The sequence below is a fragment of the Erinaceus europaeus genome, chromosome 7, assembly GCF_950295315.1.
Source record: "Erinaceus europaeus chromosome 7, mEriEur2.1, whole genome shotgun sequence".
Lineage (NCBI taxonomy): Eukaryota > Metazoa > Chordata > Mammalia > Eulipotyphla > Erinaceidae > Erinaceus > Erinaceus europaeus.
The window spans coordinates 72,667,729-72,739,817 of NC_080168.1; the positions used below are offsets into that span (position 1 = coordinate 72,667,729).

The window sequence follows — 72,089 nt, forward strand, 5'->3', positions numbered from 1 at the left end:
TGTCTGTACCAGTCTCAGAAGTCGAGTAACTTTTGGGTGAGCCAGAGTCAGTGAGAAATACAAGAATAGATGTTTGCGTCCATATGTTATAATTTAGTACTTAGCAGAACATCTCCAAGAGAGCAGCCAAGATGACCTTAACATTTAATTTAGGTTGTTCCAATCCCTCTTTGGCTTCTCGTTGAGCATGATGAATTCTTAAAATGACACCTAGACCTTTATGACTTGGCACCTAAGACTTATTTTGTATAACAGAAAAGTTTGTGGCTTTTGGCCAACATTTCCTTCTTTTCCCCTCTACCCCTTCCCTTAGAACTAACATTCTATGCTCTGTGTGAATGTGTCAGAATTACAGTCTTTCAATAAATGTGGTTGCATTATTTTCCTTCAGAGTCTGACTTCAGTGTCCTTTCCTCAGAAAGCTTGAGAACAGTGACTGCTCACTGGTCCAGCTAAAGAATCTGAGGACTGAAAGGGACAAGGAGACCATCATTCCCTCCTCATTGTAGAGGTGAAGCCCTCTAGACTTGGGTTGTGGTGACTGTGGACTTGAGGATAAAAGGGGTCTGACTTACTTTGCTAGGAGAATCAGACTCTGAATTCTTGATTCAGTACTAGATGCTTCTTTTTAAAAATTTATTATCTATTCATTTATTGGATGGAGACCATCAGAAATTGGGTAGGAAGGGGGAGATAGAGAGGGAGAGAGACAGAAAGACATCTGCACCACTGCTTCACCATTTGCGGAGCTTTCCCTCTGCAGGCAGGGACCGGAAGCTTGAACCCAGGTCCTTACGCATTGTAACATGTGTGCTCAACCAGGTGCACCACAACCCAGGCCCAGATATTTTTTTAAGTGCTTACCTTTTCTTTTGTGGGCCATTCATGGGCTGTTCCAGGACGAGCCTTACTTAGCTGGTATTAACGAATTGCAGACATCAGTATTTGTCTGATATTTTTATTTCCACTTGCATCTCTTATTTCTGTCTCACTATTCTTCACATGTATCTTCTTTTCAGTCACTTTTCATGACTCTCATCCTGAAGCCCTTGGTCCACCCAGAAATCTCCAAAGTCTCCAGCATTTCCCTCAAGTCCTGCTCCACCATTACCTTTGATGAATAGGTTGGTGACACCCAGTAGCCTACACTGATAATGTAACTCTGCAAATGCATCATATAGAAAGCACCTATAATAGCCCATTATCTGATATACCAGTAGGGATACAGGCATGTAAATGCACCCCAGACTTAGAGAACTGTAGCCACTGTACATAGCAAGCAACTCAATGATGTTAACCCCTGTGATAATCAGGCCCACATGGCTGAGATTTTATTTCTGGTGAGAGAATCCCTTGAATTCATCTCCACTAGTAATGCTGGGCCAAGTAGAATAGGATAAATGTGTCCCCTGGAGCTCCTGCTTCTAGCTCCCTCAGGAAGGTTCCTCATGCCAACAGTGTCCAGTGTGGGCTCACCTGATCTCTTCCTTTCTTCCAGTGCAAAGGTTTCCCTCTCTTCTCCCTACTGTTGTCTCTCTGCCAAAATACCACTAGTGGGGGCTGTTGCCTTTGCTGTCAAAAGCCCTGAGTAGCCATTCTTCTATGGGGCTAATTTGCTGACCTTTCTGAGTTACAGAGTGGAGTGTAGAGAAGACACAAAGTCTGAGCTCCATGTCACAGAGACCTCCAGCCTGTGAGCACATAAGTACATCTGATTTTCTTCAAGCCATTTCTGTCACTTCAGAGGGATTATTAGATGCATGAGACCTACCAAGATGGTTGCATGAACTTGAAGTAGAATTTGCAGAAGAAAACAGGCCAAAAGATAAGCAAACTGTAATGGGTGAGTGATAGCTCATCCAGTAGGCCCTTGCCTTGCCAGGTATGCTGAGGTGTCCCTGCTTCTCTCTCTAGATCTGAAGTAAAAAGAATAAAAACACTCACCTGGGAGCAGTGAAGCAGCAGTACTGGAGAACACTCAGTGTAAAGATTTGCTCTATGCAAAGCTCCATGTGGTGTCTTGGGAAGAAGGGGGTGGAAGAAATGGAATGGATAAGACTTTATAGTTGGCTGTGTGTTATGCTGAGGCCAGGGCTCTACTGTAGAAAAACCCACGTTCTAGTAGATATTAAAAGATGAAGTGGTTATTTATTCATTTTTCAATTATAGAATTGTCTTATGAAATCCTATCATAAAACTGTCTTTCATAAGTTTAATTTACTTATTGAATATCTAAAATAAATGATGTGTTCATTGGCCGGTGGCATACCTTGCAGTCAGTCAGCATAGCTCCAGTTTAAGCCCCCCCCCACGGAAGGTACCAAGGCAGTGGGGTAAGCGTTGGAGCTTTTAGGTTTCTCTTTCTCCTGTCTTTATGAATGAAAATACACCCCAAGAGTAGTGAAATTTTGTGTTTGTCTATATGAAAATTGATATATTTAGCAGAATTCAGTAAAAAACAATTTATAAGTATTTTGAATGCCATTGGCATTCTTTATTATTTCTAAATAACTATCAACACATCAGTTTGGGAGCAATTACAAGAACTTGTGAAGTAGTGCATTTAGAAGAGAGACCCTGTGGGGGCCAGGTGGTAGTACACTGGGTTAAGTGCACATAGTACAAAGTACAAAGATGGGCACAAGGATCCTGGTTCAAGCCCCTGGTTCCCCACCTGTAGGGAGGTCATTTCACAAACAGTGAAGCAGGTCTGCAGGTGTTTATCTTTCTCTCTCCCTCTTGGTATTTCCCTTCTCACTCAGTTTCTCTCTGTCTTATCCAACAACAGCAGCAGCAACACAACAACAATAATAATAATAATAAAAACCAAAAAAAGGAAAAAGAAAAAATGGCTACCAGGAGCAGTGGATTTGTAGTATGGGCACAGAGCCCCAGCAATAACCTTGGGGAGGGGGGAAACTGTGAAAATGTCATACTTCAGAAAAGGCAACAACAAATGCTGGAGAGGTTGTGGGGACAAAGGAACCCTCCTGCACTGCTGGTGGGAATGCCACGGTCCAACCTTTGTGGAGAACAGTCTGGAGAACTCTCAGGCTAGACCTACCGTATAACCCTGCAGTTCCTCTCCTGGGGATATATCCTGAGGACCCAAACATACCCAATCCAAAAAGATTTGTGTATACTTATGTTCATATCAGCACAATTTGTAATAGCCAAAACTTGGGAGCAACCCAGGTGTCCAACAACAGATAAGTGACTAAATTGTGGTGTATATGCACAATGGAATACTACTCAGCCATTAAAAATGGTGATTTCACTATTTTCAGCCCACCTTGGATGGAGCTTGAAGAAATCATGTTAAGTGAGATAAGTCAGAAACAGAAGGATGACTATGGGATGATCTCACTCTCAAAAGGAAGTTGAAAAACAACATCAGAAGAGAAAGCACTAATCAGAACTTGAACTGGAGTTGGTATATTACACCAATGCAAAATACTCAGGGGTGAGTGGGGGAGGGAGGGGTGTACAGGTCCTGGAACATGATGGCAAAAGACCTAGTGAGGGTTGTATTGTTATATAGAAAACTGAGAACTGTTATGGATGTACAAACTATTATATTTACTGTCAACTAAAACATTAGCCACCCAATAAAGAAATAAAAAAAGAAAACTGGGAAATGTTGTGATGTACAAACTATTTTATTTACTATCGACTGTAAAACATTAATCCCCTAGTAAAGAAAAAAAAAAAAAAAACCCTGTGATAACCATGCCTGTTTCTCAGGCTGGCAGGACAGCTGCTCCCAAAGAACTCCTGGAGCCTGTCAGCAGTTCTGCTCAGGATCAACTCCTCCTTTAAACCTTGCTAGAGGGGACCCTTCTTTCAGGACATTATTTGATATTATTTCGAGACTTCAGACTATAACAGAGTTAGAACTCAGCTAGACTCTTGGAACTTCTCCTGGATGATTGATCTGACTTGTGTGATGGCTGCATCTGTTGATTTATGAGGTATCTGGGGTTCCTGACCAAGAGGGTGGGTAGCAGACCATGTGAACTTTTTCTATTCTTACTACTTAGCAGAAGTAAAGATGAAGAAAAAGTATACAAGAAAAGTTTGGATGAGTATATTTTTCTATTCCTTCATCAAGGCAAAAATAGTAAGTGTGAAAGCAGCATAGTATATACCAAAGATTTACAGGTGGAAATTTAGCCCTCTGTGCAGAAACCAGGGTTTTTCCTCAGTGTTGAAATTGTGGAAGGATACACGTGAATACATATATTCATGACTTAATGTTCAGAGCACTATAACACTGAATGAGTCTAATTTTTGTAGGAGCTGTTTTTTAAAAGTATCTCTTTGGCTGGGTTAGGAAGGTGGGTGGGCTGTGTGAACATCTGAGACATATTTATTCTTCATTGTGTCTGTGATATACAAACACTCACAGAATCATCTCCCCTGCACTTATACTGTCGCTCTATTTCATCAGTATGATGTCTCTGCCCCCAAGTGCCCCCACTCCTCCTCTGCCTGCCATGTACCCTCCATCAGATAGTGGTGTTCTTTATCCAGAAAGGGCAGCTGTGCTCTGAGGAGGCTGCTCTGATGCTGTTGTAGCATTAGCTGTTAAGGGGCACGGTCCTCGACACCACCTCCACCGTGCCTTCTCCTCTGAAAGTCAGCACCATCTTCGAAGCCACTTTTCTATGTAGAGATATTTTCATCTCACTTATAGAGTCCGAATCCCTGAGCATCTCATGGAAAGGTTCATCATTCCCAAGAACTGGATATATTCAGGTTGGGTCTGTCAGGCTAGAAAGGATTTCTGTGGAGCCTTAGTGTGTGGGATTAATCCCTTGTCCCCCGTCTCCCTCCTTTCAGGCCAGTCTACTTCTTGGAGTGACCATTAGATCCAATTTTCTTCAGGAATAGTAGGTCCATGACAGTGAAAAGCTGAGGGGAAGGAAGCACAAAGCACTCAAATAATTGTCCATCTTCCCAGGTGCTCTGTTGTAAGGAAAAGATGGTAGTAGAGCCCCAGAGGCTCTAAACATGCAGGATTTGTACTGGGCCACCAAGGAGGCCAGCCTGACACCAAGGAGCCAGCCCTTGCCCTGTCCCCATAGAGGGATGCTGAACAGGAGTCTGGACACAGCAGGGATCTCAGGTGTGTGTCTTCTCTGTCGTTCATGGTCCTTTAATAAGGGGTCCTTGCTAGCCTGGCCCCCACCCTTGCTAAGCTTGATAGAGGAGGGGATGGACCTGCCCACTGCTTCCCTGGGCACCAGCACAAAGGCCTGCACATTTAGGGGTCTCTTGTCTCCTCTGTCCTACTTGCTCCTCAATAATGTTCCCAACTAGTAGCCTTGAGGCATTTTCTCTAGGTCCTCTTCAGATAGTGATGGCTGCTAGGCTGGTCAGATCAAGGTCAGGGGTCAGGGGCCAGGGAGAGGGTGGGTAGTGGCCTCATGAGACACCTTCTGCCTTTTTCTGTCTTTCTCATGTGATCTGTAGACAGATTGGATTCTTTATTCACCCCAACTCCTCCTGATGAGATCCAGTATTGTGCTGTGTCACCCTGGCCCCTGGGGGACCTGCTGTGTCCCTTCCATACACATGTGAACTGTGTAGGGGGTCCTCAGGAACTGGAGTATCATCCTGGAGTAGGAATTTGCTGTGCTCAAGACCCTGACTTTCCTGCCTTCTCCCCACAACCCCCTGAGCCTGGAGCAGGGATCCACCTCAGAGTGACACTGGCTCAGACTCAGACTAGACTGGTGGCACCTGGATCCACTTCTGTTTGCAGGACAAAGGACAGTATAATTTGCTTTAAGGCTGACTCTTTTCTTTCCCCGCTGAGCACAAGGAGAGTGAAATGTGAAATTAAATAAATGATCTGTGAAATTAAATAAATGATCTGGACCTCTTTTTTTTTCGTGTGTGTGTGTGTGTCCTAGAATTGCAGCAAGTCAGGGCAGGGCAGGGCAGGGCAGGGAGAGAGCTCAGCTTTCATGAACTTAGGCCTCATCATCCTCTCTCTACTTTCCAACACACAGAAGATCTGCACAGCACTGACCTACAGACAAAACTACACTCTCTTGCCTTCTATTCTCCCTAGCTGTGTGACTTTATGTGTGTCTGATCCCATTCCAAATGAAGCTGATAGTTCTTCCTTCAGGAAGAGTTGTAGAATATGAACACATACAAGGCATTATCACCATGTGTGTGCATTTAATTCCTCTGCACTCTAGGTGATGATTTCTTTTTATTTGTATTATTGTTTTGGCAGGGACAGTATTGCTCAGGATGGAACTCAGGGTTTATATTTGAGAGGCTGAGCCTTCTCCCACTGATACATTATTTTTTGGGTAAGAGAGGGTTGCCAGATTTTCAATGGGGCTTCTCATATGCATGATTTCACTGCTCCTGGAATTATTTAAGTAAAGGACAATAGACAGAGGAGGACAGAGAAGGAAAAAAAACACCACAGCACTGTCCTACCTGCAGTGAAGTCCCCTTTTTCAGGATACTCCCATGTGAAGCTCAAACCCTGGTCTTCATGCATGATGACTTTCACTCAACCAGATGAGCTATCCCTTGGTTCCTGGGGTTCCATATTTTTAAAGGATATCTTTTAAGAAATTCAGCTTCAGTTGAAATTGTGACAAATGGAGCCCTGAGATCCAAGAAAGGTCCCCAGTATCCTTCACGTTCTACCCCTCCAATGGTACAAGAGCACAATATCCTGAAACACACAGTGCAGAACCTAAGTCACCACAAGATCCCTCCTTTTACTATATGATGACATTCAACCCTCCTACACCCACCCCCCTTCTTCACTGACTCCTTCCCCCACTAAGGTTCTCTCATTATCTTTCAGCTTTTTCATTTCAGAATGTAATACATACCCTGGAATAAGCCTGTAATGAACTATCCAGGATTAGAGTTGGCACTCATCAGAAACTGTGATTCACCAAGAATTCTTTTTTTTTTTCATTATTATTTTGTAATCCTCAAGTGGTTTATTTTGAAAAGTTTTTTTACTTTTATTTGTTGTTCAATAACTGAAAAGATCATGAGAATACATCACACACACCATCATAGTTTTGTGCCCTCCCCAAAGATCACCACTATAGTTTTCATAAAGTCTTCAGTACAGGTTTTCCCCCTTTGTTCATATGTATCAAACATATGAATGAAACCACCTGGTTGTTGTCTTCCAGAGAAGTCAGATATTTTTATAAAAGAAATAATCCATATCAATAAAATTCCTTTACCATAAAATGCCAAATTAAAGAACCTCAAGGTATTATACATGATAAGAAGGATGAGGGAAAAAAAAAGACTTATAGACAAGTTACTAGAGAAAATGACTTCCTTTAAAAATCCAGAGGATTGGGGGTTGGGCAATAGCGCAGTGGGTTAAGCGCACATGGCACAAAGCACAAGGACCAGCATGGGATCCTGGTTTGAGCCCTCGACTCCCCACCTGCAGGGAAAGGAGTCGCTTGACAAGCGGTGAAGCAGGTCTGCAGGTGTCTATCTTTCTCTCCCCTTCTGTATTCCCCTCCTCTCTCAATTTCTCTCTGTCCTATCCAACAACATCATCAATGGCAACAATAACAACAATGACGAGTGCAACAAAATGGGAAAAAATGGCCTCCAGGAGCAGTGGATTCCTAGTTTTTTTCCTAGTTTTTTTACTCAGTGCCTAGTGCAGGCACTGAGCCCCAACAATAACCCAGGAGGCAAAAAATAAAAGAAAAAATACAGAGGATTATATGCATATAATTTGTTATACATAAAAGTACATATATATTATCTCTATATATAATATACCTAAGAGTTTTTTCAAAGTGTTCCTGTCTTAGCATTCTTTGCTTGAACATTTTCTATTCATTTCTTCCTCCCATTTAATATGTTAAAATTGTCTCATATTCCTATGGCTTGTGTTTCTGGGTCTGTTTTACTGTGTATCATGCTGAGGATTAAATGTTTCCTGTTTCTTTCTGTGTGGCATTATTTTCAGTATTTCCTGCAAGGCAAGTCTGGTAATGACAAACTCCTTTAGTCTGTATACTTCTAGTACTTTGTTTCTTTCTGTTTGAATAAATATCTATGAGTGGCAGTTGTTGTCTTTACAATCTTGAATATACCACTCCTTTTACTCCTGGACTTGTATGGCAAAGATACACACTATCCAGTTCAGCTCTTTTGCCTGTGCAGAAATTTCTTTTGCAAGACTTCTTTTGAGGGCTTGGGAAAATAGCTAAGCAGGTAGACTGCAGGACTTGCATTTCTGAGGCTTCCAGTTTAACTCTCAGAAACACATATATTGGAGTAAGCTCTGGCCTCTTTCTGAAACTTCCCACTGATGCAGATTCAAACAGACCCCATAGGTATATATTCACAAGTGCAATTATGAATCAGGTATCTTCTCATACGGACAAAACATTTTACTAATGCCAGTCTGGATTTAAAAAAAAAAAGACAGGGGAGTCGGGCTGTAGTGCAGTGGGTTAAGCGCAGGTGGCGCAAAGCGCAAGGACCAGTGTAAGGATCCCGGTTCAAGCCCCTGGCTCCCCACTTGCAGGGGAGTCACTTCACAGGCGGTGAAGCAGGTCTGCAGGTGTCTATCTTTCTCTCCTCCTCTCTGTCTTCCCCTCCTCTCTCCATTTCTCTCTGTCCTATCCAACAACAACGACATCAATAATGACTACAACATTAAAACAGCAAGGACAACAAAAGGGAATAAATAAATAAATATTTAAAAAAAGAAAACAAAAAAGACAAAACAAACAAACAACAACAACAACAACCCCCTCTTTGTACATGTGTTTGCCTTCAGCCTAAGAACTGCTTACATTTCAAAGACCATTTAAATTTACAACCACAACTGGCAGAAAAGGAACAAAATGTCTCTTGAGAATGTACAGAGTTATTGATTTCCCTTTCTGTTCTTACTTTCCTAGGATCCAAGGATCCAAGGATCCGGGCTCTTAAGAGTATAAACAGTTTTGTTACAAGACTATGGACCTTAACCTAACTGCCTGTGCTCTTCTAACTTTGTACATCAGCACACACAGATCTCTAACTTCAGGATTCCTCCAACATCCCAACACAAACTTTGGTCTAAGCCAAGTGCCAGTGGTCAGCACATTGTCTACATCAGGGCTCAGTGCACACACCTGCCTTTCTCCTGATTGCCACAGAAATGCAAGATTCCTCAAACTCCAAGTCAAAGCATCAGTGATAACAATGTGTCTCTGAGCTGACAAAAGAGTAGCATATGAACCATCCACATCATGTACAGGGTGAGGTCAGCACTCAGTGCACCACTGAGTTTACGTTGGAGACCTTAATAGTCATCATCAAGACTGGGGATATTCCTCTACTCATGCTGACGGCTCTATCTTAGCCAACTGGGCTTCAGCGAATGACCTCTCCCTATTATACGATCCCAAACAGCCAAGCTCTTTTCACAGTGCTAGATGGAATAAAGACTCATTGCCCGACCTGTGCTGGATTAGCACAGTCAACGGCCAAGCCTTTCCCGCTACGAGACAAGTTCTCAAGATCTTCCTGCACAGTCATCACGGCCCAGCTATCATCCACATTGGTCTCCAGCTCCCACTGATTCTGTGCTCGGAGAAACTAAGATGGAACTTTCGGAAAGCAAACTGGAGTCTGTTCAGTGATCTTACCAACAAATCTATTCCTGCAATTCCAATTAACTCTATCCCCTCTGAAGATTCCTACAGGCGCTTCCGCCAAGCCATCTTCAAAGCAGCTTCCCAAGCTATTCCTCGTGGGAGACGTGCTAACTATACGCCTTGTCTTGATGCTGAATGCGAGCAACTACTAAAGCAGTATGATGAGTTGGGCGACCCAGATGTGGCCGACCATCTCATTGCCTCCCTGGATGCAGCACGCCAAGCCCGCTGGCAACAACTCACGGAAAGTCTGAACTTCACCCACTCAAGTAGGAAGGCCTGGAAGCTTCTTCATAGTCTGGGTGCTGGTAGCCAACCCTCTCCCGTCTCCCATCCTCCCATATCTCCAAACTCAGTGGCCAGTCACCTAACTCAAGTTGGACGTGCTAAGATCGACCCAGTCTGGAAAAGAGAAATTTCCCATAAGTGGTCATCCCACTTCCGTTTATCTTGTCCATCTCCAAAACTCTATCCCTTTACACTGTCTGAACTGGAATACGCTTTGAAGAGGGTTAAACCGGGAACGGCTGCTGGCTATGATAACATCACCCCAGAACTCATTCTTAACTTGGGCCCCGCGGCAAAGAAGTGGCTCACTACATTCCTGTCCCACATCTTGGAATCCGAATCTATGCCCAAAATTTGGCGTCGTGCGAAGATAATAGCAGTTTTGAAACCAAAGAAAGACCCAACACTGGCCGCCAGCTATAGACCAATTTCTCTCCTCTCCGTGTGTTACAATCTCCTTGAGAGGCTGCTTCTGTCACGTATTTCTCCTCTTACAGAGAAATTCCTATCACCTGCCCTAGCTGGTTTCCGCCCAGGAAGATCTACCTGCGAACAAGCCCTGGCCCTCTCAACTTACATTGAAAATGGATTCCAGAAGAATTTAAAGATGGGTCCTGTCTTTGTTGATCTCACAGCAGCCTATGACACAGTCTGGCACCGCGGTCTCCTAGTCAAGATCTCAAGATGCCTGCCTCCATGGGTGGCCAACACTATATCGTTTCTTCTCCAAAACAGAAGATTCCGGGTGCATCTGGGTGACAAGTCTAGCAGATGGAGACTTGTCTCAAGTGGCCTCCCCCAGGGCTCTGTTCTGGCTCCTACGCTATTTAATATTTACATCAATGACCTCCCAGAAACTTCTTCAAGGAAGTTCATCTACGCCAATGACATCTGCTGTGCAACTCAGGCATCCAAGTTCGACATCCTCGAGGAAACACTCACGAAAGACATGTCTCTGATATCTGATTACTGTAAAAAATGGCGACTGATCCCTAGCACTGCAAAAACGGTATCATCTGTTTTCCATCTACACCATGCCTCGGCCTCGCGTGAGCTTAATGTGCAACTTGACGATAGGAGAATCCGGCATGAAGCCCAGCCAGTCTATCTTGGCGTTACTGTCGATCACACTGTCATTTCACGAACATCTCATAAAAACTGCAGCAAAGGTGGGCGTGAGGAATAACATCATTGCAAGACTGGCCAGCTCCTCATGGGGCGCGAGCGCTTCCACACTACGATCATCATCTCTGGCATTATGCTATTCCACTGCAGAATACTGTGCCCCAGTATGGTTCCGTAGCCCCCATGTCCACTTGGTTGATTCCAAATTATATTCCTCCATGAGGATAATTTCTGGAACCATCCATTCCACCCCGGTTCCATGGCTGCCAGTTCTTAGCAACATCGCCCCGCCAGATATTTGTCGGGATGCGGCATCATCTAAGTTCATTTCTCACGTCTATGCTCGACCGGACCTGCCAATATACGCAGATATCTTCGCCCACCCTGTCCAACACTTGATGTCTCGTCATCTAATCTGGTCTCCTATGCCTACACTGAACTTCTCTGTTCCAGACTCTTGGAAACAGAGTTGGCAGTCAGCTGAGGTAAAGAACAAACACCTCATCACAGACCCCTGCAAGCGTCAACCCGGCTTTGACCTAGCACGTTATGATTGGGCCCTCCTAAATCGCTATCGAACAGGCCATGGCCGGTGCACCGCTATGTTCCACCGCTGGGGAGCCAGAGACAACCTGAACTGCCCCTGTGGCTACGGACAGACTATGACCCACATAGTCAACGACTGCCACCTCTCCAGATTCAAAGGAGGTCTCGAAACTTTACATCAGGCTCAACCTGACGCTGTTAACTGGCTATGGAAGGGCAAACACTAGAAGAAGAAGTGCACCACTTTTTTTTTTTTTTTGCCGCCAGTGTTATCACTGGGGCTTGGTGCCTGCACCACGAATCCACCGCTCCTAGAGGCCATTTTTAAAAATTTTATTTATTTATTTATTTTATTTAAGAAAGGATAAATTAACAAAACCATAGGGTAGGAGGGGTACAACTCCACACAATTCCCACCACCCAATCTCCATATATCCCACCCCCTCCCCTGATAGCTTTCCCATTCTCTATCCCTCTGGGAGCATGGACTCAGGGTCATTGTGGGTTGCAGAAGGTGGGAGGTCTGGCTGCTGTAATTGCTTCCCCGCTGAACATGGGCGTTGACTGGTCGGTCCATACTCCCAGTCTGCTAGAGGCCATTTTTTTCCCTTCTGTTGCCCTTGTTGTTTATCGGTGTTGTTACTATTATTGTTGTCATTGTTGTTGGATAGGATAGAGAGAAATTGAGAGAGAAGGGTAAGACAGAGGGGGGAGAGAAAGATAGACACCTGCAGACCTGCTTCACTGCTTGTGAAGTGATGCCTCTGCAGGTGGGGAGTCAGGGGCTCGAACCGGAATTCTTATGCTGGTCTTGTGCTTTGCGCCACCTGTGCTTAACCTGCTGTGCTAACACCCGACTCCCTGAATCTAATTTTTTAAGTAAGAAATTTAGTCAAATGCCTGCATGTATTTATGCATCTACATATAATTTTTTTGAACTTAAAAAAACATTTTATTTACATATGTATGTATTTATCTATTTAAAAGGAAAGATAAAAAGAACAAGAGCATCGCATGCAATGCCAGGGACTGAACTTGGAACTTCATACTAAAGAGTACAGTACTTTATCCACTACATTTTTAAACAGTATATAAAGTCCATATACCAATACAAATAGTAACCAATCTACAAATTAGAGGATGACTTAGTATTCTAAAGATGAAGATAACCCATCATATTAACAGTCCTAAGGAAACAGTAAGACTATACTATACAGTAAGACTATACTATACAGTAAGAGGTTTACTAAAGAATTGAATAAAATCCAAGCTCATCATTGTGCATGGGCTCATTACAGCAAGAATGGAAGGGATCTTCCACATCTGTCATGATGTCCTCAGTAAATCTTGCCTCATGATGGCATGAGTCCTCAGTAAATCTTGCCGTGAGGTCATACTCAGTGGTGTGGACCACACTCAGAGATGTTGCCTTGATGGACCTGGCAGTGGAGCTGCTTCTTCAGGAGATTTGCATGTGACAGAGATGCTATCTCATCACATTCAAGCAGGGTGATTGGGCTGTGACTCAGGAGGGAGGGGGAGACATAAACAAAATGAGAGCCCCCTGCAGTGGTGTGAGATGTGATGGTCAAAGAGGCCTCTGGTTAGAGACAGTACAGGCATCTCAGGCCTGAAACAAGGATCATTGTGATGTCACACAGGGCTGGCTAATCAGAATCCTCCCTGGTTGGGGGCATATCCTGATGGGGCTCTGCTTAGGAGCCTGTCTGGACAGAGTGTGGACAGCAGGTCCTGAGCTACCCTGCTCTCCTAGACCCACAGCTTCCCTGCATCAGGGGCCACTGTCACCTCAGGTGACCAGACTCTGGCTCCCTCCATGCCACAGCCCAGCAGAAACTCTGGAAAGTGAAGTATCCTGCTTCAGGAGGATGTCTCTACTGTTTAGAGCTTGGTTCTTTCACAGTGCGCCTTTCTTATTTTCTCTGCTTATATTTTTGTGATTTATACTTTAGTTATTATATTCATTTGAAGTTATTTTTTAATATTATGTAAGCACTGGGCAGTGGAGCATCTAACAGAGTGCACACATCACCTGTGCAAAGAGCTGGGGTCAAGCACTTTATCCCCAACTATAGGGGAGAAGTGGTGCTGCAGGTGTGTCTTTCTCACTCTCTATTTCCCCCTTCCCTCTCAACTTCTCTCTGGCTCAAAAAAAAAAATCCATTGGGAGCACCATCTAGCACTGAACCCCAGCAATAACCCTAATGGCCAAAAAATAAATAAATAAAACCCATTATATTATTTTATGCATATTTATAGGTTTAATACTCTTCTTGACATTTGTTTCCTAACCTATTCTTATTGGATGTTATTTTTGTGGGGGGGGGAGGCATGGCTATGGAGTAGCAGCAGCTGTGTTTTGCTCTCTTAGATCAACTACTAAGGGCAAGGATAATCACTCACCAAGCCACAGGTGAATACAAACACGTGTGGCTCATGGACAGAAAGGGGCTGAAGGAGAGATTCCTGTTACTAAAAGACCTTACTCTGGAATGGCTAGTGCCAGTCAGGAGTTTGCCAGCTGAGACATACCACGTCTGGATTTGAGTTTTAACAACAAAAAGACTTACACAATGGCGGAGAAAAATCAACTAAGACTCACCAATTTACAACAGTGAGTTCTAAGTCTTCATTGTTACCCCTCAAAGGCTGGAACAGCAGCAGGGAAACCCTATATATACATCAAGGGCACAGAACTGGCCAGTGACTCAGCATAAAATCTACCCTCTCAGTGATCCTGAGATGTGGATGTGGAGTAGGAGCCTTTTCACATAGATCTCCTGATAAATGCAGAAGAATGGGGAAGAGTCACATGAGGATTCAACAGCAAGCAAACAGGGTTTCTCTGGGGACTTGCTTGGCCATGCACCACTGCTCACTGCTTGGCTCTGGCTGGTAGTGAAGTGGGGAACCGGGCCTGGGACTTTGGATCCACAGGCTTAGACGTCTCTTTGCATACCTACTGTGCTATCACTATCTTCCACCCTATTTAACCTCTTGGTCACCACTGAGTGATTAAGCTATCAAAATCTACTTATAGTTACAAAGCTCTTTGATTGGCTTAGGCTCACATAACCCACAGGGAAGATAAAATAACTAACAACCCTCTGTCAACATAAAGGTTTAACAGCCACTGTACTTAACCTCAGGGATTGAGGGGAAAAAATTGAGTTTTCTTTTATTTTGCTCATGAAGACTCATAGTAATCAATCTGTTTTTATATTTTGAAATTTTTAATTATAATTATTTATTATTGTAGATTGTCAAGATATTTGAAAATGTACTACATGTATAATTGTGGTGTGTAATAGTTGACTTCTTTCTCTTTATTCTAGTTTTTATTGCTTTGGTTATGTTCTGAAGTGAAGTAGAAATAATTCTGGGCCTGGAGTTTTGCTGGAATTAGAAGTTTTAGACACCTTTGGTGCTTGTTGCTTTGACTCCTTAGCAATTTACTCAGTAAATATGAAATAAATTCCACTTGCTATTATTTTTCAGTTTTAGGATATTGCTTTGTATTTTTTAAATTGTGGTGCTTATTATTTCTTTCCTTTACAGTAAAAATATTTTTTCTGTACCCTATTCTATCTCCACACTGTGTCTTTACCCTGAGCCCCAAACTACAGCATCATAATACTCAGTGTTTCTGTCTCTACAGACAACCAGGGGTTCATTTACTGCTCCTCTAGTCTCTCACGGAACTTCTGCTACCTCCCTCTGTGCCTGTAACCCATTGGCTCTCAGCATCTCCACCCACTGAGCCACACGGATCATTATCTATTAAGGGGCATTCCTTTCTGCTTTGGGTTGTTGTGAATAGAGCTGCTTTATATATGTTCTCAACAGCTCAACAGGTTTTTATGTAGGTACTTTTTTTTTTTTCCCTTTCTGTCCTTGTTTCTTAAGTGCCACCTATCTTATTTTTTGGCCGCAACCTTACTTTCACTAACTGAACTAAACATTCTGATTAACATCCCATCCTCACCCTTGACCCATACTTGGTCCTCTTTTATCTTGTTTTGACTTGTTGTGTTTCCTTGTTAGTAACATCCTGATACCTGTGACTACACCATGTAATTAGAGAACACATTTATAGTAACTTCTATCTTCTTTTTTCTTCTTTATAAAGATTTATTTTTTTAACGATTTAATTTTTTCCTATATTTGATAGACTAGAGAGGAATTAAGAAGGGAGGGGGAGATTAGTAGAGAGAAAGAGACAACTGCAACACTGCTTCACCGCTTATGAAGCTTTGTCCCTGTATGTAGGGACAGGTGGTTTGAACCCAGGTCTTTGTGCATTGTAACATGTATGCTCAAAGAGTGTGCCACCATTTGGCCCCAGAAACTCCATGTATTTTGTGCTTCTGCCTCAGCCCACAGCCTCCTCCCCCCCTCCCTTGATGTAACCATAATTCCAAGTTCTTTATTTTTATTCATTTTTCAATTAGAATATCTTACCACAACATATGCATGCAAGCAGTAGAGTGTAATGGATTTTGAGCTTTATAAAGAATATACAGTTTTCTAGGACTCTTTCCCCTCATATCGTTTTCTGTTACTGAGTTATTTGTATTCATATGATTCGTTCATTTTCTTTGTTGTAGAGTATTTCATTATGTGAACAATCTGACACTTATGTGTCTGGTCTCCTGTACACCAGAGTTGAGGCTTTAACATTTCTTGTTTTAAAGGCTAGTCTAATAGTGAGCATTCTCAGATGTGGCACTCTTTTCCAGGGCACACCTGCAGGCGCTGTCTTCAGTTTATACCTAGGAAGAGAATGTGAATCAGCTTCAAGGGATCTGAATGTTCAGCGTAGCAAAATAATGCTGGCCTGACATTCCAAGCAGTAGCACTAATTTATACTCTTGCCAGTGACATACAAAACCTTCTGTTGACCTTTCCTCTTCAGAACTAGCATTGCCACACTTCTTCATGTTTTCCAATTGAATGGATACAAATTGATATCTTTATATGGTCTTGATTTACATATCATGGATTATTAATGAGGACTTCAATACATGAAGCAAGGGAAAAATGATTCTCCATATGAAAAGTAAACTAGATTCCTATCTCACATCACGTGCAAAATCAACTCCAGATGGATTAAAGATTCCATGTCAAAAATAAAATTTTAAGAAGAAAATATGTATGAACATCCTGGATGTGATAGAGAGTTATTAAACACTGGATGCAAAATAAATAAATAAATAAATAAATAAATAAATAAATAAATAAATAAAAAGCACTCTAAAATAGTGCACAAGTACCCAGGTACCCAGGTTCAAGCCCCTGGCCCCCAACTGCAGAGGGAAAGCTTTACAAGTGGTAAAGCAGGGCTTCAGGTGTGTCTCTCTCTGTCTCTATCTTACCCTCCCCACTCAATTTCTCTGTCTCTATCCAATAATAAATTAATAAATATTTTTTAAAAATAGATATGAGAAGCAATTGACAGTATTAAGATTTAAACCTTTAAACCTGAACTGTAATTGGCGTATTTCACCAAAGTAAAAGACTCTGGAGTGGGGGGTGGGGGAGAGTACAGGTCCAAGAAGGATGACAGAGGACCTAGTGGGGATTGTATTGTTATATGGAAAACTGAAAAATATTATGCATTTACAAACTATTGTATTTACTGTCAAATGTAAAACATTAATTCCCCAATATAGAAATTTTTTTAAAAATGTAAACTTTTTATTAAGATACATGGTAAAAAATGTAAAAGTCAAGCTACAAACTGAGTGATGTAGCAAATACAACAAAGATTCCATATAGTTTAAGAATTCATATAAATCAATTTTTAAAAAGGACAAAATCCAATGGATAAATGGAAAGGGACATTCCACAGAAGAGAAAACACAGAAAGCCAATACTAAGGTGTCAGGACACCCAATAACCTCAGTTTTAAAAGCCATCTTTGAAGGAAAGCAGATAATAAATAAAGCATAACTACTCAGATTTGCTTTCTGGTATAGAAAAGCCAAATGTAGGACTGGATGATGGGCTTACCTGATAAAGTGCACATGTACCATGTATAAAGACACGATGTCAAGCTTCCACCCCCCTACCTGCAGAGAGAGACTTCATGAGTGGTGTCTCTCCTTCACTCTCCCTCTCTATCCCGCCCCTTCCCTCTCAATTTCTCTTTGTCTCTATTCAATAAATAAAACATTTAAAAAGGAAAACTAAATGCAAGTATAAGCATCCAATATCCTAGGGAAAGCAATTAAGATGAGAGAAAGTAGCCTCTTTACTAATATATTTTCAATATATTCTCTGATTTTGCTGATCCCTGCTTCCTTGCAACTGTTATTGGCACCCAGTAGTTTTGAGTTAACCCATTTATTCATTATGCCTGATTCTCTGGGAACCCAACTGTGCTGCAGACTCAGAACAGATGGGTGCATAGTCTGAAGACATTAATAAACATTATAAAACATGATCTTCTCTCTGTGAACCTGGTGCCCCGCTGGCTCTAAGAATAAAGCATCTGCTTGAAGGAAGAAATCAGGTTTAATCTAAAAGGCCTGGTCTAGCTATGCAGTGCCAGAACCTTTTGATTGAAAACAAAGTGCTTAGTAGGCATCACTAGAGTGACTCAGAGCAAGCTAGGCTGGGAATAGCCCCAGGCCACCTTGCATACTGATCTCCAAGTCAAAGCACTGCTCTAAGACAGGCCTTGCATTGTAACAGAGCACAGGCTAATAAATGGGACATTCCAGAGAGTGGTCACTGCTTTTGTATCAGGTTGCTAAAATATGAGCTCATAGACTTCTACTTGTAATGCTTTTCTTAGGAAGCAACTCAAAAATACTAGTATTTCTGAAAATTGGTCATTTGGAGAGTAGCAAAAGAGAATTGAATGAGATGATAATATTGCCTTTTGTTTTGTTTGGTTTTTTGCAGAAAGCAATACCCTGATTTAAATATAATAACGTTGTTGGGAATCTTGGAATTCTGCAGGCACCAAGCCCTGGTGATAATGGGAATGAAAAAAAAAAGTAGCATCAGGGATTATAGGACCACAGGAAAGCCATGGGTTATAGGTAGAGTAACAGAAAGGATAGGAGAAAAAAAAAGGAGTGGGGGGAGAACATTTAGGAACAATTTAGGACAATTTTCCTTTGAAGAAATGATCAATGAGGGAACAATTAAATGAATCAGTAGGTCTGAACCTTGATACCACAGAGGATATGCTATATATAGCGTTGGAAGAAGGTTTTGTGCTGTTCTGCTGTTCTCTCTGTCTCTTTCCCAACCTATCTATCTGAATGAAAAAGTAGCCTAGAGCAGTGAAATCTCACATCATGGAGCTCTAGCTCCACAAAAAAAGGGAGGAAATGACAAAATATAAGCTTGAATCAACTCTCAAGGAAGACAAGTAGTGAAGAATGTCTGGCCCGAAAGTCTTGGATGCTTATCAGTGGTGGGTACTGGGAACCTTATCCGTGTTGGCCTTCCTTACCCCTAGAATAAGTAATGATTGGAAAGAGCTGGTGGTATGTCCAGTAAGGTCACATGATCACAAAGCAGAGCTAATATTCTGAATTGTGCTGGGTCTATCAGTGCAACATGACATAAATGAAATGTTTGGAACCAAGTTTGTGACTTTTTAAAAATTATTTTTTCCCTTTTGTTGCCCTTGTTGTTTTTCATTGTTGTTGTAGTAGTTGTTGTTATTGATGTTGTCATTGTTAGGACAGAAAGAAATGGAGAGAGGAAGGGAAGAGAGAGAGGGAGAAAGACAGACACCTGCAGACCTGCTTCACCGCCTGTGAAGGGACTCCCCTACAGGTGGGGAGCTGGGAGCTGGAACCAGGATCCTTAAGCTGGCCCTTGCGCTTTGTGCCACGTGTGCTTAACCCGCAGCGCTACAGCAGGACTCCGGTGACTTTTTTTTTCCCTTTTTTTGTTGCCCTTGTTGTTTAACATTGTTGTGGTTATTGATGTCGTTGTTGTTGGATAGGAGGGAGAGAAATGGAGAGAGGAGGGGAAGACAGAGAGAGGGAGAGAAAAACACCTGCAGACCTGCTTCACCACCTGTGAAGTGACTCCCCTGCATGTGGGGAGCTGGGGATTCGAACTGGGATCATTACGAGATAAGCTTGCCAGATTTATTCAGAACCTTTCATTACCTCCCCAAAAGAAATTATACATTTTTTTTTTCAAGTGCACATGGAACGTTCTCAAGGATTGACCATGTATTGGGACACAAAGACAGTTTTAATAAATATGTGAATATTCAAATCATAAGAGTATTTTTTCTGACCAGGTGGTGAGGTTAGAAATCAACCATAAAAAGAAACAAAGAAATATACCCCCTAACTATGGAGACTGAACAATACACTTCTGAATAACACCTGGGTCACTGAAGAAATAAAAAGAAATTGAAAATAACTTGGAGAAGAATGAAAATGAAGAAATCAACTACCAGACCCTATGAGATGCAGCAATAGCTGTCCTAAGAGAGAAATTTATAGAAATACAGGTTCAGATTAACAAACCGAAGATCTCAAGTAAGCTACCTAACATTACAACTGAGTAAACTAGAAAAGGAGCAACAAAGGGACACAAAAACCAGTGGGAGAAAAGAACTAGTCAAGATCACAGAAAAAAACATGTCAGGGTAGGACGTTTTGTTCTCTGGTTCACTGGGAATCATACAGCATCACATGGAAAGTACTGATACCACAGAAATCCCACAAAACACAGTGCAGAAGTGAGACAGGGCCCCGCATGGACATCATCAATGCCTTAGTGTCAGCAGAGAACACTGTGTGATTGAGAAATGAATTCCCATAATAGAGGTGGATTTCAGGGAGCACATCTTAGAAGTCAAGTGACTAACATACGCATGAAGGTGGAAATCACCAAATTATGGTCTTAAGCAAATCAAGCAACTTGTCCAAAAATTTATGTGGAACCACAAATTGCCTTCTGAGAAAAAAGGGGAAATATAAAGGTACCACACTCCCCAACTTTATTTTATACTATAAAATAATAGTAACCAAAACAACATGGTACTAAAATAAAAATGGACAGTTGGATCAATGGAGCAGAATCAAAAGCCCAGAAATGAACCCATACATATACAACCACCAACAGGTCCAAAACCATTCAACGGGGTAAAGAAGTTCTCTTCAACAAATGGTTTTGGGAAAATTGGACAGCCACATGTAGAAAAGTGAAACTAGACCATCACCTAACACCATACACCAAGGTCAGATAAAGTTAGGACTAGAAAAGCTGTATAAGGACGGCAGTGACATACTTCAGTGATGGATTTTTTGGTCACTCCCAAGCCACCCCATCATCTGGGGCTCTAGTCAGGCAATCCTTGGATTCCCACACAGATATGATGAGCCAAGACCTCTAATAGATTCCTCTCTCCACCATCACTGGTCACTTCCATCAGGAACATCATCACAACACTCTTGTGGGCCTCTCCAGGACCTTGCCCTCAATGTATAGCAGCAATGGTAGGGACTTCCCTACTCTCCAAAGGGAGACTGGGTCAACCTACTATGTCACTCAAGGAAGACTGGTCCTAATATGAAGACACCTATAATATTCCTAGCTGTGACCATGGACTATAAGCTCAGACTGACAGGGATGCAGAAGTTACATGTATGAATAGATATGGGCCCTAGGTCAGATTGATGGAATTCACAGTTGATGGTATTTATAGACTTTCCTCATATTGGTAGCTACTCTCTGACCTAATCCAGCTCTCTAGTCATATTCTCAACTCTGATACTATCTTTTGCTTAGCAAAGTAAATAAAGAAATGAAAGATAACTACCTGAGGATTTGATTCATATGTAGAATCTAGATCTAATTTACATGAACTTGCCCCCTCCCCCCCCAAAAAAAACACAGAAACAAGCAAACTGTATGAGAGACTTTGAGAACTATGGTTATCTTTGGGAGGTTGGAGGATAGAAATATGGAATTTTGGTGGTGGGTGTACATTGTAATTTTATAATCCTGTAACAAATTATGAATAAGAAATAAAACGTTTTTTTAAAAGAAGAGATGAAAGACAACTATCAGTTGGTTTCATTCATATGTGGAACCTAGAGGTATGATTTACATAAACTTGTCAAAAAAAAGCCCAAGGGGCTGGGTGGTGGGACACCTGGTTGAGCGCATGTATTACAATTCATAAGGACCTGGGTTCGAGCCCCCAGTCCTTGCCTGCAGGGGGAAAGCTTTCCAAGTGGTGAAGCAGAGTTGAAGATATCTCTCTTTCTCTGTCTGTATCACTCCCTTCCCTTTTGATTTCTGGCTCTCTCTATCCAATATATAAATAAAGATAATTTTAAAATATTTTAAAGTAATAAAAAACATATTGGTTCTGAATTAAAATCAATAAAATATATCCAAACAAAACAGAAGCAAGCAAACTCTAAGACCTGTAAGAACTATGGTGGTGGATCCAGGCCATGGTGCACCTGGTTAAACAGACCTACTAAGCACAAGGACCCAGGTAAGGATTTGGGTTCAAGCCCTCAGCTCCCCACCTGCAGGGGGGACACTTCATGCATTGAAGCAGGTGTCTTTCTCTCTCCCTCTCTTCTCTGAATTTTTCTCCATCCTATCCAATGAAATGAAAAAAAATTATGGTGGTTATCTCTGGGAGGTGAGAGGGTGGGATTACAGAAATTTGTTGGTGGGTGTGGTGTGGAACTATGCATTGTAATCTTACAATCTTGTAACATAGTACTTATAGCAAATAAAATTATTTTTAAAATCTCGGGGTGGAAGTAGATAGCATAAATGGTTATGCAAAGAGATTATCATACCTGAGGCTCTAAAGTCCTAGGTTCAATCCCTGGCACCACCATGAGGCCCCAAGTTTATCCTCTGGTATCACATGTGCCACAGTGGTGCTATGGTTCGTTCTCTCTCTCTCTCTCCTTCTTTTTCAATCATATTAACAAATACACAAATCTTTTTTTAAATCCTGTGCTTTATAAACCAGTGTACATGTAAAAATAGATACAAGTACCCATGTGTTAATACATGTAATTTTATAAATATACATTTTATTTATTTTTATGAGAGTGAAATATAAAGAGAAAGACACAGAGAGGAAGACAAGAACACTGCTCAGCTCTGCATTAAGGTGGTGCTGGGATTCAACCTGGGACCTTTGCTGCCTCAAGCATGCAAGTCTTTTTGCATACCATTATGCTGTCTCTCCAGCCCAATACTGTTAATTTTTATGAGACTGACGCACTGTCTACTGCCCAGAGGAAGCCTTTCTGGGGCCTGGAGGTGGCTTGCTCAGTACAGTTTGAGGACCAGGGCTCGAGCTTCTGGCCACCATATGGGAGCACCAGTGGAGTAGTTTCATGAGCAGAGAAGTAATGCAGAGGTCTCTCTCTCTCTCTCTCTCTCTCTCTCTCTCTCTCTCTCCCTCCCTCCCTCCCTCCCTCCCTCCCTCTATGTCTAGCAGGAAAGAAGAGTCCTCTGGGAGTGGTGAAGTCATCCAGGTTCCAAGTCCTGACAATAATCATGGTGGCAAAAAACAAGCAAATGGGCAAACGAACAAAAACCTGCCTTTCTGTACATTCTATGTTGACTTTTTTTTTTTTTTTTTTCGAGTGTCACAGCGAGCTCATAAATGCTTACAGGCTGACCCTGTACCATTAAGGCAGTTGATGTCCATGGTTCTCAGGCTATGGTCTCTGGACCAAAAGAAGCATCAGGTTTATCTTGGAACCTGTTTGAAATTCTGATTTTTCTGGTTGTTGTCATCATCACTGAGATTTCACCACTCCACAGCAACTTTTTTCAGATAGAAAGACACAAGTAGACAGAGAAAGACACCACAACACCAAAACTTTTTTAATGTGTTGGGGGTTGGGCTTGAACCCTGGGTCATGTGGATGACAAAGCATGTGCACTAACCATTTGGGCTATCTAGCCAGCCTGAAATTCAGATTCTTGGGTTGTTTCTTAGACCTACTGAACCAGAAAATCTGGGGTTGGATTCAGCAGTGCACATTGTATCATCTCCAGGGGTTTCTGGTTTTCTCTTAAGCTGGAGACTTGAAGGTAATGATTCCTGAATTTGCATTACATGGTCAGTGGGATCCACACCAAGTACTGTCCTATAAATGCTTTTTTCTTTTTTCTATAGATGCTTTTTGAAAGCATCTTTGCTTTGTGGAAATAGCAAGATGTGTCAAATGCAGAATGATTTCCCCTTTTTTTCTAAGGCAGTCAGTCAGCTGCACTCCAAGGAATCTTTTTTCCAGTTAGTGAAATTAGAGAATGCAATCCTAGCATTAGCAATGTCCACATGCCTTGGGAAACATCCAAAAAGCACTTACAATCAAAGTGTTTAAAGGAACTCTGCTTACACTGATCCTTTCTTCCATGTTTAAGATATTAAGTTACAGCATTTGACTACACAATATGCAGTTTTGCTGAATGCTAAAATTTTTTAACTATGTTCAGTTTCATAGAGCTTACTTTCATTGCATCTTTTTCATACAAACTTACCCAAACTCTTAATTTTCTTTAAGTATTGTTAAGTCATATTACATTTCCTTCTCAAAGGGTCACCTTTTTGAAGAGGGTGAAAGTTTCACTTAGGGAGCAGTGGGGATACTTCCTCTCCCACATGAGGGCCGTGAAAACTTCTGCTTCCACAGTTCTGACTACTTCTGTAGCTTTTCTGTTTCTTTTTATTGAAAACCTGTCATTGCCATATTCCAATTTCACCATGATTTATAGGGTTCTCTTGAACTTATCTCTACTGGACAGTCTGGTAAAGGATGTTCCTCAGGATGGAATTTTGCCGTCTTCTGACTTCTTTCTACAAAGAGAATGCTTTTGGGATATTGGCCATGTGTGTTAGCTTGTTTATGTGTGGCTACTCATGTGAACATCTGTGTTAGAACACAGGAAAAAGTCACCTGGTTGGAATGCACAAGGCAGTCTCATGGGATATAGGGAGATGGAACTTTCATTGTCTAATCCCCGGAAGTCCATGGTTTACCTTTCAGTGTCTACGGTAATGTCTTCCAGCCCACTCCCAGCAGGTGTGTATCCAAAATAGAATCTAGATATTAGAAGTGGGTAGTGTGAAGGTGGAGACAGGGAAGACAAAGGAGGTTGTATCCCATTCTGAGAATTTTATATTTTTATGTGTCATTCCCCCCAACCCCAACAGAGGTGGAAATAATTTCTTGCACTAATGCACTGCTAGTTGACTGTATTTTAACAGTGTTTATATACACTATACATTTTAACTAAGTGAGCTTTATTGAAGATTATTAAAATTTTTCTTTTATTTGCTAGTGAATCTTGGTGCCTGTATGGTTCCACTGCTCCCAGTGGCCATTTTTTAAATAGAAGATGTAAGACAGAGAGGAGAGACACCTACAGCACTGCTCTATTGCTTGTGAATATTTTTTAAAAAATATATTTATTTATTTATTCCTTTTTGCTGCCATTGTTGTTTTATTATTGTTGTTATTAATGTTGTCATTGTTGGATAGGACAGAGAGAAATGGAGAGAGGAGGGGGAGGCAGAGAGGGGGAGAGAAAGATAGATACCTGCAGACCTACTTCACTGCTTGTGAAGCAACTCCCCTGCAGGTGGGGAACTAGGGGCTCGAGCCGTTGTCCTTACGATGGTCCTTGCGCTTTGTGCCACCTGCACGTAACCCACTGAGCTACCCTGACTCCCTGCCTGTGAAGATTTACCCCTGCAGATGGGACTGGGGCCTTGAACTTGGGACTTTGCACAAGGTAATATGTGTGCTCTACCATGTGTGCCACCACCAAATCTATTTTAGATTTGTTATGAGGTGCTAAGAAATGAGCCAGGGCTCTCTGTTCATGCATGATACTACCACTGAGTGGTCTCCCAAACCCATTTTTTCCATTCTTTATTTCTTTTTAAAATTTTAATTATTTTTTATAATCTTATATTTAAAAAAATTATTAGTGATTTAATAATGCTTAATAAGATTGTGGTATAAGAGAGATACAATTCCCACCACCAGAGTGCCATTTCCCACCCCTCCACTGGAAGAGTCCCTATTCTTTATCCTTCTGGGAGTAAGGACCAGAGATCTCTATGGGGAACAGAAGGTGGGAGGTCTGGTTTCTGTAATTTCTTCTCACTGGACATGGGTGTTGGTAGGCCTATCTATATCTCTAGCCTGTTTTGTTGTTGTTCTTTTTTCTTTCTTTCTTTTTTAAAAAATTTTTTATTTAAGAAAGGATAAGTTAACAAAACCATAGGGTAGGAGGGGTACAACTCCACACAATTCCCACCACCCAATCTCCATATCCCATCCCCTCCCCTGATAGCCTTCCCATTCTCTGTCCCTCTGGGAGCATGGACCCAGGGTGGTGTGGGTTGCAGAAGGTGGAAGGTCTGGCTTCTGTAATTGCTTCCCCGCTGAACATGGGCGTTGACTGGTTGGTCCATACTCCCAGACAGCCTCTCTCTTTCCCTAGTAGGGTGGGTCTCTGGGGAAGTGGAGCTCCAGGACACACTGGTGGGGTCTTCAGTCCAGGGAAGCCTGGCCGGCATCCTGATGGCATCCGGAACCTGGTGGCTGAAAAGAGAGTTAACATACAAAGCCAAACAAATTGTTGAGCAATCATGGACACAAAGGTTGGAATAATGGAGAGGAAGTGTTGGGGGGGGTTACTCACTGCAAACTCTAGTGTACTTCTGCTTTCAGGTATATATTTTGCACTAGTTTATGGATATGTGTGAACATATGCTCTCTCTCACAGAACCTGGTGTATATCTAGGTTTTGGGACTTTGTTAGAAAGTGATCCACCTGGGATGGAATTAGAGGATACTGTGAAAGGAAAGGTCTCACCCGAGTAATGAAGCTGAAGGGTTGTCATTCCACACCTGAAGTCTCTGGACACAGTCTGAGCTGAAGCATGTTGAGGTGGCAATCGTTGCGTTGATTAGGTTGCAATCGGCAGATGCAATATTATTTGACATGGATTGGGAGAGGCATGCGGGAAAGTGGGCCCTATCCTAAGGTTCCAGAACTGGGGGAAATATAGGCTCTATAGTGGAGATGTGAGGTTCCTGCTGTCTCAGGGTTCAAAAAGACAATGGATAGTTAATGTTACCATCACATTATTTGGTAATTGGGTTAACTTTGAAAAGTCCTTTTGTTAGGGGTTGCTGTATAGTACCCAGTATCTTATATAGCTGAGATTGTGGTATAGGAGAGATACAATTCCCACCACCAGAGTGCCATTTCCCACCCCTCCACTGGAAGAGTCCCTATTCTTTATCCCTCTGGGAGTAAGGACCAGAGATCTCTATGGGGAACAGAAGGTGGGAAGTCTGGTTTCTGTAATTTCTTCTCACTGGACATGGGTATTGGTAGGTTGATCTATATCTCTAGCCTGTTTTGTTGTTGTTTTTAAATACATATTCTGTGGCTTTGGACAAATGGACAGGAACCTATATCTGGCATATGTAGTATCACACAGTATTTTCAGTGCCTTAAATTTTCTCTGTGCTTCATCTAGTCATGGTCCAGTGAGAAGGAGCCTTCTTGAAGAAGGCTCATCTGAGGCAAAATAATAATAAAAACAACTTTTTTTTCTCATAAGTTACCCAATCTTCAAATCACCAAGATGTTTTTCACTAGCTGATAAATTGTGACCCACACAGTCAAGGAATATTATTCAGTACTAAAAAGAAGTGAGGTCTGAGGGTAGGATGGTGGCACACCTGGTCGAGCACACTCATTACAGTATGTAAGGACCCCTGGATTCAAAGCCCCTGGTCTCCACCTGTGAGAGGGGAGCTTCAGGAGCGGTGAAGCAAGGCTACAGGTGTCTCTCTCCCATTGTATCTTCCCCTTCCCTCTCAATGTCTCTCATCTCTATTCAAAGTAAATAAAGAAGTAATATTTAAAAAGAAGTGAGATCTGGTAAAGAAAATAAGTAAACAAATGTGAAATAAAAAGACTGAGCTATTAAGCCTGAAAAGATATAGAGGAAATTGGATGTGAGGGTGATCTGGCTGCGACATCTGTCACCCCACTGATCACCAGGCTTGATTTGGCTGATCTGGTTGGCTAGGCAGGTTCCCCTTCCTCCCTCACTGCACCTTGTGCACCTCTCCCAAAGCTGAGGAATTCAGGTGCTGTTTTGCTTATCTAAGAGAGGGGAGGAAAGAGGAGGAAAAGCTAAGGGATGATTTTACTCTTAAGTGTAATATGGAGAATTGAAACACATGAGCTTGATGGTATATTGCACCAAAGTAAAAGACTCTGGGGCTGGTGGGGGAAGGATTCAGGTCCTGGAACATGATGGCAGATCTAGTGGGGGTTGTATTGTTATGTGGAAAACTGGGAAATGTTATGCATGTACAAACTGTTGTATTTATTGTCGACTGTAAAACATAAATCCCCAATAAAGAAATTTAAAAAATAATAGACATGAGCTTGAAAAAAATATATATAGTGAACCTATAACTATGATCTTAGTGGGAGTGGTATGGAATTATACCCCTGAACAATGGTAGAGAATGTTCCATCCTCCGAAGGGAGGATGGACAACACACTCTATGCTACACCTGAGGAAGATGGGTCAATATTGGGCCAGCTTGGAATGTTCCTACTCATAACCACAGAATGTGAGCTCAGATCTACAGGGATGCAGAGGCTCCTAAGCTGAATATGGGCCCCAGATCAGATCAAATCAATGAGGTTTACAGTCAACAGTATTTATACACATTTCCCATATTAAGGAGCTACTCTCTTCCCTGATCCAGCTTTCTGTTCCTTTTCCAACAATGACATCATCTCTCCAGACAATAACTTGGATCCACCTGTATACCAGATTTCAGACTCGAAAAAAAAAAAAAAAGAAAAAAACTAGTATAGCCACAGGCCCTTTGGAATATAACTAAAATATGCCTACTAGCTATCTACAAAATGGAGACCCCCTTCCAACTCTTCATCTGCACTACTCCAGCCTTTAAGCTCATGATTGATCAACAATTTGTTTGGCTTTATATGTTAACTCTCTTTTCAGCCACCAGGTTCCAGATACTACCATGATGCAGACCAGACTTCCCTGGACAGACGATCCCACCAATGTGTCCTGGAGCTCTGCTTCCCCAGAGACCCATCCTACTAGGGAAAGAGAGAGGGAGGCTGAGAGTATGGATTGACCAGTCAATGCTCATGTTCAGCGGGGAAGCAATTACAGAAGCCAGACCTTCCACCTTCTGCACCCCATAATGACCCTGGGTCCATACTCCCAGAGGGTTAAAGAATAAGCTATCATGGGAGGTGATGGGATACGGAGTTCTGGTGGTAGGAATTATGTGGAGTTTACCCCTTTTATCCTATGATTTTGTCAATGTTTCCTTTTTATAAATAAATATACCCCTATCTTATAATATTGTAAATTACTATTAAATCACTAGTAAAAAAAATAACAACAACAACAGAAGAGAACTCTGTTGGCACCTGCAAGGAAGCAGGTACAACTCCAGGGGTGAGGGAGGCAAGGAAGCATAGGGAAGTTGGGGGCATAGAAAGAGGGATTATCCAGAGGGTCAGACAGATGTTGAGCACAGCACTGTCTCCTGTCAGGCAGATGTTTTGGAACCCCTCATGTGTGAGTCCAAGAGCCCAATCCCAAGGAGATGGGCCTGCCTGGAGGACACAGGCGGATGAGTGTCAAGTGTCCAGGTTGCTTCTACTTTCTCCCATTATACTGTACCAGAGACATCTGTGTGCCAGAGAAAAACTAGGCATTTCTCGACGTTTTGTTGTCTTTTTTTTTTTTTTTTTGGATGATTAAAGCAACAATGTTTTGACTTTAAGATGCTGACCTTTGAGAGTCTGGAAGTGATCAGGGGTATGTGCTTACTTTTGAAAAACAACAACAAAAATTAAACTAAAGACTAGGAGGCTGATACTCAGGCAAGCTACATAGCTGCTCCTGCTTCAATGTGTGTGTGTGGGTGGTGTTTTGTTTTTGTTTTTGTTTTTTGTTTTCACTTGCAGAAGTTCTCTATAAGGTGCACAAATATTAAGTTTGCGGTTCAGTGAACTTTGCAAATGTATGTGCCTATGTAACTGCCACCCAAATCAAGACTCCAGACTACTTTGTGTTCCTTCTTTGAGGCAGCCATAGGTCTGGTTTATTTTATTATTATTTTTTAGTTATCCTTATTTATTTATCAGATAGAGACAGCCAGAAATCAAGATGGAAGGGGTGATAGAAAGGGGGAGAGATGGAGAGACTCCTGCAGCCCTGCTTCACCACTTGCAAAGCTTTCCCCCTGCAGGTGGGGACCAGGGGCCCAAACCTGGGTCCTTGTGAACTGTAACATGTGTGCTCAACTAGGTGTGCCACCATCGGGCCCCTGTCTGGCTTAGTTTTTACCTAGTTTTCTCCTTGGGTTCATATACATGATTGTACCACCACTGGGTTCCTAGTTGCTGCTGAAATGCATCACCATGTACCCAGCTGCTTAAACCCATATGAATATATCCTCCTACAGTTTTGTGTTTAAAAGTCCAGCTGGGTCAAGCCAAAGACCAGAGTCTAACTGTTGGCAGAGTTGTGCTCCTGTTTGGAGTCTGAAGGGGGAGAATCTGTTTCCTTGCCTTTTACAGCTGCTACAAACCATCCATATGGGGCCAAGCATGATGCATCTGGTAAAGTGCACACATTACCATGCACTAGAATCTGGATCCAAGCAGGAGGTGAGGGGAAGGTTCACAAACAGTGGAGCAGAACTGCAGTTATCTCTCTTTCTCCCTTTCTCTCAACTCTTCATCTCTATTTCTATCAAATAAAAAGAAAGAAAAAAAGTGAAAAATAAAAACATATGCCCACTGGGACGGGGTGGTTTTATCACACAGACACCAAGGCCCAGTGATAACAGTTGACAAAACAAAAGCAACGACAACAAAGGCAAAACACTCCTATCCCTTGGCTCACAGGCAAGCTTCCATCTCTGGCTTATTTTCCACAGTAACCTTGTTTCCCACCCACCCCCACCCCAGTCACACCCAGGAAAGGTTCCCTCCTTTTTTTAAAAAAATTTTTTATTCATTTATTGGATAGAAACAGAAACAGGTGGATGGGGGAGACAGAGAGGGAAAGAGACACCTGCAGCACTGCTTCACCACTCATGAAGCTTCCCTCCTTATAGGTGAGGACTAGGGTCCTAGAACCCGGGTCTTCCTCACCCTTTTGTTGCCCTTGTTGTTTTTTATTGTTGTTGTTATCGTTGTTGTTGGATAGAACAGAGAGAAATAGAGAGAGAAGGGGAAGACAGAGAGGAGGAGAGAAAGATAGACACCTGCAGACCTGCTTCACCGCCTGTGAAGCAACTCCCCTGAAGGTGGGGAGCCAGGGGCTCAAACCGGGATCCTTACACCAAGTGCATGTGCACTTAACCCGCTGTGCTACCGTCCGACTACCAGAACCCAGGTCTTTATACATGATAGTGTGTGTGCTCAGTGGAGTCTGTCACTACTCAGCCCCAGGCTTTCTACATTTCAGGACTCATGTCATTCAGAATTATCTCCCATTGCCAGGTCCTTAACATTTATATGCAGGTATTTCTCTTTCTCCCTCTCTCTCAACCCTCCATGTCTATTTCTCTCTATCTCTATCAGATAAAAAGAAAGGAAAAAAAAAGTGAAGAAAAAAAAGATGGCCATTTGGAGGTCATCATGTAGGCTTCTAAGAAACTATTCTGAGAAGTGTTTGAGTCATCTGTGCTGCCCTGGGCCACAGTCTTCTAGCGTTGTGATTTGTCATCAGCAATTTGTTTTCTTTACTGCTAAGCTCTGTTCCATCATGTGGATATATCACAGTTGCATTTCTCTCCCTCTCTGGTGGCCATTTGGATTGTCATCAGTGTCTGGCTGCTTTAAATACAATTTTATTTTAATGCTGCTTTTTACTTCTCTTGGGTAAAAATGTATGAGAACTGTTAGACCACAGGGTAATTACATGTTTGACTTTTCATATATTTATGGGTTATTCAAATGTCTTCTTTGATGAGGTATGTGGTCAAATGTTTTGTTCATGTATTTTTTTTTTTTTTGGCTAGGTTGTCTGGTCTTAGTATTAGTTTGTAAATGGGCTTTCTAATTTTTTAATTAATTTTTTTTTACTTTCTAAATTTTAAAGAGAAGTCATTTGTCAGAAGCATGTATTTTCTTCCAGTGTGTGGTTTGCCCTTTTCTTTTCATAATGGTGTCTGAGATGAACAAATGTTTAGCATTTTGGTGAGGTCTGAGTCCTCAGTTCTAAAACATGACCAGTACCTTTTGTATCATCTTGTCTGAAAAATCTTCCCCCAGTGGGCCAGGCAGAGGTGCATCTGGTTAAGCACATACATTACAGCCCACGTAGACCTGGGTCAAGCCCCTGGTCCCTACCTGGAAAGGAAAAGCTTCATGAGTGGTGAAACAGCACATCTGGTTAAGCACATACATTACAGCCCACATAGACCTGGGTTCAAGCCCCTGGACCCCTACCTGGAAGGGAAAAGCTTCATGAGTGGTGGAACACCACTGCATATGTCTCTCTTTCTTTTCTCCTCTCTATTCCCCCTTCTCCTATTGATTTCTCTTTGTTTTTATCCAATAATAAATACATTAAAATATTAAATAAAAAAATCCTTCCCCATGCCAAGTTGTGAATCTAGTCCATGTTTTCTACTGAAAACTTTGTAGTTGCAAATTTTATGTTTAAGTTTGTAATCCATCTCCAACTAACTTTTGTGTAGGATGTAAAAAATAGAAGTTGAACTTCTTTTTATATATGTCCAACCACTTTACTACTACTTGTTGCGAAGATTTTTTTTTTAATCTTTCTCAACTGCAATCACACTTTCCTAATAAATCAGTTAACCAGGTGTGTGTGTGTGAGAGAGAGAGAGAGAGAGAGAGAGAGAGAGAGAGAGAGTGTGTATTTCTGGAACTCTTTGCTCTTCCTTTGGTCAATTCGTCCATCTCTGGCCATACAATTTTGATTATAACTTTTCAGGAAGGCTTAAAATCAGATGGCATAAGTTTTTTAATATTACTTTAACTTTATAGATCAAATCTGTGCTTATGTCACTATTGTAACTTAAATTGTAACACTCCTACCAAAAACAAAAAAAGTTGTGACGGTGACTTTATTCAGAAAATGAGTGTTTGCAGATGTCATCAAGTTAAGTGGAGGTTATTCTGGATTAGGGTGGGTCTTATATTATATGACTGTGGTATTTATAAGGAGAGGGGGTTGGGTGGTGGTGCACCCGGTTAAATGCACCTATCACCAGGCACAAGGATCCGGGTCCAAGCCCTTGCGCCCCACCTGTAGGGAGGATGCTTCATGAGCAGTGAAGCAGGCCTGCAAGTGTCTATCTTTCTCTCTCCCCCTATATCCCCCACTACCCTCTCAATTTCTTTCTATTCTGTCAAATAAAGTTAAAAAAAAAAAAAGGAAAAATGGCTGCCAAGAGTAGTGGATTCATAGTGCCAGCACCAAACCCCAGCAATAACCCTGGTGACAAAAAAAAAAAGAGGAGGAGGAGGAAGAAGAAGGAAGAGACAAAGAAAGAGAAGAAGAAAAGGAGGAGGAAGAAGGAGGAAGGAGGAGGAGAAGGAGGTTGTGAAAAAGGGGCTGGGTGGTGATTTATCTGTTAGAATATGCATGTTCTAACATGTATACATGTTATATATACATCTATGTTCTAACATGTATATATGTATAAAAAGACCTGGCTAGGTTTAAGCTTCTGGTCTCCACCTATAAGGGAAGCTTCATAAGTGGTGGAGCAGTGCTCCTCTCTGTCCTCTCCCTCTATCTTTTCTTCTCCATCTCTCTAGTTTTCACCTTCTATCAAAGAATAAAGGGAAGAACCATGTCAGGAGTGGTGGAGTCATAGTGTAGGCCCCGAGCCCCAGCAATAACCCTGGTGATGAAGAGAGAAAGAGAGAGGAGAGAAGGGAAGAGAAGGGAAGAGGAGAAGAGATGAGATACAAATAAAGATGCACAAGAGGAAACAACATGTGAAATGGAAGCAGAGATGAGGGTGGTGCATCTACAAGTTGAAGAGCAAAGACTGCTGACAAACCAACAGCAGCTGGACAAGAAGTGAGGGAAAGATTCTTCCTCATCGTGTTTAAGGGTAACCAACCTCCAGGGCACACTGATTTTTTTCTCCAAATTTCTTCTTTTTACTGATTTAATAACGAATGACAATATTGTAGGAAGAGGGGTACAATTCCCACCACCAGAGTTCCGTATCCCATCCCCTCCATGGGAAGTTTCCCTATTCTTTATCACTTGGAAAGTGTGGACCCAGGGTCATTATGGGATGCAAAAGGTGGAAGTTCTGGTTTATGTAATTGCTTCTCCACAGGACATGGGCATTGACAGGTCAATCCCTACTCCCAGCCTGTTTCTATCTTTCCCTAATGGGGGAGGGCTCTGTGGAGGTAGGGTTCCAGGACACATTGATGAGGTCGTCTACCCAGGGAAGTCAGGCTGGCATCATGGTAGCATCTGTAACTTGGTGGCTGAAAAGCATTAAGATATAAAGCAGAACAAATTGTTTAATAACCAGGAAACTAAAGGTAAGAAGGGAGTCGGGCGGTAGCGCAGTGGGTTAAGCGCACGTGGTGCGAAGTGCAAGGACTGGTGTAAGGATCCCGGTTCGAGCCCCTGGCCCCCCACCTGCAGGGGAGTTGCGTCACAAGTGGTGAAGCAGGTCTTCAGGTGTCTATCTTTCTCTCCTTCTCTCTGTCTTCCTCTCCTCTCTCCATTTCTCTCTGTCCTATCCAACAACAATAATAACAACAACAAGGGCAACAAAAGGGAATAAATAAATAAATATTTAAAAAAGAAAAAACATAGCAGATGAGATTTGGGATACCCATTTTGGAAAAAGCTAAAGGCTAAAGAAAGGCTCCTGGGACTTTGGAGCCTCAAGAATGAGAGTCTTGTTGCATAACCACTACATTATCTCTTAATCTCATCTATTAAACTTCTGCTCCCATTCTCAATGCATTGCTTCCACTGCATGATATAAAATCTACCTCCTGTGTTCTGGGAGACGGTGTAATGAGTAGAGTGATGAAGTTACTTACATGAGGTCCTAAGTTTCATCTCTGGCATCAAATAATGAAGATATGCTCAGCAAACTATTATTTTCACTCTGTCAACTAATGGACACAGCTGCTAAAAGTGTGTGTGGGGGCTGTTTTGGAGGCTTTTCTAAAGAACTGCTAAACTGGCAGGGAGCTTGAACCATCAGTAGTGCCCCTGTGCCCCAAACCTGACTGAGGAGAGAGAGAGAGAGCACTGTCTTTTAGATGGGGCTCCTCAGTCTCTGTTTCAGGTGGTGGCTGCTAAGTTACTGGGGACATCTATCATTTGTAGGTGCCATGGACAAGTGGAGGAGATTGAAGGAGACAACAGAGCAGGGGGGAACAAAGGAAGGAAAGGGGATGGTGGTGACTCACCCAGTTGAACACACATGTTACAATGCACAAGGACCCAGGTTCAAGCCCCTAGCTCACATCTGTAGGGGAGAAGCCTCACGAGTGGTGAAGCAAAAGGCTGCAAGTGGGTGTCGTTCTGTCTCTCTCCTCTATGTCCCCCTTCCCTTTCAATGTACTGTCTCTGTTACAATACATAAATAAATAAATAAGTATTTTTATAAGAGGAAGGAAAGTGAGGGGATGGGAGAAGCATATGCCATGCTCTTCAAAGGCCTGGGTAACCATTCACCTGTTGGGAACCTCTCCCTCCTGTCTGTCCAGTTCTTCTCCCCCTAACAATGTGGAGGGCGGGAGGGTGTGGTGAAGCCCAAGATGCTTCTGAAACTGGACAGACCTGCCTTTGTGGCACTTGCACTAGAGATGTCTCATGCCCCTCCCCTGTGAAACCTAGCAGCACCCTCCTACAAAAGTGGGGGTGGGTAGCATCAGGAGCAGTTAAGCAGTGCTGCAGGTGTCTTTCCGTTTCTCTGTCTCTATTTTTTTCACTATTTCTGTCAGAAAAAAAGTAAGTGGAAGGAAAAAAAAAGTCAGTACTGGGAGCAGTGGAGTCACCATGCAGGCACCAAGCCCCAGCGATAACCCTGGTGACAAAATAAATAAAATCTAAAAATAAAAAATAAAATAAAAACGCAGGTCGCCAGGCAGGGTGACTCCTTGTGTGGGTAGACCTAGAAGCGCAGTCATTGCTCCCCAAACCACACCCCGGGGTCCCGCCCGAGCTGGCCTGGTAGCCTGGCTCTGGGAAAGGAGCCGCGAAGGTCCCCAAAGCCTGGGCTCCTCCCTCCGCTCCCAGCCGCCAGGATCCCCAGAATCGCCACCTCAGGGGCCTGGTGATCCCCGAACCCACGGCGGGGCGCGTTGCCTGGCGCACAGGGTCAATACCAGGGGCGGCGTCCCAGATCTCTGGGGGTGGCCCGGGCTCAGGTTCCGGACAGGCTGCGCGTGGCGGGGCGGCGCCCGGGGGTGTCGGGGGCTGGGGCGGCCCCGGCCGGCAGCTCCTGCGGCCCCGCCCCGGCCCGGCCCTCCCGCCCGGGTATAAGGCGGCGCGCTGGCCAGGCGGCGCGGGCACAAGGGGCGGAGCGGGCGCAGCTGGTGCAGCGCCCCGCGGCGGAGACCTCGGCGGAGCGCAGCGCGGGGACGAGCCGAAAGCAGCCGCGTGGCCGTGCCCATGAAGCCGCCCTCCGCGCAGGGCAGCCCTGTGGCTGCTGGTGAGTGAGTGCTCGCCCGACTGGACCGGCTCCCGCCCCCTGCGGCCCCTCTCTGGCTCGCACCTCCGGCCGGGACCCCGCTTCTGCTCGGCGCGGGCTTGGAGAGCCGCCGAGTGCACAGTGGGGGTGCCCTGACTCAGTTTCCCCGCTTTCCGGGGCGTGAGCGCTGGAGACATCGGGGTGCGGGGGGGAGGACCTTGGGTGACTCCCCGGGTGGAAACTGGTTCCTGATCCCGGAGCCCGGCAGCCTAGCGGTCCCTGGGCAAGGGGGGCGGGGGAGAGAATGGGGCGCCCCCAGAGCACCCCGCCTCTGTGTGCTGGCAGCCCCGGGTCTGGACTCGGCGGCGGGGGACCTGACTGCGGCGCTGTGTGAGTTTGATGCGGTGCTGGCGGACTTCGCGGCGCCTTTCCACCAGCGCCAACACCACTACGAGCAGCACCTGCAGCGCATGAAGCGGCGGAGCAGCGCCAGTGTCAGCGACAGCAGCGGCTTCAGCGACGCGGAGAGTAAGCGTGGTCTGAGCCTGCTCTGGGTGCTGGGCCCCCGGGGGGCATCCCGCCTGGCTGGGGTGGGGTGGGGGAGACAAGTCTGTGCTGTGCCACCAGCAGGTGTTAGGAGGCCACTAAATGCCTTGTCCTGGTGAGCCTGGAGAAGGAATGTCAGAGGACTGGAGCCAGAGCCCCAGGAATGAGGGTAGGGGGCATCTCTGTGAAGTCGGGACAGATTTCATCAACTGCTGTTCCCGGGCTTTCCGAAGTCACTTCTTATGCAGTTCTCTGGCTCTCTGGCCTGAACTTCTGCAAGAATATCCCCATGTCCCCCACTGCTGAGCTCAATCCTTCAGAAAGTGCCAATTATTTTTTTCAGGCAGGTCTGCCAAAGGGGTTGCTGGACTTCCCTCTCTCTCTCTCTCTCTCTCTCTCTCTCTCTCACACACACACACACACACACACACACACACACACACCACAGAGCAGAGGGACATAGGGGTGACTTCTCATAGTGGCAGTTCTGTCCTAAGAAATCAGATTGAGACTCAGGTTAGAGCCTGATCTCCACCACACTGAAGGAAGCTTCAGTGCTGTAATTTTTCTCTCTCTCTCTCTCTTTCTCACTCTCCTCCTGTCGCTTTATATCTGAAACAGTAGTAAAAAATAAAATAAAAAGAATAGAGACTGCTTTTTCCCCCCAGGCGTTTAAAATACAAGAGTGATGTCTATTTAGATGTCAAACAGCAATTTTTAGCAAATATTTATTTATTGGATAGAGACATACAGATAGAAATCTATAGGGAAGGAGGAGATAGGGAGAAAGAGATACTTGCACCCCTGTGAAGCTCCACCCCCACTGTAGGTTGGGTCCAGGGGCATGAGTCTAGGTCCTTGCATATGATAACATGTGCTCTCAACTGAGTGAGCACTCAACCTGGTGTCCCAAACAACAAATTTGGTGACTTTTCCCACATGACTGCCAGTTTCCAAATCTTGTATGACTCTTCCCCCCACCCCCAAGTGAATTTTAAACTCCTGGGGTTATTCTTGAGACTCCCACCTCTGGCTGGAGAACCAGCAGGAATGTCACCCCCCCCTTTGTTGCCCTTGACTCTGGAAGTAAAGGCCTGACCTTCCTTTAAGATGCCCTACTTTTGAAATCTGATACCTTTCCTTGTTCCAGGGCAAAGATACACTTCAGCATTATTCCTCCTGAAAAGGGACAAAGGATGCTGGCCAGACCTTCTCAGGCTTTGGAGTCAGAAGCCAAGCCGAGTTCCAGCTGGGGTTTCCCTGGCAGACCTGCCAAAGGGCAGACCCAATTGCAGCTTTTTTTTGGGGGGAGGTGGTGAAAGGGAATTTAGAATGCTGTTTCTTTGCCATCCTATAGTTTGGGGCTTGCATTCTAATGACTAGACTGTTTTTTCCTAGCTTCAATGGAAAATCCTTTAAAAAAAAAAGTCTTGAGGTATTTCTTAAGATCTGGGGCCAAACAAATCTACGTTCTTCTTCTGGGGTACGGAAGAAATTCTTCATGGAACATAGATTGTCTCCTCCCACGGGAAAAAACTGAGGGGTGGCCCAGGCAATATTGCTCTGTGGCTAAGAATGTTTTTTCTAAACCTCAACAGCCTTCAGCTGAACTGGGTCTGAGCTCACCCAAATACCCTCTGGCTAGGATTTCAGATCTGAGATTCCTCTTGAGGGGCCTTGAAAAAAAGGCACTAAAGACAGTCTCAGTGGTTTTGGGGGAAGACATTTGGAGGAGCCTGTAGTATTGGGTGTTTTGTTTTCCTTAAAGGGCATGTGTGTCTATTTCACTTTCTGTTCTTGTGGCTTACTGTTAACCTGATCTTAGTGAGGTGGGTAGAGCGGTAATGGGGAGTGAATTAAGAAAGCTCTGATGTTGTTGTTATTATTATCTTCTATAGTCCAATTTGTCCCCCTTAAGGACTTTTGATGTAGTCTTGGTAGGAGCAGTGTTTATCTCAGATACACCTGAATGACCACCAAGAATTGAGCACAGACCTTTGTTAAAGTCATCTGCCTGTTGGGTGGTGTTCTGTGGAAGAGAACACTTGAGGTGGATCTCACTGAATGTCAGCCTTTCAGAAGGGTGACATACCAGAGTGGCAATAACAGCATCACACTTTTCTCAGGCTCCTATTGCAATCACTCCTGTTACACACTCTCTTTTTCTTTCTTTTTTTGATGGTGGCAGAAGTTGAAAAGGAAGAGGGAAATAGGGAGATAGATAGATAGGGAGCTTAGAGAGGGAGATAGGTAGAGAAGCTTCACTGCTTGTGAAGCTTCCTCCTGAATGTGGGGAGCAGAGCTTGAACCCAGGACCTTAGAGATGGTAAGATGTGTGCTCTACCTGGTGATCCACTGTCAGGCCCCTCTGATTAGCCCTTTCTAGGAGTGGTTGCTGTCCTTTGAATACATCATCTCATCCTATACCTACCCTAGACCATATGCACCTTTGTTTCTAGATTTCTGATAGAATAACAGAATCACTCAGCTTTCTCCCAAAGATCCTGCTCTGTCACCTGGCTGGTTGGCTGGAATGGGAGCCAGGTACTCAGAAATAGACCAAAATCCTATTGGACCCAGATCACCTGCCTGCTTATCACTGGGGGGTTGAGTTTGGGGTGTCTCTTTGTGACATTGGTCATCTGATCAGGCCATTGGAGCCCAAGGTGAAGCTCTTTTACTGCTCTGGGGTATGAGGTAACTTCAGCTTATCTGGAAAGCTGAAGGATGATACATAGCAGTGTTGTTAGAACACCCATAGGCTCTTGATTGAGAAGATATTCTTTTTGGGGTGTGTGTGTGTGTGTGTGCGTGCGCGTGTGCGTGTGCGTGTGCGTGTGCGTGTGTGTGTGTGTGTGTGTGTGTGTAACCACAGCACTGTTCAGTTGTGTCTTTTGGTGGTGCTGCTGGGGATTAAACCTGGGACCTTAGAGCCTCAGGTGAAAGAGCCCTTATGCATAACTATTATGCTATCTCCTCAGCTTTATGCTTTTTAAAATATGTATTTATTTGATGGATAGATGGATAGAGAGAAATCAATAGAGATGGGGTAGTGAGAAAGAGAGACACCTGCACCTCTGCTTCACCTCTAGTGAAGCTTCCCTGCCACCCATGCAGGTGGGTACTGGGAACTTGAACTCTGATCTAATATGTGAAATCTTCTGGGTGCACCACTGCCTGGGCCCTCCCTGTTTTAAGCTTTTAAGAAATCATTAACATGTATGTACTATGCTATATCTTGTAGCTCTGATACATTTGAGCTGGTAGTTTACGTAAATACGTTATATAAGAAGCTCTAAATCAAGGTTTCCTTCACTTTACTCTGTCCTTCGCAGTTTCTGTTGCTCTGAAGACATACCTACTGCATTCTCATATTTTTGAAGAACTATTCCTTTCCTCATAAAAAGTAAATTTACGCTATGTGCGTCCAAAGGAGAAAAATTAACATTCCTTCTTCCATCCAAAGGAGCAATTTACTTAGTATGAGAGAAGAGTAAGAAAACATTCCATCCTACTCCTGCTACAGGAATTTCTCCTGAGACATGGAAAGAACCAGGACAGCCCCAAGACAACTTCAGATGGGGCAGGGTGAGCAGAAGAGTCTTGTTTTTTCTCTAGACTTGGGCTTGAGCAGGTTATCTCAGGCACCTTTGTGTGAGTAATTTTAACTTTGGCAGTGAAATGAGCAGTGAGGGCAGTGCAAAAACTTGATCCTCAGAGGCCTCTCAGAAACTATAAACATCTTTGCTTTGCAAGTATTTTTAAAAGATGGGGTTTATTTTGGTCTCAGTATTTTCAAAACTGTAGATTCACACCAAGACTTCATATGTGCTTAATGAAGTTTTGGGTTTTAACTAGTGAACTTTAACCATTTTGCTAATTCACATTTCTACCAATTAATTTTATAGGAAGTTTATAATATTTACTTGAAGTATGTTTTGTTGTTATTATTTTATTTATTTTTACAGCTCTACACTGCTTTGCTTTACTTATTTTAACTTGAACTTGAGAAGGTGCTGTGAACTTATACCTTGTATATAAATGGGGTTCACAGGCCTATTTTTTAAAATTTGTTTTTATTTTAGTGAGATGATGAGAAAGATACAGAGAGGAGAGACAAAGGCAGAGACCTGAGCATTGCTCAGCTCAAGCTTATGGTAGTGGTGAGGACTGAACTGTGACATTGGAGCATTAGGCATGAAATTCTTTTTTTTTTTCTTTTATTGGATAGAGAAAGAAAGAAATTGAGAGGAAGGGGAAATAGGGAGGGAGAAAGAAAGAGAGACATCTGCAGCAGCACTGCTTCCCTCTCAACACCCCCCAATAAACACACACACACACACACACACACACACACACACACACACACGAAGCTTCACCACTGCAGGTGGGGACTAGGAGTTTGAACCCTGGTCCTTGCGCACTATAACATGTGCCCTCAATGAGGTGAGCCACCATCCAGCCCCTATGAAAATCTTTTTGCAGAGCCATGGTGTTGTCTCCCCTACTCCAATCCTGTTTTCTTTTGAGGTCAGTGGAGTTTTGCAGCTGAACAACCAAAGTCTGAACTTTGCTGAGATGTTGTAGAAAGATCTGTGTGGGGTAGGAGCTCTCTGCTGCTTTAGCATGTGCAAGTCTTAGAACCTCTGGAGAGAGGGGCCTAGACTATTTCAGCATGGTCCTGGTGCCCTGGGTGCCAACATGGCAGGTAGCTTATCTGCAGATGTGACACCCTCCCTACCCCCCCCCCCCAGTAGCTGAGGTGACAAGCTGAACTTGGTGAAGCCCTGAAAGAAGGAGCATTTACGAGCCTCCTATAGCCCTGGCTCCATGTCAGGAACTGCAGATAGGTGGCAGGTCTTGGACAGACACCTGGTGGGTTGTCCAGAAGGACTGCATCATCCCAGAAAGGAAACTGAGGCTGAAACTGAGAACAGGGGGTTCTTTGCTCCTCTCTCCCACTTCTGTGCAGCTGTCACTAGGTAATGTTGATGACCCTCAGTGACCCTACTGCCCCCCTCTTCCTCCACAGTCATCATTCTTTGTGCCCAGAGGAAACACTCAGTTAATTACTAGAGTTTTCTACCCTTAAACATGTGGGCTTGTTCTATATTTACAGGCACTCTGGGCAAGGTTCACTGTCTGTGGTTTTTCTTCCCTCTGGGGCAGCACTTACTGGTGCTAACCCCAAATTACTCCCCCAACCCTCCCCACTCGCACACACTGAAAAAGCACACCTACCTTTGAGACAGGCTTCTCTGTGGGTAGCTGAGTCAAACTCTGCTGGTGCTCCTACAGTTACGTGTCTCCCAAGTTGCATTCTTTTGAGTGTTGTAGAAAATTCAAGGTTCCTGGTTCTCTAAGTTGACCTGCCAAGGGTCGTTCTGATGGGCTTTGAGATGCTCACAAGATGAAGCTTTAGAGGTGATAGAAGCAGAGTCAGTGAGGTACTAAAGTACGTTGTCTTGCCACCTGTCAGGGTTCCCCAAATCATCACTGCCTGTGTCCCCTGAGTCCCTAAAAATAGTAGCACCTGTATGGGGTGGGGCAGCAGTGCATTCATGTGCTATCAGACAGAACTCATTGTTGTCACTCCATCCTGCCACCTGTCTTTGACTTTGCAAGGAGTGGAGTTCCGGGGGAGTGAAAAGACCTCCTTTCCATTCCCATTTTCTTCCCCTCTTATCTTTTTTTTTTTTTTTTTTTTTTGCCTCCAGGATTATTGCTAGGGCTTGGTGCCTGCACTAGAAATCCACCACTCCTGGAGGCCATTTTTCCCATTTTGTTGCCCTTGTTGTTGTCATTATTATTATTGTTGTTGTCATTGCTGTTGTTGTTGGATAGGACAGAGAGAAATTGAGAGGGGGGAGATAGAGAGGGGGAGAGAAAGATAGACACCTGCAGACCTGCTTCACCACCTGTGAAGCGACCCCCTTGTAGGTGGGGAGCTGGGGGCTCTAACCGGGATCCTTACGTGGGTCCTTGAGCTTCGCGCCATGTGCACTTAACCTGCTGCACTACCGCCTGACCTCTCCCCGCCCATCGTTTTATTGAGGGGTGGGGTTAATGGTTTACAGTACAGTCATTGACACATGGGAAAAATTTCTCATCTTCCCATAATAGGTATCTGTAAAGCACTCTCAACCCTTAATTTCAGTCATTTCCCACCATCATGCACCAGGACCCAAAAGCCTCTCCATCATTTCCTTTTCCCACATTCCCAGAGTCCTTTGCTTTGGTGCAACATACCATACCCAGTCTAAGTTTCACCTTGTGTTTTCCCTGTTTGTCCTTGTTTCTATGAGTGAGATCATCCAGTATTTATCCTTCTCTCTTTGGGTTATCTCACGTAACATGATTCCTTCAAGCTCCATCCAAGATGAGTTGCAGGAGATGACTTGATCATTCTTAACAGCTGAGTAATATTTTGTCATGTATATATAGTACAGCTTTCTTAGTCACTCATCTGTCATTTGACACCTGGGTTGCTTCAAAGTATGGGCTGTTAAAATTATGCTGCTATGACCATTGGTGTGCATAGATCTCTTTGAACGAGTGTAATTGTTTCCTTTGGATATATCCCCAAGAGAGGAATTGCCAGGTCATAGGTCAGATACATTTCTCACAAGAAACAACAAATACTATGAGAGGTTGTGGGGTAAGGGAACTCTTTTGTATTGCTGATGGGAATGCATATTGGCCCAACCCCTGTGAGGACCTCTTTTTCATCTGTCTTGCTTACCTTTTGTTGCTGTTGCTGTCACTGGACTTACTGCTCTGCGCCAGCTTTTTCAGATAGAGACACTGCAGTGCACAGAAGCTTCCCCTAGTGCAACAAGTGCTAGGTTCAGGGCTGGACTGAGCATGCAGCCCCCTCCAGGCGAGTGATCTTGTTTACCTTTTAGTCTGCAACAATGCCCACCAGGAGACTGCTCATTACAGGTGCTTAAGGAAATCTTATTAAATGAGATTGTATTCACTAAAAGCTAGAGAGGGATCTAGAGTTTGGGAGTATCTGTGTTGATGTTTTGTTTATTCTATGAGGCCTCTGGAGATAGACTTCTTGTAAGAATTTTGCTTCTCTCTGAGAATGATGCACTGGCTTAGCAGATATTTTACCATGTGCAGGGACCAGGCTCGAGAGCTCCCCACCTGCAGGGGGGAAACTTCATGAGTAGTGAAGCAAATACTGTAGGTATCTCTCCCTCTCCATATTCCCCACTCCATTTAATTTCTCTCTGTCCTATCAAACAAAAGAAAGAAAGAAGGAAGGAAGGAAGGAAGGAAGGAAGGAATTAATTTTGCTTCCCTCTCTGAAGAAGAGGACTTATCCTGGGCCCAGATCCTTGCTTGAGGATTTTCCTCTTGGGTCATGCTACCCTCCACTTTCCCTGGAACTTTAAGTCACTAGGTCATTATTGTTCTGTGCACAGCACCTAGACTACCATCCTGTTTGCAAAGGAAGCTGTTTCTTAAGGGAAGTGACCTGCCCAGGTCCCCTGGCCCCATGTACTACACACAAAGCTCTGCCAGGCACAGAGCCTAAAGCAGCAGGAGGCCTCTCTGCAGTGTGTTTGGTGTTTTTATGAATGATGTGTGTGGAATACTAACCACACAGGGAGCTAAAATCTGGGGAGGTTTGGCTTAGGTATGTTGGACAATTTGGAGTCTGACTCTAGACTTGTTGAAGTTGTGCATGGGAACTCATGGAAGGAGAGAGGTATCTAGGTGTGGCATGGTATGAGCTGATGACTGTGTATGTGCGCGCACACGCGCATGCATGCACACGTGCACGCTCGTGTGCACAAGCTCAAGTTTGCATGGGGATGGGGATAAGTATATCTTATGTTGATATGCCTGCATATGTGTATATGTTTATACATATACATTTAATATATATCTTCCTACTATTTTGCCATGGCCCTGATGTATAGATCATTCTTTCACCAAAAAGTCAGTGGCATTTGTTTTACTTGTCAAAAAGAGAAGGAGGGACGGAGGGAGGGAGGGAGGGAGGGAGGGAGGAGAGAGAGAGAGAGAGAGAGAGAGAGAGAGAGGCTATCTCAAGGGATGAGCTCCTTATCTGTCAAATTGCTAGAGGGTGGGGGCAGAAGAGAGATGAAGTCCAGAGTCAGGGCAAGTGCCAGAGGTGCAAGGAGGGGTGGGGAGAGGTATGGTGGTGAAACTGGCTCTCCCACCCCAACTGCTCCCAAGAGATAGAGCCCAAGGGTGTGGCTGCTGGATCTGGGCCAGAGATTAGGGTGATGCTCTTAGATGTTTTTCAGAGCCAACAAGAATATATCAAAAGGGAGCCTGGTGATGGTGTAGTGGGTAGATTGTCCATGCTACAATGTGCAAGGACCTAGGTTCAAGCCCCCAGTCCCCACCTGTGGGAGAAAGTTTCACAAGCTGTGAAGCTGTGCTGCAGATATCTCTCTCCCTGTCTTCCTATCCCCACTCCCCTCTCAATTTCTATCTCTCTCCAAAAATAACTTTATTTTTTTTTTAGAATACACAAATATCAAGGGCTTCATGGTCCTTCCTTCGGGATTAGGGGCCTGGACACAAGGCCCTAGTTGTCTGCCTGTCCTCTTGCTCCACTCTCTCCCTGCACAGTCCTGTTTGTGACGATTCCCCCTGCCTGTGATGTAGTGACAGCGACAGATAGTGCTCTGCTAGAGGTCTGCAGGTGGCATGGCCTTTTCCCTTGAGCAGACCCAGGCTGTTCTACAGGAGGATAAACAACCTAAAGGGGGCCAGGCAGTGGCCTACCAGGTTAAGCATACATAGTACTAAGCGCAAGGACCTATGCAAGGATCCTGATTCAAGTCCCCAGCTTCATACCTGTGTGTGTGTGTGGGGGGGGGGGGATGCTTTGCAAGTGGTAAAGCAGGTCTGCAGGCATCTATCTTTCTCTCCCTCTCTCCATATCCCCCTCCCCTTTCAATTTCTCTCCTATAAAAAAAAAGTCTTCTAGGAGCAGTGGATTCGTAGCACAGGTATCAAACCCCAGCAATAACCCTGGAGGTAAAAACAAAGCAAAACCAAACCAAACCAAATCCTAAAAAATGACTTTGACCTTTTGAGAGGCCTGGGCTTAACCCCTGAAAGAAGAAAGGACTGTGAACCCATGAAATAGCTCACTTGGATAGTGTGCTGCTTTGCTCTGTGCCCAACCTCCACCACATTGGACAAAACTTTGGTGTGGGGGGGGGGGCTGGGGGCAGGTGGTGGCACTACCAGTTAAGCATACATATTACCATGCACGAGGACCTAGGTAGAGCCCCTCCTCCCCACCTGCATGGAAGATATTTCACGAGTGGTGAAGCAGCTCTGCAGGTGTCTGTCTTTCTCTCCTCCTCTCTATATTCCCCTCCCTTCTCTATTTCTCTTTGTCCTAGCTGATAAAAACTAGAAAGGAAACAAACAAACAAAAACAGGAAAAAATGAATGCCAGGAGTGGTAGATTTGTAGCATTGGCACCAAGTCCTAGTGATAACCCTGGTGACAATTAAAAAGAAAACATTAAAATTTAAAAAGTAAAAAAAGGAAGAAGAGGAGGGGGGAAAAAGAAGAACAACAATAACAGTAATAGAAAAGGAGTGTGGGAATGGGGGGCCAGTTGGAAGAGAAGAGCAGGTGAATCTGTAGGCCAGACAGACAGACATCACCTGAGCTCACTTGGCCAGAAGAGGTGAGGTAGGAGGGGGGCAGGTGAGGGACCTTATTGAAGTGAAAACGAATTCTGTTTCTGAATTCTGTTTCTGAAACCCTTGTTAATGCTGGGCATTTTTTTTGTTTTTGTTGTTGTTGTTGGAGTTGGGGATTGAACCTGGGACCTCAGAACCTCAGGCATGAGAATCTTTTTGCAGAACTATCATGCTGTCTCCCCAGCCCATAGTGTATGTTCTGCAACACAGTCCATGTCCACTTTGAGTTAAGGGGGGCAAGGAAAGAAGCTTTTACTCTCCCTGAGCTGGGAGGATTGGATGACAGATTCTAGGAAGGCATGTGGCCTGGTCAAACCACACTCACCTGAAGGGTCCTTCCAGGGTACCTCTCTACCACAGCCATTCCAGGGGCTGTGCTTTGTCTTCACCAGGAAGGCTGTTCCCTCTGACCTCACTGGCCACATCCTGCTTCCGCCTCCTACTCTGCTTTCCAGTCCCCCCAGTGGGCGCCTTTGATGGCAGCTCCTTTCTGGGCTTGGCTTCCTGTTTCTTGGCAGGACTGAGAAAAACAGAGCTTCAGAACTGGCAGGACTCTTGAGGACCATTTTTAGTTCACCTTCCCATTTCACTGGTGGGTAAGCTGAGGCCCACATGTGCTGCCTTGCTGGCAGGGGTCAGACCAGTGAACTGAGTGAGGGGTAGGGGCCTCCTAGGCATCTAGAATAGCCTGGCTCTGGGAATTCTGTCTGGGCCTACCTCTGGCCTTGTCCTTTCAGAATAAAGGGAAGAATAAGTGTCTATAACAGACACCCTCCAGGAGGAGAAGCCTTTATCTTGAACTCTCTGGTTTGCCCGTAAGAAGATGCTCAGAAACTAGGACTCTTTGTTGAGCAGGCAGGGAAGATTAGCAATTTGTATGGGTCCAGCTTTGTATTTTAGGAAGTCCAGAGGAAGACAGGATTATTTTCCAGGAAAGATGATTCTTTTTTTTTTAAATTTTTTATTCTCTTTATTTATTGGATAGAGACAGTCAGAAATTGAGAGAGTAGGGGGAAATAGAGAGGGAGAGAGAAAGAGAGACACCTGCATCCCTGCTTTACCACTCGCAAAGCTTTCCCCTGGGGACCAGGGCCTCAAACCTGGGACCTTGCACATTGTAACATGTGCGCTCAACCAGGTGCGCCACCACCTGGCCCCAGATGATTCTTTTTCTTCTGGCTTGTGGTAGTGCTGGGGATTGACTCTGGGACCTTTGGTATCTTAGGCAAGAAAGACTTTTTGTATAATCACTGTGCTATATCTCCAGCCTCAAGAAAGATGATTCTTTATGTCTAAGTTCTGAACTAGCCTCACCCCGCCTCTATGCACTGAGCTCCAGACAGTGCAGGGACCGCTGGAGGTGAGGCAGGCAGATGACATGGTTGTGCAGACCCCACCACGGCTTTCTTTCATGGAAACACACATTCACAAACACAAGCAACACTTTCTGGCCTGATATCATTTGGGGGCACACATATAAAATCCAGAAGTCAGTCTTTAAAAAAAAATAGAGACAAAGGCATAGAGAGAAAAAGTTAAAGAGACCACAGCTCTGGAGAGCCTTCTTCAGTACGCTGAGGGCCGGCCTCAAACCTGGGGCTTAGACAGCAGAGCAGCGCGCTATACAAGTAAGCTATTTCACCAACTCCAATCCGTCTTCTTTACTATAGATTTATATCTTTTGCTCCCCTTGGTGTAATCCAGTGGTTGTTGATGGACCATGATTGCAAACCAAGAGGCTGGGTGGTGGCCCATCTGGTTAAGTAATCCCATTATAGTGCGCAAGAACCCAGGTTCAAGCCCCTAGTTCCCACCTGCAGGTGGTGGGGACTTTGCAAGTGGTGAAGCAGGGCTGCAGGTCTGTCTGTCCCCTCCCACACCCACCCCCCACACTTCCTCTCAATTTCTGGCTGTCTCTATCCAATAAATAAATAAAAGATAATAAAAAGTTAAAAAGAAAAAAGAAAAGAAAGCCAGTATTTCATGTAAGTGTTTTCTTTCCTGCAAGGTGCAGATTCTCTCTATAGGAACAGCTTCAGCTTCAGTGATGAAAAGCTGAATTCCCCGACAGATGCAACACCGACTCTGCTCTCTCCCACCAGCACTCCTCGGAAAGGTCTGTTCCTGCATGGTTTACACCTTCTTTGTTTCCCTCCCCTTTATTAGTCCCTTCTTTTTCCTTTTTAAAAATATTTATTTATTTATTCATTCCCTTTTTGTTGTCCTTGTTGTTTTATTGTTGCAGTTATTATTAGTGATATCATTGTTATTGGATAGAGCAGAGAGAAATGGAGAGAGGAGGGGAAGACAGAGAGGGGGAGAGAAAGATAGACACCTGCAGACCTGCTTCACCACTTGTGAAGCGATTCCCCCGCAGGTGGGGAGCCGGGGGCTTGAACCAGGATCCTTATGCCGGTCCTTGTGCTTTGCACCATGTGTGCTTAACCCGCTGCACTACCACCCTACTCCCCTCTTTCCCTTTTACTCTTAACCAGTTTTTCCTTCCAAATGTGCCCCCTCCCAAAGTATGGCATTAAGCACAATTTTAAGGATTTTGAATGTATGAGAATGAACTCAGGCAACTCAGGAACAAGCAGGCAGATTTCCAGGGAGAAAGAGAACGTGTAGACTTGCTTCTCTCTCCTGTGCTGTAATCAAGACTGTGCCAAATGATAGAGCTCTCTCAGACTTCTGGGTTCCAGAATTTAAAACTCAGCACTTTAGGTTTTGCAGAAAGTAGTTTTTTAAAAAAAAATTAATTGCATTAACTGTTTAACCAATGCTTTCGGCTTAATTGCCCATTTAGTCATTAATTGGGGTCATAATTAGGAGAGGAGGGATGAGCTAACTTGGTTCAAAATAGTGCTCCTGTCTGTCTCCACTGTGATATTAATAGACTTCAAAAGTGTTTAAGGATGCAGGGGTGGTTTTCTTTTTTTCTTTTTTGGAACTTATGAAGTGTCTTTAGCTCAAGAGCTGAATGTTCTGTTTTACTGGACAAGTGCCCTTTTGGAAACTAGAGTAGATCCCCCCCCTTCTTCTTAAGACACAGTATCCTGGATGAAAATAGCTGCAGAGTGCAAGACAAGTGGAACCTAGTTAAAAAGAAATAGGAAGGTTCCACCATTTTTTTCCCTTATTCTGGCATCAAGGCAGAATTTTCCTCTTTCTCAAAAGAGGCTATTTAAAATTCTCTTCCTGACAGAGTTAAAAGCCACTGGAGACTCAAGCCACTGGCTAGTCCTGTCTGGATTTGGTCTGTGGAATTCAGAGAAACAGGGCAGTCTAGAAAGTGGCTTAAAAATATGTGCAAGGTTGGGGAGAGATAGCAAAAGACATTCAAGCCTAAGGCTCTGAGGTCCCGGTTCAATCCTCATCACCACTATAAGCCAGAGGGCAAAAGTCCAGGATGCAAAAAAGACATTAGAAGCTCAAAACAATGAATTGTTTTATAGTCTTTGAGAGGTTAATAAAAAAAATACCTAGTAATGTGGCCAGTGGATAAAGTCTTGGACTCTCAAGCAGAATGTCCTGAGTTTGATCCCTGACATTGCAGGTGCCAGAGTGATGTTCTGGTTCTCTCTCTTTCATAAATAAATCTTTACAAACAAATAAGAACTAAATGAATTAAAATACCCATAATGCATTTCAGAGAAGGCAAGAGTGGTGCTCTACAGGAAAAAAAAAAAGTGAGATGTACAGAAAAATATATACCTTTAAAAATAGAGAGAAGATAGTCAGTAGGGAAGAGGACCTTGGACACCACCTGGATGGGGTGAGGCTGTCCTGGAGCCCTGAACCCCAAGTCACTTTCCTTGGTCCATTTTGACTCAGGCACAGTGGCTTCCATTCCTTTCAGAGGGGAGTGACTCTGAAGCTGCAGTACCACTCTGGGACAATTAGATAAACAAAGATGCAACAAACAGAGCAATTTGGGAGGGAGGGGGGTTTGTAGCACCTGTAAGTCCACTCCCCACTGTACACAGTCTCAACTGATAACTCAGATTCTACACCATAAAAAAGATCAGGTCAAGAAGGATGACAGAGGACCTAGTGGGGGGGTTGTATTGTTACATGGAAAACTGAGAAATTTCATACATGTACAAACTATTGTGTCTGCTGTGGAATGTAAAACGTTAATTCCCCAATAAAGAAATTAAAAAAAAAAAAAGATCAGCCTGCCTAACTGTCCCTCTCTGCTCCTCAGTCTTCTCCGTTTGGTGGTGGTGGAGGGGAGGAGGGGGGGTTTGTCAATGGAGCTTCACTACTCCAGTCCAGCTTTTTCAGATATGTATAAAGAGATAATGCCAACAAATCTTCACCCAGTGCTGTGGGGACCAGGGGCTAGAACCTAGACTTCATAAATGGCAAAGCAGTTCTCAAGTGAACCATCTTGCCTCCCTTACCCCTACCCCCAAATTTTAAGGCAGCAAAGGACAGTTTTTCCATTTAGATTGCTAAGGTTGGGGCTGGCATAGAGGGCATGTGTGGGATGGTGAATTTTTTTTCCTCCAGGGTTATTGCTGGGCTCGGTGCCTGCACCATGAATCCACCGCTCCTGGAGGCCATTTTTCCCCCTTTTGTTGCCCTTGTTGTTGTAGCCTCGTTGTGGTTATTATTATTGCCATTGTTGATGTTGTTTGTTGTTGGATAGGACAGAGAGAAATGGAGAGAGGAGGGGAAGACAGAGAGGGGGAGAGAAAGATAGACACCTGCAGACCTGCTTTACCGCCTGTGAAGCGACTCCCCTGCAGGTGGGGAGCCAGGGGCTCGAACCGGGATCCTTATGCTGGTCCTTGCGCTTTGTGCCACATGCACTTAACCCGCTGTGCCACCACCCGACCCCCGGGATGGTGAATTTTTAAAGAAAGGAACATTTAGGCTAGTCTGAGAGTAAGCTTTTAAGTTAATTATATATAAACACTGGGCCAGGTCATGTGGTACACACCCTTCACTGAAGCCCAAGGAGTTGGATGATGCTGGAAGTCACAGTCATTAGCTGCCTTTTTTTTTTTTTTTTTTTTTTTTAAGATACAGACAGGAGGCAGAGAGTGAGAGAGAAAGAGACCATAACACTGAAGAAGCTTCCTTCCTTCATTGTCTTGGGGGCTGGGTTGGAACTTGGGTTGTACACATGGCAAAGCAGCGCACCATCCAAGTGAGCAGCTTCACCAGCCCACTGACCTTGATATGGAAACCAAAGCCTAACTCTTGTTTTTCAGCCAAACTGGGAGACACCAAAGAGCTTGAAGATTTTATTGCTGATCTTGACAGAACATTAGCAAGTGAGTACACGCTTGACATTAAAAAAAAAAAAATCAAACAGAAAGCTAACTGACAGATCTGATAAAAAGATGGGACTATTTACCAGCTGGGGGTGGGGGTGGGAGCAGAAGAAAGTTACATCATACAGCTTCTTCAGCTTGAGAAACAGGGCCATAATTGCTCAGAGGGAAAATCTGAAGATCAGTCTGCCTGGAAGGAGATTGGGTGTGCCTTTCCAGACAACTTGGATAGGCCACTAGTCAGCCAGCAAGGGCATTGTGCTCGAGACATGGAGAATGCTGTTGTCCTCAGAGCAGGGCTGGGGCCTTCCCTTCACGATGACACACCAGGCTTTGCAGAGAAAGAAAGAGCAGATGGAATTGCATAAGCTCTGTGCTTTCCCACCTGAGGACCTTACCCCAAGGCGCAGGCAGAGATCCCCACACCATATGCAGATTCTCGGTGAATTCTGACTTCCAGAGGCTTTGGTTCCCAAAGTGGTTTGATGAATGGCTTAGGAGGTGGTACAGTGGATAAGGTGTTGAACTCTTAAGCAGCAATCCCTGAGTTTAATCCCTGGCATTATATATGCCAGAGCGATGCTCTGGTTCTCTCTACAAGCAAATAAGCAGATATTTAAAAACAGAACTGGCTTGAGACGTTATCTATCATCAAAAGACTCTTGCTTGTGACTGACAGACCTAGAATGGCAGTTTGTTCCTCCTCTGGCAGCTATGCTAATGGTGCCTCACTATGTGCAAACAAATCATTGAGTGCCAATAATGCCAGCCCAGAATTTAGGTACAAGAAATGACTCAGAGACTGTCTGTATACTCTTATTTCACAAAGACAGGATTGCAAAGACAGGAAGGACTAGCAAAAGCTTCTGGGAAGGAGTCAGTCGGTAGCGCAGCGGGTTAAGTGTACGTGGTGCCAAGCGCAAGGACCAGCATAAGGATCCTGGTTCAAGCCTCCGGCTCCCCACCTGCAAGGGAGTCCCTTCACAGGTGGTGAAGCAGGTCTGCAGGTGTCTATCTTCCTCTCTTCTTCTCTGTCTTCCCCTCCTCTCTCCATTTCTCTCTGTCCTATCCAACAATAATGACATCAATAACAACAACTACAGCAACAATAGAGACAACAAGGGCAACAAAAGGGAAAATAAATAAATAAAATAAAATAAAAGCTTCTGGGAGATGGTGGTGTACCCAGTAGAGTGCATACACCACCATGTGAAGGACTAGGGTTCAAGCCCCTGGTATCCACTATCAGGGGGAAGCTTCATAAATTGTGAAGAAGTGCTTCAGGTGTCTCTCTGTCTCTCTGTTTCTCCTTCCTTCTCCACTTCTCTCTGTCTTAAAAAAAAAAAGGCAGCTGGGAGTGGTGGATTGGTTGTGCAAGCACCAAGCCCCAGTAATAACTCTGGTGGCAATAATAAAACAATAAAAAACAAAAACTCCCAGGAGAGAAGTTTCAGCAGCTAGTCTTGAGTGAAAACAGTCATTCAGGCATAGAGCAGGGTTGAAGACTTTTGTCCTAGCTCCTTAACTTATGAAAGCCTTGATTTTTCTATAAGACACACATGTTATATTCTGCTAACAGTCAAAGAAAAAACAAAGACAAAAAAAAGTAAACCTCAGACTGCTAACTGTGATTTAACTGTGCTTTAGACAGGTACCTACCTACTGCTGGGTAGAAAATCTTCATGTCTGCTTTGTGCACTTAAGATTTGTATTGCCCATTTTCTCAGACAAAAAAAGTAAGCCTCACACTGGTAACTGTGATTTAACAGTGTTTTAGGCAGGTACCTACTGCTGGGTAGAAAATCTTCATGTCTGCTTTGTGCACTTAAGATTTGTATTACCCATTTTCTCACATGCTGTAACCTCCAACATCAGAAAAAAGAGGCCTGTTTTGACAGACATTGTAGTAATTGCAGGGCAATTTGTATGGGACGCAGGTAATAAGCCCATCTCCTCTGTGTAGTCAGCCTCTGTGCAGTCAGCCTCCCAGTCATACCAGTTCATCAGACGTGGGAAGCCTGCCATTAAGTGTGGTGCTTTGATGCCATCGGGAGGGTGCGAGGCAAAAAAAGCACAGGAATTGTCCACTTTGGCAATGGGTAACCTTTTATGTCTTCTATTTACAGGTATGTGAAATGAGGAGAAGCCTTGGGTCCTTTTAGGGTGAGGGAGAGATGTCAGAAAGCTCCAAGGACCCAGTCACATCAGCTATGGCATCTTCCGACACAGTGGACAAAGATGAGAGCTCGCTTCACCCGGACTCATCCCAGACTCACCTTCAATATCTTGTGGGCTCCTCTCTGGGCTAGAGATCTAGACAGTGAAACTGACTTTGTTTCTCTGCTTGCAGTGAAATGAGAACAGATGACCCACGCTAATAACTGTATTTTCTCTCAAAACATAGCTCTCTTATAATTTAAAGTATGTCTATGAAAATATTTGTAATTAATTATATATAGTTAGAGTTAGTCATATGCTTTTCCCATTATAATATATTTTTGTATACAAATAAAATTTGAACCAGAGTCTGTATTTCACAAGCGCCTTGTGAATTTTTCTCAGGATATTTTCTCTCAAATAATCTGGTGGGAATAACTTTGTTTTTTGATTTCTAACACCGGGGGCTGCCATGATAGACCTGGTACCAGGATCAGAAGCCTGAGAAAGTGTGACTTTTCTCATGTTGGAGGGAAATAAATGCTGGCATATGATTCATGGGAAATTTACTTTTGAAGACTGTGTCTTTGTTGGAACTTGGGGTTCTCCTTTCACATTTTAATACTTAGTCTTTTAAGTGCTGTGGGCTTTTTCCTTTGAATAAGAGAAACAGTTTATATCCAGGACTTAAATAGGAGGGTAGGTAAAGGGTAGTTGGGGGAATTATACAAACAGTGCATCTTCGTTGGAGAAATGCAAATGAAAACCTCATTGAGAGTCTACCTTACACCAGTGAGAATGGCCTAAATAAACAAATCAGGAAACAATAAGTGTTGGAAAGGATGTGGAGAAGGAGGAACTCTGTTACACTGCTGGTGTATGCATGCCTAGAATGCAAATTGGCATAGACCCTGTGGGAAACAGCACGGAGAATCAGTAAATAAAACTGGAATTGCCATATGATCCAGCAATACCACTCTTAGGCATTTCTTCAAAAGACATGAAAACATGAATATGAAGGGACATGTGCACCCCATGCTCTGGGCTCTGTTATTCACAGTAGCCCAAATTTGGAATCAGCCTCAATGTCCATTGGCAGATGACTGGATAGGAAAGTTATGAGATATAAACTCAAAGGATTACTGCTTGGCAATTAGACAACACAGTGTCCTTTGGGACAAAATGATGAAACTGTAGGTAATTGTGCTTAGTGAAGTAAGTAAGGAAGTGAATGAAAGACAACTACCAGATGTTTTCATTCCTACGTGGAATATACGAGAATTGAAACACATTAACTTTAAAATATATATATACAGCCATCCCATCTCTTAAGACCTTGGAGGAAACTATGATTGTTATCCTTGGGGGTGGAAAGCACAGAACTTTGGTAGTGGGAGTGGTGAGAAACTATGCCCCTATTATCTTATAATCTTATAAATAGCTAACAAAAATTATATATGTATATATATGTAAATATATATATATATTTAAAAGATGGTTATTTTATAAGTATATATGTTAAGAAGGACTTGGTGACATTGTCCTGATACTTGTATTCAGGTGGCTGTAGTGGAGCCAAAGGATCTCGATGCCAAGTCTTCCGTGGGTGGACTTTGCATGTAAAAACCAAGGGCTTCCCTAAGGCTTCCCTACTTCCTGTCCTCAAGGATCTGCCATTTGTAGAGGAAAGTTCATCAGTTTCTTCTCTCTATTTCCTTGTGTTTTTAAACTTCTAAAACAAACAGGCATTACTTTGAACATAGAAATCAGGCTGTTGGTGAGTGGCTGAGCAAGTTGTGGTCTATAGACACAATGGAATACTACTTAGCTCTTAAAAATGGTGGTTTCAACTTTTTCAACCCATCTTGGGTGGAGCTTGAAGGAATCATGTTAAGTGAGATAAGTCAGATACAAAAGGATGAATATGGAATGATCTCTCTCATAGAAGTTGAAAAACAAGATCAGAAGTGAAAACACAAAGCAGAACTTGGACTGGAGTTGGTGTATTGCACCAAAGTAATCTAAGACTCTGGGGTCTTTTACTCTGGGCTGGGGGAAGGGTTCAGGTACTTGAACATGATGGCAGAAGAGGACCTAGAGGGGATTGTATTGTGTGGAAAACTGAGAAATGTTATGTATGTATAAACTATTATATTTTACTGTTGACTGTAAACCATTAATCCCCCAATAAAGAACTTAGAAAAAAAAAGAAATCAATCAGGTTATTGGGATGGGGAGATAGCATAATGGTTATGCAAGAAGACTTTCATGCCTAAGGCTATCGGTCCCATGTTCAATTCCCAGCACTGCCATAAGCCAGCACTCAGAAATGCTCTTGTCTATTTCATCTCTCTCGCTAAATAAATAAATAAAACATATTAAATATCAGGCTATTTAAAAACTTGAATCTTATAGTCTTATAAAACACGCACCCAAAAACATAAATACTTCTCATTTAATTTATATATTTAAAAGCTAGTGACTTGATGTGCTTATTAGGACATAAGAAAGCCAAGTGCCTTTTCTTTAAACTCTCTTCTCTCCTCCACCTACCCCCACCCCACCCACTCATGAACTTCCAGAGAGGCTTTTGGGTTGAACTCAAGTATTTTCTGTGTTGAGATTTGATTCATATACCCAAACAGTTATCCTTTTAAAGTGTGTAATTAGCAGGTTCATGGCTCTCTTTTTGTCATCACCAGGGCTTCACAATTCTGGGGCTGAAGTTTTCAGAGAGGAGAGGAGGATTGGGGGGAAAGGGGAGGCAACACAGCACCAAAGCTTCTTCCAATGTGGTGGGGGCCAGGCTTAAACCTGGATCATGTGCACAGCAAAGCAAGTGAACTGTCCAGACATTTTTCTGGTCTCATATTCACTTTTATTCCTTCCCTTGTCCAAGTCTGGGTCAGAAGTTCATCCCTAGTCACAAGGGGAACTAGGAAAAGTCACTTGCTAGCAGATATATGTTCATCTAAAACTGGAGAGTTTTAATTTTTTAAATATTTCATTTATTGTAATGAGATACAAAGAGAAGGATACAGACCAGAGCACTGCTCAGCTCTGGCTTGTGGTGGTGCAGAGGATTGAACCTGGGACCTTGGAGTCTCAGGCATGAAATTCTTTTGCATCACTAGTATGCTGTCTCCCCTGCCCAGAAGTTTTATTATTAAAGGAAATCAGAGAATGGGCATTTGCCACAGAATTTTGAAGACTTTGTGAAATCTTACAGCTAAGAGACCCAAGTATCATGTATGTGTGTGTGTGTGTGTAAATTAGCAATGATCCATAGTATTTTATTTTTTAATTTTATTTTTTATTAATATTTAATTTTAATTTATTTAATTATTTACTTTATTTTTCCACCAGGGTTATTGCTGGGGCTACACTACAAATCCATCACTCCTAAAGGCCATCGTCTCTTTCTTTCTTTCTTTCTTTCTTTCTTTCTTTCTTTCTTTCTTTCTTTCTTTTCTTCTTCCTATTTTTATTAGCTAGAACACATAAAAATCGGGAGAGAAGGGTGAGATGGAAAGGGAGAGAAAGAGTGACACTTGCAGACTTGCTTCACCACTCATGAAATGCCCCCTCTGCAAGTGGGGACTGGGGGTAGGATCTTATCTTGCCAGTTGGGAAGTCAGCCCGGGCTTCCTGGGTTCTCCAAAACTGTGTCTCCTCATTTGCAAAATAGGGGGATGAGTCCTTGTCTCTCAGGTGTTGTGGACATCAAATAGGTCAAATGTCTAGCCCTCCTCCTCCTCTGCCTTTTCTTCCTTTCCTTTCTTCTCCTTCTCATCTTCCTCTTTCGCCTGCTTTCTTCCTCCTTTTTCTCCTTCTTCTTCCTTCTTTACTCTCCCTTCTGCTGCTGCTTCTTTTTCTTCCTCCTCCTCTTCTTCTCCCCACCCACCTCCTTTTTACCTACTCCTTTAACCCCCTCCTTTTCCTCTTTCTCCTTCTCTCCCTCCTCCTCATGCTCTTCCTCCTCCTCTTTCAAGGACTTTATGTTCCTTGGCCCAAATCAAACTGCTCTTCTGTGTCTGCAGAGCGCCAGCAAAGGGAGTGGGGTGGGACCACAGGGAGTAAAGTGTTCCCTCCCTCCAGGTGAATACAAGAGGGGACCTCAGGCCTCTCAGCACCCACAGACAGGGCTCTGGCCCCTGGTACAGACTGCCAGGTCTCCTCTGAAGAGCAGACAACAGGGACATGTTTCAATTTCTCAGTGTGTGTGTGTCTTCCACACCCTGCTCCGAAATATTTTCCTGTGCTTCTTTATTTGACTAAAGAGGTTTGTGGTGAGAAACACCCAACAGGAAATGGCTGTCATAGCTGCTGTCTGCAGTTCTTGTTTTTTTTTTTTTTTTCTTTCCCCTTTTCAAGGCTTTCCCCTGCCTGACTGCCTCTTGGGAGCCCCTCTTGACTAAAAGGCCAGGTGGAAGGGAAAAAGGAAAAGGGAAAAGGAAGCACATTTTTAGAAGGGAACATTTTCCTCCACGGTCAAGGTTTACTACAGGTTCAGGATCATGACCACAGAGATGTTGGGGGCTCTGCCACCTCAGGGCCTTTGCACGTGTCGTCTGGTCTGGCTCTTCATCTTAGTTTGCTTCTCCTTCTTTTAAATATTTATTGGATAGAGACAGAGAGAAATTGAAAGGGAAGGGGAGATAGGGTTAGAGGGAGAGAAAAAAACCTACAGCACTGCTTTACCACTGGTGAAGCATCCCCTTGCCCCCTGCAGGTGGGGACCAGGGGACTTGAATCCAAGTCCTTGTGCATGACAACATTTGTGCCAAACCAGGTGAGTCTCTACCTGACACCCCACACACACTCCCACTAGTTTACTTCTTGAGGAACAGTTCAAGCATTGCTTTCTGGGAATCTTCACAACTAGGATGGTTGACTGGTGCTGTCTTTCTAGAACCTTCTTTAGGTTCATCTTGAACAGTGTCAACTTTTAGTTAATTTCTCCTCCTTGCTCAGACAAGTAGACTACAAAATCCATAGCACCCTCAGGGCCTTTCATGGCACTTGACACACACAGTAAGCACCCCACTCATGTCTCACCCCTCCCACAGCCCAGGTAAGCTGGGTAGAACACAGTGCCCAAGGGGTGAGCCCCGAGCCCTCTGTCTCCACGGCTCAGCCACTTTATTTTCTGCTTTTTCTTCTCTTAAGCCTTGTTTCAGTTCAATCAAAGAACATGAAAAGTGGGTCCAGGATCAATACTGGTAGTGGGAGTTGCCACATGAACCTCCTGTATTCGTTCTCTCTTTCTAATTTAGTTTTATATTTTATTTTTATTTTATCACGTAGAGAGTCAGAGGGAAAGAGAAAGATAGAGATGGAGAAAGAAAGAGAGACATCTGAAGCACTGCTTCACCATTTGTGAAGCTTCCCCCTATTCTTGCAGGTGGGGTTTGAACCCAGGTCCTTCTGCACACTAACTTGGGAGCTCAACCAGGTGTGCCACCACTCAGCCCCAACCTCCTAGATTTTAAAGTTGGTAGAAATCCTAGCAACCAGAGCTAAATGGAGTCTCACCTGGTCGAGCACACACATTACCAGGCTCAAGCCCCTAGTCCCTACCTGTAAGGGTGGGACCTTTAGCAGTGGCAGAACTGAGCTGCAGGTATCTCTCCTTATCTTGGTCTCTCTCTCCTTCTCTATGTCTCTCTATTTCTCACTCTCTTAAAAAATGGCTACCAGGAATGGTGGAGCCATGCAGGCACCAAGCCCTAAAGATAACCTAAAGATAACCTTGGTAGGGGGAAAACAATAATAATGAAAACAATCCTGGGAGCCCTATTGTGGACACACTGTGTATGTGACTGTGTGTGCACATTCATGTGAATATACACAGGAGCTCGTGTATACGTGCTTGTACATGCAAGTGTGTGCTGGGAGCCCTTAGAAGAGCTGGAGACTGAGACTGTAGGCCCTGCTTTGGGAGAAGGCCAGGGCTTGGAAGAGTGGACACTGAGCTGCCTGGCAGACTGAACCACTGAGGCAACAGCTCCTTGGCCTCACCCAGCACTGACCCACCCTCCATGGCTCATCCCTGCTTGTCAGCATTGCAAAACAGGGTCACCTTTAGAACTGTGTCTTTACATATCACACGGCCAAGGCCCAGGCCCTGGTAGTGTGATCCAGGAGGCTGTGACCCTTTGTCCTGGGCCCAGGGCCAAACCTGGTTCTGGAACCAGAGAAGCTAGGGCCTGGCTGTGGGTTCTCAGCCAAAAGGAAGCACCTTTCCAACCAAAAGCAGGCTAGTAGGGGCAGGGACAGGAGTGTGACCCTCACTTGGCAGGGTGAAGCTCAGACTGCTGGCAGGGGTCTCTCAGGGGACTCTGTAGAGGTCTCTGAGGGAATAGCTCACCTCTGTAAAACAGGATGTCCTCCCCCTCCTCCATACACTTCCCCCCAGTTCTGGTGGGTGAGTGAGCAACCTTGAAGACAAAGATGCAGAGATTCTTAGAGGAACATGGCGTTCCAGGTCATTCTGGAAGGCAGGCTGACAGGACATCTTTGAAACAGCAGAGGGGCTGGCCTCTGACCCTCGGCTCCAGCTCTGCCTGTGACTGATATTTCATTGACATATAGGCTAAAAGCTCCTCCAGTTCAACTGCCTCATTTTAGTTTATTTTCGCCTCCAAAGGCTTGGTGCCTACAAGAATTCACTGTTGCTAGCAGCCATTATTTTTTTCCCCTTTGTCTTTTTTTTTTTAATTTTGGTTTTGAAATTATCTTTATTTGTTTATTGGATCGAAACAACCAGAAATCTAGAGGGAAGGGAGTGATAGGGAGAGAGACAGAGACACCTGTAGTCCTGCTTCACCATTCACATAGCATTCCCCCGCAGGTGGGGACGGGGGGCCTGAACCTAGGTTTTTGTGTATTGTAACATGTGCTTTCAACCAGTCTCACCACCTCCTAGTCCCTTTTTGTTTTTCTTTTATCCTCCTCCTTCTCCTGGCCACCCCACCCCCACTGTTCCTCCTCCATGGACAGTAACACTTTTTCTTTTTTGTGGAGGGCGAAAGGCACAGACAGAAGGAGACAGAGAGGAGAGACACCTGCAGTACTGCTCCACCACTTGTGAAGCTTCCCCCCTGCAGGTGGAGACTAGGGGTTTGAACCTAAGTCCTTGAGCATGGTAATATCTGTGCGGTACTATATACAGCACAACCAGGGACCCAGTTGACATATATTAAAACCAAGAATAATGAGGCCGAAGCTAAAGGTTAAGTGACTAAATATTCTGTCTTTCAGACAAAAAAAAAAGGTCCAGGAAGATGAAATAGGAACTATTAGGAGCTATAAAGGAGCCACAGGGAACATGAGCTCCAGGAGCCCAGAGTATAATTAGCCACCACAATCTCAGGGCATCTGGGACTGATATCATGATTAAGAGGCCCTGGGTTGGCCAATTGTTCCGCCACTGATAAGAGAAGTTGCATAAGAAGTGCTGGCTTGGGAGCTGGGTCAGGCAGGCAAGGAACATACTGGGAGGAAGGTGACCTTGGTCTGAGAAAGCCCATTGTGCTAAGATTAGCAGAGGCCCTTCGATAAGTGACCAAACAGGTTAGGGCCAGGCTTCCAGGGGCCAATTCACATGGGAATAGAAATCTAGGTGCTTCTTTAATCTTTGAAATTTCAGCAAAGCCAACGTGGCATTGCTTCTCTTGGGCAGGCTTCCAGGGGCACAGGGTTGGAAGGTTCAAACCTCACATAGCTATTTGGAATTGTCATGATCTTGAGAAATCAAAGTAGTATGTCTTCCTGCCTTTGAATTCTGCCTTTTTGGTTTCATGCCATCCTGAGGGCTAGAATACTTTTCATGTCCTAGAAAGCCCTGTTTGTCTTAGGAAGCCCTGACTTGTTTGTTTGTTTGTTTGTTTGTTTGTTCTTAATTGCCACCAGGGTTATGGCTGGGGTTTTGTGCCTGCACCACAAACCCACTGTTCCCAGCAGCCTCTTTTCCATTTTTTTTCTATTTTATTATGACAGGATAGAGAGAAATTGCGAGGGGAGGGGGAGATAGAAAGGAAGAGAGAAATAGAGACACCTGCAGTACTACTTTGCTTCTCTTGGCTTCCCCCCTGCAGATGAGAGTATTTTCTCCACCTGGGAAGAAAAGGGTACAAAGATGTGAACTTGACAGGCAGGGTTTGGTTAGTAGTTGAGGCTCCCTGATTGAACAGTCACTACTTTATTTCTCAGGATTTACTTTTCCACCTGGTAGGTCTGCTATGTCAGCCTGAAGGCTGGGTCTGAGGGCCGCATGAGGGATCTGGATGCTATCTGAGACAGTTCAGGGGTTGACAAAGTCCCTTGTTTCAAAGGACCAGGGTCCAGTTGTCCTGCTCCTTGGTTGGGGTGGGAGGAGGGAGGGATTGGCTGGAACTTGCTTTCCACATCACCATGCACAAGGCCCCTTGCTGGGCTGGGCTGCATGGGATGCACTCACCTGGGGTAAATGTGCCTAAAGGGGGCGCTCTACTTTATCCTGAAGTGCCTTCGTTTCATTTCATTTATTTTATTTTACTTTATGTTAACCACAGCATAGCTCTGGTGGTACTGGGGATTGAACCTGGGACTTCAGAGCCTCAGACACAACAGTATTTATTTATTTATTTATTTATTTATTTATGTTTACCAGAGCACGGCTAAACTCTGGCATATGGTGGTAGTGTCAGGGATTGAACCAGTACTTCAAACATGAAAGTCTTTTTTGCACAAAAAAATTGTGCTATCAACACCCAGCTTGTTTGTTTGTTTTAAATCAGAGCACTGCTTGCTTAGCTCTGGTTTTGGTGGTGCTGGGGATTGATCTTGGAACCTTTAGAGGTCTTTGAGCATGGAAGTTTTTTTGCAAAACCATTATGCTATCTTGCCAGCCTGGGGTCTTCATTTCATTTTAAAAGGTAGATTTTTTTTTTCATTTTACTGTGGGGGTGTGTGTGTGTTAATTGTTTACAGCCCAGTTGTCAACACATGGGGACAATTTCTCATCTCCCCATGTTAGCTGTCTGTAGAACACACCCACCCCCAGCCTAGGTCCTTTTCCATCATCATGAGCCTCTCTTCTCCCTCCTCCTTACTTCTTTCCCAGAGTCCTTTGCTTTGGTGCAATACACTACATAAAGTTTGGATTCTGGCTTGTCCCCACGATGATGGAAGACCCCCTGTGAAGGCAGAGGTCTTTTCCTGTGTGGTTTCTGCTGCTCCTCCTGGGTGTGGATCCTCACTGTGGGATCATGAACTATTTGGATGTAGGGCAGTGAAGTGCCCTGAGATGGGGGAAGGGACCCCTGGGCTAGAGTAGGGGCCCCCAGGCACCTACAGGATGAGGGGGCTGGGAGAAGAGGACTGGTAGGTTGCCTCCCAAATCCCCAAATCAGACACAGCTCCTCTGTGCTATGGAATGAGGGCATCTCTAGTGACACATGCCTCCCAGGGTGGCACCCAGCCCAGTGGTCCCTTGGGTCTTTGAAAGCAAAGATGTCCTGTTCTGGAATTGGAATAAACACATTCAACCTTGAGGAGCAGGGAGTTGGTTTCAAAGGGGGCTGCTCCAGAAGGGTGAATGGTATGACTATAGTTGGGGTACTGAGCAGATTCATTCTGGAATACTTCATACAGGTACCCCATTCGTTCTCAGGCATCTCCCCCACCACACACACACACACATACACACACACACACACACACACACACACACAAACACAGCAGGCATCAGGTTGGGGAGTGAGGCTGGAGTCCAGAGGTGAAGAACATTGAGTATAACTGCCTGGAGGCCTAGCTAGGAAAGTTAATGCTCTCTCTTCTTTAAAAATATTATTTTTCAAAAAAAATTCTTTATGAGTCATTTAAAATGGTTTACAGATTATAAAATGGCAGGGACATAGGTTCACTCTGTACCCATCAGACAAAGTCTGAGTTTGGTTCCTTGTTGGTTTTTGTTGTTGTTGCTGTGGTCCTGTTAGTTCATATATTTTACAAGGTCTATATTTCCACACAGAAGCAAAGCTATTTGTTAGTTGTCTTTTACCTCTTTCCTCCCTCTCTCAGCATATTCACCTCCAGCTCCATTAATTTTGTCCCAAAGGGCACAATATCAGCCTTTTCTCTCTCTGTACTCTCCCTCTCTCTCTTTTTTTTATTAGTGGTTTCACAGAGTTTTACAAAACTATAAGGTTCTAGGGGTATAATTTCTCATCCACACATGGAGTGTGTGAATCACCACACCCTCCACCAAAATTGTGTGCCTCCCTTCTCCCACCCCAATTCCTGATAAACATTGTAGTTCTCATAAATCCAAGAGACTGTTTGGCTACCCTTGTTTTTGCAAGTTCATTTGCAAAACTATCAGGTATCTTTCATTTCGTACTTGACTAAGCACAATCACTTCCAGTTCCATCCATTTTGTCTGGAAGAATTAAAAAGTTTTTAAATTGCAGAGTAGTACATTCATTGAATTTGTGTTCCAGAAGGTCACTATCCAGACATCTTTCAGTGGGCATTTCAGTTACTCTTATATTTTGACAGTTGTCAGAATAAGCAGCTATGAACTTAGGGTTGCATATGTATTTGGAATTAGTGTTTGCATGTATTTTGGATGAATGTCCAGGAGTGGGATTGCAGGATCCTAAGGTATTTCCATTTCTATAATATTAGCTTAAAGACTGTCCCTACTGTTGTCTACAGGTTCTGCACTAATTTGCATGGAGTAAAACTGGCAAACAGAATGGCAGGGTGTTAACTCATGTTCCTTCTCTCAGTCAAGGTCTGGCTGGGTAGCCTGCTGCCATCCAGGTCCAGAAATCACCCTCCTTGGGCCTTTGCCTGGGCAGGCATCTTAGAGTCTTCACCAGTGACACCCAGTGTTTCCAGTCAGCTTTCAGGCGGATCTTGTTGGTCCCAGGATCAGTGTCAGCAAACTTACCATGGCTCAGCAGGCCTTCAAGGTAAGCGCGGGAGAGAGCTCCAGGGCTGTTTTCAGAGCTGACTTGAATTACAGTTGTCAAAGCAATGCAGGGTAGAAGGAAACTGCAATATAAACAGCCTAGAAAGGATAAAAAGGGTCAGTGGGGACAAATCATTCCCACTGGCAGTGTAGAAGGGTTCCTCTTCGCCTCCCTTCCCCCACCCTCCACCTCATTCACATCCTCTCCAACATTTGTTGTTTCTGTCCTTTCTAATGTAAGACATTCTCATAGGTGTGAAGTGGTATCTCATTGCCTTTATTTGCATTTCTCTGATCATCGGTGACTTTGAGCACTCTCTCATATGTCTGTTGGCTCTCTGATTCTCCACCTCTGTCCATGTCCTCACCCCATTTTCTAATGGGGTTGTTTGTTTCACATGCAGTTTTCTTGTCTCCCATTTTGCAGGCAGAGGTCTGGTCTCTATTCTCTATTCTGCACAGACCTGTGTAAACCAGAGCCCAGCTGTTCTTCTGTGACCTTTGATGGGTTCAGTTCCAGAGTGTGGAAAAACAGTGGTGACCTCTTGTGGGTTCTTCCCGGCTTTCTTCTCTAGTGTCCTGGCCTTCCCTGGCACTATCTTCTCTCTGCCTCTTCCTTCTCTAGAAACCCTTCCAGTTGCCCCCCATCCCCAACTCTTGGGGCCCCTCTGTTCTAGTTCTCTTGCTTTTTTGTTCTTGCAAAAGCATCCGTTTTTTTCCATGTAGCTCTTGTACTCCTAGTCATACTAGTGATTGTCTGCTTTTTTTTTTTTTTTTCTAATTAAAGAGATAGAGATAGAGGCAGACCACAGCACTGAAGCTTCCTTCAGAGCAGTGAGGGCCAAGCTCAAAACTGTGTTGTGCACATAGTAAAGCAGAACATGATCCAAATGAGTTATTTTGTTGACCTTTCAGTAACTTTTCCCTGGGTAGCTGGGGCTGGGGCAGTGGTCTGCAAAGACCCACTCTTCTCACCAAATCAGGAGTTCAAAACATGCCCATCCTCTCATTTTCTGTCTCTTAAATCTCCAACACACTCACCATGGTCTGAATGCTCCAAGCACCTCAAGAGCACTTAGAGAGATACTGACTTGGCTCAGAACAGGTAGAGTTTATTTAGACAGGGCGGTTGTGACGATGAGTGTCCTCACCAGTGGTGTGAAAATGTCTGTTGTCTTACCCAGCAAGGCAGAGGGAAGAGCTGCCCTTTACCCAGGGTGGCACCCAGCAGATGCCAACATCTATTTCTGTCTTCTCTGCCTGATCGTGGCTTCACATTTAAGGTCACTGGCAATAGACAGCTGTGTGTTTAGCGAGCTACTGCTCAGACTACAGACAGTAAAAAGACACAAAAGTCAGGTTAACTTCTGAGTATACAGGGGTGCTTGCCTCCAGACTGGTGCAAATGCCCAGTGCTCACAAGGGCCAGGCATCTTCCTGTTGCAGGAATTGAATCCTGATCACTAGACTTTATTGAGCATTTATAGTGTAGTGGTGAAATGAAAAATCCATAGGCTGCTGGTGGACTCCCACTTCTACATTCCAGCATCCTGAGTGGTAGTCTCTGATTGTAGCCAACGTGCTCTCACCATTATTGTCAATACCTTTTGGGCTCTGTTTGTAACCAGTCAGCTTTTGCCATGCCCAGTATGAAACTGATAAAAGCTGGGTACTGCAGTACAAGTGTGTGCAGGTCTGGTAGGAGTCAGCCTGTAATCCCTTAACATAAAATAAATGTAACTGCCCTCCTTGTGGCTCAGGTCTCATTCTTTGGTTACTTTAGAGCTATATTACAGATTTTTAAAAATTAAAAAAAATGTTTTATTATCTTTATTTATTGGATAGAGACAGCCAGAAATCAAGAGGGAAGGGGGTGATAGAGAGGGAGAGAGACAGAGAGACACCTGCAGCCCTGCTTCACCACTTGCAAAGCTTTCCCCTTGCAGGTGGGGACTGGGAACTCGAACCTGGGTCCTTGTGCATTGTAACAATGTGCTTAACCGGGTGCGCCACCGCCTGGCCCCAGATTTTTTTTTTTTATTACAGTGGGCATTACATAAGCATTTTAAATAGTATTCTGGGGCCAAGTAGTAGTACACATGGCTGAGTGTACATGTTACTATAAAAAAGGACCAAGGTTCAAGCCTCCAAGTCCCCACCTGCAGGGAAGAAGCCTCATGAGCAATGAAGCAGGCTGTAGGTGTCTCTCTCACACTCCCTATCTCCCCTCCCCCTCTCACTTTTTCTGTCCTATCAAGTACACAATAATAAATCAAGTATAAAAATTTATTTATTTACTTATTGGATAGACACAGAGATATTAAGAAGAGACTGAGAATTAGGGAGAGTGAGTGAGATATAGAGCTGTCTGCAGTTCTGCTTCACTGCTATGAAGCTTCCCCCCCTGCAGGTGAGAGCTGAGGGGCTTGAAACCCTCGTACATGGTAACATGTGCACTTTACTGGGTACAACACCATCCAGCCCTCTTTTTTTTTTTAGAATCATTTTTTTCTTTATGTTTTTATTTTATTCTTATTTTTTCTTTTGCCTTCAGGATTATTGCTGGGGCTCGGTGCCTGCACTATGAATCTACTGCTCCTTGAGGCTGTTTTTTCCCTTTTGTTGCCCTTGCTGTTGTTATTATTATAGTTGCTATTGCTGTCATTGTTGTTGGATAGGACAGAGAGAAATTGAGAGAGGCTGGGAAGACAGAGAGGAGGAGAGAAAGAAACCTGCAGACCTGCTCTACCACTTGTGAAGCGACACCCCTGCAGGTGGAGAGCCTGGGGCTGGAACTGGGATCCTTATGCCTGTCCTTGTGCTTCGCGCTATGTGCACTTAACCTGTTGCACCACTGCCTGGCCCCTAATTCCATCATTTCTTTGACAGAGGGTGAAAGATGAAGAATGGGAAGAGAACAGGAGAGACACCTGCAGCACTGCTCGTGAAGTTTCCCCCTGTAGGGGGAGCGCAGAGATTTGACCTCTAATTCTCAAACATGGTAGTATGCACTCTACTAGGTACACCTCCACCGGGCTCCATGAAGCAAAGTAAGACTGAGGAGGAGGGGCTTTTGGAGCCCATAGTTCCCACAGTCTGATCTGATGTGGGGCTATAGGGGGAGCTATGTGCAGAGGTGAACACGAACCCTGATGTCATTAGACTGTCCTGATTTTAGAAAGATTATTTTTTTAATTTATTTTTTTTTATTTGGCTGGACAGAGAGAAATTGAGAGGGGAAGGGGAGATAGAAAGAGAAAGAGACATCTCAGCTCTGCTTCACCACTTGTGAAGTGTGCCCCCTGCAGGTAGGGACTGAGGGCTTGAACCCAGGTCCTTTCACTTGGTAATATGTGTGCTTATCTGCGAGTACTACTGCCCAGTCCCAAGAATCTTAATTTTAACATAACAGTTCTGTTTTGATTCTGTCAGAAACACACCCCTCATTTTGAAAAATACAACGACAAAACAAGAAAGAAAGAAAGAAAGAAACAAAGAAAGAAAGAAAGAAAGAAAGAAAGAAAGAAAGAAAGAAAGAAAGAAAGAAAAGCAAATCATTTGCCATCTTACTACCCAAAGATGATTACAATCAAGATTTTGGAATTTTCCTGTGGGTTGGAAATATGTTTTTCCTCCTGATTTTTAAAGAATCCTTATCATTATGTCTCGAGAACTGTTTTATTCTTAAGAATGTTATGGTACTCAGTGGTGGTGTATCTGGTTGAGTACAAAGGACCATGTACAAGGACTCAGTTTTAAGCCTCTGATTCGAGGAGCTTCACTAAGTGACAGAACAGTGTTACAGGTATCTCTCTTTGTCTTTCCCTCTCTATTTCTGCTTTTGTTATAAAAGGGGGGGAGGGTACTGGGAGTTGGGCAGTAGCTCAGCGGGTTAAGCGCAAGTGGTGCAAAGCCCAAGGACCAGGATAAGGATCCCGGTTCCAGCCCCGGTTCCTCACCTGCAAGGGAGTTGCTTCACAGGTGGTGAAGCAGGTCTGCAGGTGTCTGTCTTTCTCTGCCCTCTCTGTCTTCCCCTCTTCTCTCCATTTCTCTCTGTCCTATGCAACAACGATGACATCAATAACAACAATAATAACTACAATAATAAAAACAACAACAAGGGCAACAAAAAGGGAAAAATAAAAATAAAATAAAATAAGGGGGGTACTGGGAATGGTGGCATTATTGTAGAGGTAGTGAGCCTTCTCTATAACCATGGAGGCAAAAGTAAATAAATAAACAAATAAATAAATATTTAAATAAATAATACACAAATAGGATGTTGTGACTTTCTGCAAACATCAGTTTTCAATGAAGGCTACTACTGCATAGGTGCAAGGCCTACCATTTGTATGACCAAACCCCTTCTTCTTCTAGCGTTTGCCCTTCTTCAGTAGCCAGTCAACAGCATCAGGTTGAGCCTGATGTAGTTTCAAGACCTCCTTTGAATCTGGAGAGGTGGCAGTCGTTGACTATGTGGGTCATAGTCTGTCTGTAGCCGCAGGGGCAGTTCGGGTCGTCTCTGGCTCCCCAGCGGTGGAACATAGCGGCACACTGGCCCTAATATTACTAATTTAGTAGTTTCAATATATTTAAGTGTGATGTTAGGTTGCTGGCAAAGTCATGATGCATTTTTGCATGGAAAAATACATCCTGACTTTTCTGTCAACCCAATAGTTACACACACAAAAAAAACCTGTGCACTTTTTCTAAGTCTTTAAATTTTTAGAATAGATTTCTAGAAATGCAAATGATGTTTTGCAAAAGACATGTTTGTTTACTTGTTTATTTATGATGCAGAGGGGGAGAGAACCAGAACATCTCTCTTGCCCTTGCAATGTTAAGAGTCCATTGCTAACTAGCAGAGTGGTACAGTGGAAGCATGCTAAGGCCCACAACCCAGAGAGTCCCATGCAGCATCCATGGTGCCTCCTCCCCGGCTTCACATAACAAATGCTTTTAAGACCCAGAAAATACTTTCTGCAGTGACTAGACTAGTGTTAGTTCACATTGATATCAGTGACGTGTGAGAATTTCTGTCTGACTTCTCCTTGAGGTACTTTGAGGAAACCTTGAACATTTCTGCTGCTGAAGTGAATTTCCTTTAATGGAATCGAATGTGTTTCTTTGTAGTTCCTGTCTTATTCCAGACCTGCCAGGACATTTCTAAAGTATTGGATCGTGACCAGAGAACTGCATTCAGCCACACTGCCTGTTTTCATTTAACTCCACAAAGGGGGCGACACTTGGTTGTCTGACACTACTGACCACCTTCCCAAGGGACCATCTTTTCCTCCTGCACTCTCTTCCTCCTTTACTTTCTGCTAATGAACTAGTTCCAGGTCTGATTGAGAAAACAAAGATAAATAGAACTCCCACAGGCTCCATTAGACTGGCTTTGTGGTACCCCCTTTTCATCTTCCATAGAGTCATTATTCCAGTCAATCCTTTCTTTACCTAAATGCTCCCCGCTGACTGCATTATTCTGATTAGCATACAAATAGGCCCTAATGTCTTCCATCTGAGAGACAAACATAGCATACCGCCAGCCTCCAGCCTCCACTGGCTGCTCCAGCATTATGCCCCAGATGCTCTTTCCTACTTTGCACCCAAAGTCTTCAAAACACTGGACACTTTGACTACCTGTCTCCCTTCCTTCTACTCTGTTTCTGCCACATGTCACTCCTATCCCAGCTTGCAGGTCCTTGGCTTTTCTGCAAGAAAGAATTCATGTGGCCTCTATCAGTGTCACCCATGGCCCCTTCATTGCCCCCTTCAGTGCTTCTGATGGACCTGGCCACTGCTGAGCACAGCTGGTGGGTCCTGAGTGCCATTGTCATGTCCTCAGGCTAGAGGCCCCAAGGTTCAGATCTTTGACTTCACCTTTTTGATCCATTTTAACTCCTTTCTGGGTGATTCAATGTATGACTTTACTTTCTTTTTTTATGTTAAAAAAGATTTTCATTTATTTTTCAGATTTCATTTACTTATTTTTAATTTATTTATAAAATGGAAATATTGACAAGACCATAGGATAAGAGGGGTACAATTCCATACAATTCCCACCACCAGAGCTCCATATCCTAGCCCCTCCCTTGAAAAATTTCTATTTTTTATCCCTCCGGAAGCATGGACCCAGGATCATTGTAGGGTACAGAAGATGGAAGGTCTGGCTTCTGTAATTGCTTCCCTGGTGATCATGGGCATTGGCAGGTCAATCTATACTCCCAGCCTGTGTCTCTCTATTTCATTTATTTATTAACACAAGATAGGAAGACAGAGAGTGAACTAAAACATCACTTGGGCACATGGAATGCCCAGGCTTGAACTCAGGATTTCACTACCCTACTCACTGCACCACCTCCCAAGCCATATATATATATATATATATATAGTCTTTATGAATGATGAAGAGAGAAGAGAGAACCATAGCATCATACTGGCACATGTAATGCCTGGGACTGAACTCAGAACCTCATGCTTGTAAGTTCAGTGCTCTATATACTGTCACTTCCTGGGCTATTGCTTTTTTTTTTTTTCTACCCTTAGTTCTGTCTTACTGTAGTGCAGGTGATCAAAACTGGAACTTCAGATTCTCAGACATGAAAAGTCTTGCTCTAATGCTTCCCCCTTACCCCCCTCCTCCTCACAAACCATCCAGCGACCCAGGAAAGGTCAGAAATGAGGAATACATTGTACAGTGGTGGAAGAGGAAAAGGTTTTTTTTGGGGGGGAGGGGAAGGTGGCCAATACTTATTTCCCCAATATTTAAAAAGCTCGTTATGCATTATCTCAATAAAGAACTGAGGAGAGAGCATGATTTCCAGTAATTTTAAGTTTTATTCAGGAAAATTAAGAACATTCATATGTTAGGACATGAGAAAAAAAGAGAGAGAGAGAGCATGAGAGAGAAGTGGAGTTCACACTTACATGATGACCTGGACAGAGAGAGAGAGAAGCCCACAGGTCTCCCTTTTAACACCCAAGCCCCACCTCCACCTTTCCAAGCCACATCTGTCATAACTCCCATTTTCTGGGTGGTA

The 72,089-nt window shown here is 43.9% G+C and overlaps 1 protein-coding gene across 2 annotated transcripts; it reads left to right on the top strand.

Annotated features, from left to right (window-relative positions):
- The first annotated feature begins 36,033 nt into the window (after positions 1 to 36,033).
- RGCC (regulator of cell cycle) lies at positions 36,034 to 54,461 on the top strand. Of its 2 annotated transcripts, none has more exons than XM_060194757.1 (5): positions 36,034 to 36,409; positions 36,734 to 36,916; positions 48,659 to 48,760; positions 51,867 to 51,929; positions 54,056 to 54,461. In XM_060194757.1, the coding sequence occupies exons 1-5, from the start codon at positions 36,370 to 36,372 to the stop codon at positions 54,061 to 54,063; spliced, it is 396 nt and encodes a 131-aa protein (XP_060050740.1). In that variant the 5' UTR covers positions 36,034 to 36,369; the 3' UTR covers positions 54,064 to 54,461. The 2 variants fall into 2 exon arrangements, with proteins under 2 accessions (XP_060050740.1, XP_016046231.1); XM_016190745.2 differs by having other exon boundaries at positions 36,066 to 36,409; positions 48,653 to 48,760.
- The last annotated feature ends 17,628 nt before the right edge of the window (positions 54,462 to 72,089 follow it).

Coding starts and splice junctions, on each gene's coding strand:
- RGCC (XM_016190745.2), top strand. CDS start 36,370: ATGAAGCCGCCCTCCGCGCAGGGCAGCCCTGTGGCTGCTG. Junction 36,917..48,652: donor CGGCTTCAGCGACGCGGAGA/GTAAGCGTGGTC, acceptor CTTTCCTGCAAG/GTGCAGATTCTCTCTATAGG. Junction 48,761..51,866: donor CACCAGCACTCCTCGGAAAG/GTCTGTTCCTGC, acceptor CTTGTTTTTCAG/CCAAACTGGGAGACACCAAA.